Source organism: Pogoniulus pusillus, chromosome 25 (genome assembly GCF_015220805.1).
Source record: "Pogoniulus pusillus isolate bPogPus1 chromosome 25, bPogPus1.pri, whole genome shotgun sequence".
NCBI lineage: Eukaryota > Metazoa > Chordata > Aves > Piciformes > Lybiidae > Pogoniulus > Pogoniulus pusillus.
This window is the reverse complement of record NC_087288.1, coordinates 17,967,907-18,038,276: the sequence shown is the minus strand read 5'-3', so window position 1 is coordinate 18,038,276 and position 70,370 is coordinate 17,967,907. Positions and strand designations below refer to the sequence as shown.

Here is a 70,370-nt window from a genome sequence, read left to right as displayed (position 1 = left end):
TCCAGCTCAGGGAGCTGGGTAGAATCATAGAATCAACCAGGTAGGAAGAGACCTCCAAGCTCAGACAGGCCAACCTAGCACCCAGCCCTAGCCAGTCAACCAGACCATGGCACTAAGTGCCTCAGCCAGGCTTTGCTTCAACACCTCCAGGGACAGTGACTCCACCACCTCCCTGGGCAGCCCATTCCAATGCCAATCACTCTCTCTGCCAACAACTTCCTCCTCACATCCAGCCTATACTTCCCCTGGCACAACTTGAGACTGTGTCCCCTTCTTCTGTTGCTGGTTGCCTGGCAGAAGAGACCAACCCCACCTGGCTACAGCCTCCCTTCAGGTAGTTGTAGACAGCAATGAGCTCTGCCCTGAGCCTCCTCTTCTGCAGGCTGCACACCCCCAGCTCCCTCAGCCTCTCCTCATAGGCTTTGTGCTCCAGGCCCCTCACCAGCTTTGTTGCCCTTCTCTGGACACCTTCCAGCACCTCAACATCTCTCTTGAATTGAGGAGCCCAGAACTGGACACAGTACTCAAGGTGTGGCCTGAGCAGTGCTGAGCACAGGGGCAGAATAACCTCCCTTGTCCTGCTGGCCACACTGCTCCTGATGCAGCCCAGGATGCCATTGGCTCTCTTGGCCACCTGGGCACACTGCTGCCTCATCTTCAGCCACTCTCTATCAGTACCCCCAGGTCCCTTTCCTCCTGGCTGCTCTCAGCCACTCTGTCCCCAGCCTGTAGTGCTGCTTGGGGTTGTTGTGGCCAAAGTGCAGAACCCTGCACTTGGCCTTGTTCATTCTCCTCCCATTGGCCTCTGCCCACCCATCCAGCCTGGCCAGGTCCCTCTGCAGGGCTCTCCTACCGTCCAACAGATCAACACCTGTTCCTAGCTTGGTGTCATCTGCAAACTTACTGATGCTGGACTCAATCCCCTCGTCCAGATCATCAATAAAGATGTTGAACAGGACTGGGCCCAGCACTGATCCTTGGGGAACACCACTGACAGAAAGAGCTGGTGAACAACTGATCCCAGTACTAAAGATTGAGGCAAAGAAAGTATTGAGTTCCTCATCCTTGACCACTATGTTTTGCTGTCTCTAAACTGCACCAAGGCAAGGAAATACACACTTTTAATCTCACATGATGGCCAGGGGCATAATTTTCAAAGAGGACATGTGTCAGACCTTCTTAAAATGGTCCTGCAAATTCCTGCTCTGCCTAATCTGGGCAAGACTTCTCAAACGATTGCGTTTGTCACCTGTCTGTAGCAGCTGCAAGTGCCTCTTTCAGATATTTGGGAGGTACAGAAGTTGTTTGTTCTTTCTGAGGACAGCTGTCTGACAGATCAAAACAGAAGGGAAATGACCAAAAGCAGAGGCACCTAAGATTGGGTCATTATAACAGAGCGTTCTTCCCTCCAGCATTTTGGTTCTTGGGTTAAGCCCTGGCTCTTGCTTTGTGTCCAGCATAGAATCAACCAGGTTGGAAGAGACCTCCAAGATCATCCAGGCCAACCTAGCACCCAGCCCTAGCCAGTCAACCAGACCATGGCACCAACTGCCTCATCCAGGCTTTGCTTGAAGACCTCCAGGGATGGTGACTCCACCACCTCCCTGGGCAGCCCATTCCAATGCCAATCACTCTCTCTGACAACAACTTCCTCCTAACATCCAGCCTAGACCTCCCCTGATTGCACAACTTGAGACTGTGTCCCCTTGTTCTGTTGCTGGTTGCCTGGCAGAAGAGACCAACCCCACCTGGCTACAGCCTCCCTTCAGGTAGTTGTAGACAGCAATGAGCTCTGCCCTGAGTCTCCTCTTCTGCAGGCTGCACACCCCCAGCTCCCTCAGCCTCTCCTCACAGGCTTTGTGTTCCAGGCCCCTCACCAGCTTTGTTGCCCTTCTCTGGACACCTTCCAGCACCTCAACATCTCTCTTGAATTGAGGAGCCCAGAACTGGACACAGCACTCAAGGGGTGGCCTGAGCAGTGCTGAGTACAGGGGCAGAAGAACCTCCCTTGTCCTACTGGCCACACTGCTCCTGAGCCAGGCCAGGATGCCATTGGCTCTCTTGGCCACCTGGGCACACTGCTGCCTCATCTTCAGCTACTCTCTACCAGTACCCCCAGGTCCCTTTCCTCCTGGCTGCTTTCCAGCCACTCTGTCCCCAGCCTGTAGTGCTGCTTGGGGTTGTTGTGGCCAAAGTGCAGTATCCTGCACTTAGCCTCGTTCAATCTCATCCCATTGGCCTCTGCCCACCCATCCATCCTACTGGTTAGGCTGTACCATCTCAGCTGCTGCAAGGGCAACTCCCCAGTTTTGTCATGCTCAAACAAAAGCTTCTGGCTTATCTTCCTTAGTTATTTGTCAGTGGAGTCTCTGAACATTTGTTGCTTGGAGAGAATGTGTCTCAAGATCAGCTGTCCTCTAGTGCATGTGCCATGATTAGCTGTGAATTCTTTGATGAAACAACCTGTATGGCCCCATGGATTAAGTGGTGTAGCACAGGAAACTGCTGCTGCTTTTGCAGTGTGCCTCAATTACAGATCTCTTCCATGCAGAGCTGGCAAGTCTGCCCTACATGCTGGCTCTGGACACCAACCGTGGATTTACGTTGTGCTAGGGGAGGTTTAGATTGGGTAACAGGAAAAACTTCTTTACTAAGGGATTGGTAAAGCACTGGAACAGGCTGCCCAGGGAGCTGATGGAGTCGCCATCCCTGGAGGAGATCAAGAGGTGTGTAGAGGTGGTGCTTCAGGCTACAGTTTAATGGTCATAGTAGCTGGGTTGCACTTGGACTCAATCTTGAAGGTCTTTTCCAGCCTGAATGATTCTGTGACTGTTGTTTTCCTGGGGAAGGATTTGTTCCCTTCTGCAGCATAGAATCATAGAATCAACCAGGTTGGAAGAGACCTCCAAGCTCATCCAGTCCAACCTAGCACCCAGCCCTAACCAATCAACCAGACCATGGCACTAAGTGCCTCAGCCAGGCTTTTCTTGAAGACCCCCAGGGACGGTGCCTCCACCACCTCCCTGGGCAGCCCATTCCAATGCCAATCACTCTCTCTGTGAAGAACTTCTTCCTAACATCCAGCCTATACCTACCCTGGCACAACTTGAGACTGTGTCCCCTTGTTCTATTGCTGGTTACCTGGGAGAAGAGGCCACCCCCCACCTGGCTACAATGCCCCTTCAGGTAGTTGTAGACAGTAATAAGATCACCCCTGAGCCTCCTCTTCTGCAGGCTAAACAGGCCCAGCTCCCTCAGCCTCTCCTCATAGGATTTGTGCTCCAGGCCCCTCACCAGCTTTGTTGCCCTTCTCTGGACATGTTCCAGCACCTCAACATCTTTCTTGAATTGAGGGGCCCAGAACTGGACACAGTACTCAAGGTGTGGCCTGACCAGTTTATTCCCTGCCTTCCTAGCTGAGCTCTGCTGTAACACGTATGCAACCTTCTCCCTATTTGATGGTTTGAAAGTCCAATCTCAAGACCAGCTCTGATGCTGGCTGTGTGTTAAGTAAGAGTTCCACTAACAAGCTCAATGTATTCCCATCTTCAGTTCTGGAAGGTGGTCTCTTTCCATTGAAGTTCTCATTTGGGAATGTCTTCTGGTGCAACATTTGTGGGCTCCAGCAATGCAGAGCTTCATCCCATTTTACCACTTCCCTAAAATGGGGTAGATACCTGACAGATACAACACAGACAGGATATGGTCATTTGTAGGGCCTTAAAACACTTCTATCTTCCAGACTGTAAACTGATTCTTATCATGGAGTGCTAGGTTGAAAGCAACCTCAAGAATCATCTGGTCCAACCTTTCTAGGTGATAGTGATACTTGAAATGAGGTGGCCCAGCACCCTGTCAAGCTGAGCCTTGGTGACCCAGCACCCTGTCAAGCTGAGCCTTGGATGCTGAGTGCAGACCAGTGGGGCCCAGTCAGGGACTGGGAAGAATCTGAGAGGTGAGAGTGCAGTTTCTCCTTACACCTGCCTCCAGGGCATGGCTCTTGGTGGGCCCAAAGCAAGCTGCTGCTGCAGGGTGCGGGCAACCGCGCCAAGGACACAGCCCAAGTGCTGTGCTCAGCCCTGGGGACGGAAAGCTTTGCAAGCAGCTGGCTGAGGCAGGCAGCAGGGGAAGGTGAAGCAGTCCCCTCCCCTCCTTTTGTGTCATTGAAGCAGTCGTGAGTCAGTCTTCACTTGCAGTTAGGTCTGTCACGTCGGTGTCTTTGACTCGGTGGTGTCAAGGTCCGGAGGAGCAGAGATGAACAGTATCTCTGTCCAGGGGAGCAAGAGCAGTTCTTATGGATTCCGTGTGGTGACATTAAGGTGCAAACGAGACCAGAGATCACCGTGAAACTGTTTATTAAAGGTTAAGCAAAACGGAGGGAGAGAGGGGAGAAGGGGGAGAGAGAGAGATCAGAACGGAGGGAGAGAGGGGAGAAGGAGGAGAGAGAGAGATCAGAACAGAGGGAGAGAGGGGAGAAGGAGGAGAGAGAGAGATCAGAACAGAGGGAGAGAGGGGAGAAGGAGGAGAGAGAGAGATCAGAACAGAGGGAGAGAGGGGAGAAGGAGGAGAGAGAGAGATCAGAACAGAGGGAGAGAGGGGAGAAGGAGGAGAGAGAGAGATCAGAACAGAGGGAGAGAGGGGAGAAGGGGGAGAGAGAGAGATCAGAACAGAGGGAGAGAGGGGAGGAGGGGGAGAGAGAGAGATCAGAACAGAGGGAGAGAGGGGAGGAGGGGGAGAGAGAGAGATCAGAACAGAGGGAGAGAGGGGAGAAGGGGGAGAGAGAGAAAGATAAAGATATCGATGGAGAAGAAGGAGCAGGGAAGGGAAAAAGGCTGTGATCATATTACCCTCAGCCGCAGATGGAGGGGAGAGAGAGAGACGGGTGCGTGGCCCAGGGATGATCTTCTGCGGAGCTTGTCAGAGGTTCTCCAGGTGGTGTGCAGCTCTGGTGATGGTCTGCCCTCGGTGGCTCAGTGGAGAAGTCACTGGAGGTGGCACTGGTGGTGCGGTGGGAATGGCACTGGTGGTGCGGTGGGAATGGCGCTGGTGGTCCGCTGGGAATACCACACTTTTGCAGGCATTTCTCCTGCCTTTTTATACAGTTTTCTGCTCAGTGTCCAGCTGCAGCCCCCCCAGGGCATCTTCCTGTGCATTCTCAGGCATTCGCAGGGGTCCGGCGTCGCCGGGGGGGAGAGCCTCCACCCTCTCTCGGCTACACCTGTCCACACCCTGCATACTCATCCCTTGGGGGTAGCTGAGATAAGATGTGGGCTTCCTGGGCAGTCCAGGGTGAGGTCCAGGAGTTTCAAAGGTGTTGTCTGTTGATTTGCATCTCTGAGCTTTTGGGCCAAGCACCGAGTCTGAGTCCCAGAAGTAACAAGATTAAGGAGGGACAATGCAATCTTCTTTGTTGATTAAGGAGGGACGATGCAATCTTTATCTTCGTTGATTAACAAGAGAGAGGATCAGACTCTCACAGGTGGCTGGGTGGTTGAGTGTCCTTTTGTCTTCCGTTCCTGTTCACTTTTTCCCTGTGCTGCACTCCCTCTGCAGTGGTTTGGAGCCCTGCTGCAAAGAGGGATTATCTTTCCTTTAAGAAGATGGGAACTCATCACTTAAATCTCATTTATTGTTCAGCCTGTCCTCAAAACTGCAGACATCTAAACACGGGAAGCACATGAGCAGCCTCAGCATCTTGAAACGCAGTCAGGAGGGGATTTTGAAGCCTGATATTTGGCCTACATCTAGCAAGGGGAAAAAGCTGTCACTCAGATCTGTATAAACACTGCTCTCCAGAAGACAAATGCTGGTTCTAATGGGGCTAATTCTTCTAGCATCATTGGCAGACCACCATCAGGGCTGTCTGGCCTGCACAGGGTATTTCATCCATGAAAGAAAAACTAAGCCTAAGTAAGATGGGTTTAGTATGAGTTACATTCCTTAAAGTGCTGTTACAGCAAGTGAAACAAGTGGCAGCCTTTCTCAGTGGCTTAAAATAAACTACCCTGAAATGAATATGGATTTATTCCTTGTCTCTTCCCACAGTATCCAGAAGGATCTTTTCCATTCCTCATTCAGGAAAAAAAAATGCTTCTTCCTTTCATTCATATCATATACTGCACCTGCTGTAAATCAGAATGTACATTCCATTGACTGGCTTGACCCCATCAGGCCCTGTCCCCAGGTGATTCTGGGTGACTCAGTGATGATAAGCAGTGTCCTTTATGGACCTGAAGATGAGCCAGCAGTGTGCCCAGGTGGCCAAGAGAGCCACTGGCATCCTGGGCTGGCTCAGGAACAGTGTGGCCAGCAGGACAAGGGAGGTTATTCTGCCCCTGTACTCAGCACTGCTCAGGCCACCCCTTGAGTGCTGTGTCCAGTTCTGGGCTCCTCAATTCAAGAGAGATGTTGAGGTGCTGGAAGGTGTCCAGAGAAGGGCAACAAAGCTGGTGAGGGGCCTGGAACACAAAGCCTGTGAGGAGAGGCTGAGGGAGCTGGGGGTGTGCAGCCTGCAGAAGAGGAGGCTCAGGGCAGAGCTCATTGCTGTCTACAACTACCTGAAGGGAGGCTGTAGCCAGGTGGGGTTGGTCTCTTCTGCCAGGCAAGCAGCAACAGAACAAGGGGACACAGACTCAAGTTGTGCCAGGGAAGGTCTAGGCTGGATGTTAGGAGGAAGTTCTTCCCATAGAGAGTGATTGGCATTGGAATGGGCTGCCCAGGGAGGTGGTGGAGTCACCATCCCTGGAGGTGTTGAAGCAAAGCCTGGCTGAGGCACTTGGTGCCATGGTCTGGTTGAGTGTCTAGGGCTGGGTGCTAGGTTGGCCTGGATGATCTTGGAGGTCTCTTCCACCCTGGTTGCTTCTATGATTCTATGACCTAAGAGCTGTGATGCTAGACTTAGCAGATCCTGGTTTGCACTGAACGATGGTTTAACTTCATTTTTCATATCACAGTGTGATTTCTAGTCCATTTTCTTTGGTTGTTACTCATTCATACTGTGAGTGATGCCTGACTTGTTCTTTTGTGTGTGTGCGTGTGTAATGTGCATGAAGCCTCATCTTGACCTCCAAGCTCATCTAGTCCAACCTAGCACCCAGCCCTAGCCAGTCAACCAGACCATGGCACTAAGTGCCTCAGCCAGGCTTGGCTTCAACACCTCCAGGCACAGCAACTCCACCACCTCCCTGGGCAGCCCATTCCAATGCCAATCACTCTCTCTGTGAAGAACTTCTTCCTAACATCCAGCCTAGACCTCCCCCAGCACAACTTGAGACTGTGTCCCCTTGTTCTATTGCTGGTTGCCTGAGAGAAGAGGCCACCTCCCACCTGGCTACAGCCTCCCTTCAGGTAGTTGTAGACAGTAATAAGATCACCCCTGAGCCTCCTCTTCTGCAGGCTGCACACCCCCAGCTCCCTCAACCTCTCCTCATAGGGTTTGTGTTCCAGGCCCCTCACCAGCTTTGTTGCCCTTCTCTGGACACCTTCCAGCACCTCAACATCTCTCTTGAATTGAGGAGCCCAGAACTGGACACAGCACTCAAGGTGTGGCCTGAGCAGTGCTGAGTACAGGGGCAGAATAACCTCCCTTGTCCTACTGGCCACACTGCTCCTGATGCAGGCCAGGATGCCATTGGCTCTCTTGGCCACCTGGGCACACTGCTGGCTCATCTTCAGCTACTATCTATCAGTACTGCCAGGTCCCTTTCCTCCTGGCTTCTCTCAGCCACTCAGTCCCCAGCCTATAGTGCTGCTTGGGGCTGTTGTGGCCAAAGTGCAGGACCCTGCACTTGGCCTTGTTAGTGGCTTGGATTTTTCAAGGCTTTGTAGTTTAAAAACAGAAAGGGAAATTGGGAGTTGTTTTAACTAGACCTGTATTCAGAAGATGCTAAGCTTAGAAGAGTTTTTCCATATCAGATGCAGATACTTTCCAAACACTTCAATGTATGGTAGAGTGTAAGTTCTGTTTATTTTCAGTGGCAGCTCCATGGTTCTGAACTTCTTGTTCAGACTCCTCATGAACTGTGACTGTCTGATTAATAAGCAGGATTTAGGTCAGCTGCTTGTGACTTTGTCTCTGATGAAAACAGGTGTTCATTAATACTGGGGTTCACTGTTGGGCCACTCAGTACAAGAAAGACACTGAGGGGCCAAGGCATGGCAAGAAAGCTGGTGAAAGGTCTGGGGAACAGGTCTGGTGAGAAGCAACTGAGGGAGCTGGGGTTGTTTAGGCTGGAGGAGGCTGTGAGGAGACCTCATTGCTCTCTACAACTCCCTGAAAGGAGTTTGGAGTGAGGTGGGGGTTAGTCTCATCTCTCCAGTACAAGAGGGAATGGCCTGAGATTGTGCCAGGGGACTTTTAGGTTGGAGATTACTCTTGCAGCAAAGTCATTTTTTCCTAGTCGGGCACTGGAACAGGCTGCCCAGGGAGGTGGTGGAGTCACTGTCCCTGGAGGTGTTCAAGTAACACAGGGATGTGGCACCTCAGAACATTGTTTAATGCCCAGGGTGGTGCTGGTTTGAGAGTTGCACCCAATGATCTTGAGGTCTTTTTGAACCAAACCCCAATTCTATGAGTTTGTATTTTGTAGCAGCTTAAGGAGGAATGGCTTTTAGGTCATTGAGCAGAGATCTTTGGGGCACCTTTGGTTTGGAAATGGCAGCTATGCCAGCCAAGAAATGTCTCTGGGGCCAAACAAAATATTGAGCATAAAGGTGGCACTGGATTTTGTGAGTGCTCCTGAAGGCCAGAGCTGCTCTTTCAAAGACCCTTATGCCCCAAAACAGCTCAGGCTGTGCCTTTGGCCTCAGTAAAGAAAATTTACTGTTAGAAGAGTGGGTCCTGAGCTGGCTCATGGCAAGCAAAGGCAAACCAGGATTCTCACTCAGTTCCCAGTATCTATAATAACCCTGTGTGGGGGCCTGCTGAGGGAACTATTAACATACAGCCAACACCTTTACATTAAATATGAATTTGGAAACAGCCTCAGCTTGCACCAGGGGACGTTTAGGTTGGGTAGCAGAAGAAATCTCTTCACTGAGAGGATTGGTGCCATGGTCTAGCCTTGAGCTCTGTGGTAAAGGGTTGGACTTGATGATCTGTGAGGTCTCTTCCAACCCTGATGATGATACTGTGATTCTCAAACACTGGAACAAAGTCCCCAGGCCCAGTGCTTGACTCCCTCCCTGTTCCTGGAGGTGTTTAAAAGAGGCAGAGATGTGGTGCTGAGGCACATGGTTTAGCACCAGACATGGTAGAGAAGGGTTTGACTTAATGACCTTTAAGGTCTTTTCCAACCAAAACGATTCTATGGGTCTGTGTCAATAAGAACAAGGTAACAGAGCAGGGAGTCCCTTCTAACTGCAGTGATTTTATTATGTACTTAAGAGTTGATCATTTGCTAACAGAAAGGGTAAAACTTATTCTCTGTTTGATGTTTTCTGTGCCCATTTTAGTGCTGTATCAAAAAAAAACCCAAACCCTTAGCCAAGAGCAGAGTGAATCTGTGGTGAGTCTGGGTTCACTTAAGGTGGGTACCAAATCCAAATCTTAGGCCTGTGGAAGGAGATGCAGATGATATCACTAAGCCCACACACACTTCATTAGCATTAAGCCTTGCACTATGGGCTGGGTTATACTAAGAGATGGCTCTTTTGAAAGAGGGGAGGGGAGGGCAGGCACAGAACTCTATTTTATACTCTTGTATGTGCTCATAGTACTTCAGTCCTTTGTCCATCACCTTCTCATCAGTGCTTAGGTACAACAGCTGCTGACAGTGTTGGCTTAAGACTTGAGAAATGTGACATCAGAACCACCTTTGCTATGTGACAGGTATTTAATTGTCATTTCTAAGCTTTTAAAATCTACACCTTTTAGGTCCAGATTTCTTTCTCTTTCAGATAGTAGCTAACCCCATTTTTGTGCTGGGTTTACTGTCTCTATGCCTCTTTTCCACACTGAGTAAAGCAGCCAGCATGGACAGCTGGTGCTTGTAGTAGGCTGAAGTGCACTTACCTGGCACACAGAGTGGGGCAAGGATGTGCTCATGTACTCTCTGCTCATTATCAGTGTCACAGATTGCCAAGTGCTGTGAGGCACATGTGAAAACAGAAAGGTTCTACAGGCAGTTGTTTCCTGGCCAGCTCTTGCTGGTGACTGAGCATGGATGAGCTGCTGTAATGAAAGATTGCAAAGCAGAGTCCTGATGTGCCCTCTTTCACTGAGGCTGGGCCCCTTCAAACAGATCTCTTCCAGAGGGGAGAGAGAGAAAATGCTTGGAGCCTTCTACTCATCTGAAAATCTGCTTGGCACAGGTATCATATGGCAAACTTCCTTCCCAGTTACTCTATCTGCTTTGTGACTGAGCAGTCCCTGGGGAAGTATTCAGTTATATCAGTACGTGGCAGTGCTCCCTAGCACCACAGCAGATGTCTGCCATGTGCATAAAAGATGAGAGAGGATCTCCATCGCTGAAATATAAGGCCACACAAGGGACAGAAGAAAGAGATCAAGACTTGTGCAAGAGGGAGCATAGTAGGGCCTGTAAACATCTGTCACTGTCAGAGGTGAGCTGATAAGCAACTCATTGCAATATGCTGCACCTGAAACAAGTCTGGGATAGTCTTGGAATGGGCTGCCCAAGGAGGTGGTGGAGTCACCATCCCTGGGGGTGTTGAAGCAAAGCCTGGCTGAGGCACTTAGTGCCATGGTCTGGTTGACTGGCTAGGGCTGGGTGCTAGGTTGGCCTGGATGATCTTGGAGGTCTCTTCCAAGCTGGTTGATTCTATGATTCTAAGACCAACCTGTTTTAGACAAAGTAAACAGTTCTGTATTTTCTTCCTGTCTATTCAGAACAGCTTGGCCTGAACCAATGGCCATGGTGGTCTTAGGCTGATAGTTGGAAGCAGTGATGTTAGAGGTCTTCTCCAACAGAAACAACTCTATGACATGAGAATGTACACTCTGACTAATGAAAGCATTTACAAGTGGAGGTAGACTTAGTGCTCGCTACTGATCTAGAAGCAATCAGCTGTCTTCAAGAATTAAAGTGCAGCTAAAAGGCAACACTGCACTCAGATTCTGTGGGGAGGCCTGAGAGCTACTGAGCCTTCCTCTCTCAGAAGGAAGGTGCAGAAGCACAGGAGGCAAAAGAAAAGGTAGTGACAGGTCTCCTGCTCAAAAAGCAGATCCAGGCTGGTCCACAACCCATCTGCACTAATGATTTTCTGTCATGGCTTATCAGGTGGCTTTGAGCACCAAGATTCAAATGTGCCCAGCAGGAGTGTTGTTTGTTTTACAGAAGGAAGGCAGGGTGGTAGTCCTGAGTCTAAAAAGCCCTGTGGGGTGAAACAGGGCTCTGCTGGAGTGACTCTTATTTAACAGCTTCCATTGCAATTAATATGGTGAAACAACACTCATCTGTGCAAGTGTTACTGCTGGATTATATTTCCCTGTGCTTGCCAGGGTAGGAAAGTCTATCAGAAGTGACTGGAGAACAAAACCATACCAAAAATCAGTCATCTGGACACAGTTGTAAGTGTTTGAAGCTCAGCTGCACACACCAGGGACCGTTGCTGGCAGAACCATGCAGCCCTTCAACTTCAATTTTCTTTAAGCAGTTTGCCTTCCATCTGACCTTTGCAGCAGATGCAGCACAGAATCGATAGAGGCTCCAAGCTGAAGCTTCTCTTTGCTGGCACCAAGCAAAACCTCAGGCATTGAAAGAAACACACAGGTATTATTCAGAATCTTAATGAAAGGTTCTTTTAATTATTGACATTTTTACTCTTAACAGTGCAAAGCTGCAGTGTCTTGAGCCTGTCCAGGGCTATGATTTGAGTTGAGTACAAATTCAGTGCAGAGATAGCTTGGGCTAAAATCGCTCCTACACCCCACCCCCTCCTTCTGGTCCAAGCTGCAGCCACCTGTGTTTCAGCTGCTTCACACATGCTGCTGTCCTGGGAGCTGATTTTTCTCCTCACAGCCAGGGTGCTGCTTGAAAGCCCAGGCTGCAAAAGGAAGGCAGCCAGCAGTAGCCAGCTGGCTAGTTTAAAGCTGCTGTTTGTAGCTCATCCATGCTGCTTACCCAACATGCTCATGCAAGTTGGGTCTTGCTAGGTTGTTCCCCATTCTTTGTGTGGAACCTCAGACCTACATCAACTCGAGTTTTACTGTTGCTGTGGGGAAAAAAAGCAGCCTTTCATGACAATTAAATTGCTGTTAGTTACGTTATTAGCAGTGTGAGGAGTTGGAAGGTTTCAATTTCAAAGCAAGAATGAGGAATATTGCAAAGCAGATTTGAGAAGTCTGTGCTTGGGGGACAAGATAACCAAACAATCCTCATGCTACTTTCTTAGCCTAGCTGAACAAAGCAAATATCAACCCAAAGCCAGCAGTTCCCCATGGCAGTACCTCAGTGAGACAGGCTGCAGTTTTCTTGGCTGTCCTCTCTCACATTTGGTCAAGAATAAACTACTTACATGGATTAAAGGAGACTTAGTAAGGCCTGTACCTGTGCTAAGCTCTAAGCAATTACCCTGCTATTCATTAGGGGAGTTACTCTTATTTCTTCCTCCAAAGCTGCTCTTTCTCTACTTTCTCAACAAAATGTAGAATATCTTCAGCCAGAAGTTCAGGTTCCTCCAAAGCTGCAAAGTGGCCACCTCGAGGCATGAAATGGAAGGAAACTATGTTGATGTATTTCTTCTGGGCCCAAGCCTGGGGTGTGTGCATGATTTCATTAGGGAAGGAGGCAATGCCAGTAGGTACTTGTACTGTCAGCCTGAGAGAGAGGAGGGAGAAGAATTGTTCAGACACTTCACAAGAATTGGAAAAGTCCCAAGGAAATGCTGTTCTTAAAGAGTTGGGCATAAGGTTGTTAGGCACTGAAGATCTGCCTTCTGGACTCTAAATGTTAAGGTCAGAGAATGCTCTGTTCCTGGGGGAAAAAACAACCCAGCGTTTGCACACAGTCATAGTGAGACAGCTTTGCTAAGGAGCCAGAGCAGGAGAGTTAAAAGCATGAAAACTGAGAAGAGATCCCCAGGAGGTGCTTGGGTATCAGCTTTGCTCATGCTGCATGCAGGGCTCAAGAGTCAGATATTAAGGGGAAAAAAAATGACTCAACTGGACAAGGGCTGGAGGGAGATTTATTATGACTACTCCAACAACTCTACCACACTGAGCCTGGCAGGACAGATGGAGAGCAGGAAAGGGAAGAGTTGCCTCTAACTGCTGCAAAGAGGGAGGACAGCAGTGTGTTTAGATGTGTTCAGAGGACCCCACCTGGAGTACTATGTCCAGTTTTGGGACCCCTATCACCAGAAGGACATGGCTCTGCAGCGGGACCTTGACTGCCTGGACAGATGGGCAGAGTCCAAGGGGATGGTGTTCAATAGCTCCAAGTGCAGGGTGCTGCACTTTGGCCACAGCAACCCCATGCAGAGATACAGGCTGGGGTCGGAGTGGCTGGAGAGCAGCCAGACAGAGAGGGATCTGGGGGTGCTGATTGATACCCACCTGAACATGAGCAAGCAGTGTGCCCAGGTGGCCAAGAGAGCCAGTGGCATCCTGGCCTGCATCAGGAATGGTGTGGCCAGCAGGAGCAGGGAGGTCATTCTGCCCCTGTACTCTGCACTGCTTAGACCACACCTTGAGTCCTGTGTTCAGTTCTGGGCCCCCCAGTTTAGGAGGGACATTGAGATGCTTGAGCGTGTCCAGAGAAGGGCAACGAGGCTGGGGAGAGGCCTTGAGCACAGCCCTACGAGGAGAGGCTGAGGGAGCTGGGATTGGTTAGCCTGGAGAAGAGGAGGCTCAGGGGAGACCTCATTGCTGTCTACAACTACCTGAAGGGTGGTTGTGGCCAGGAGGAGGTTGCTCTCTTCTCTCAGGTGGCCAGCACCAGAACAAGAGGACACAGCCTCAAGCTACACCAGGGGAGATTTAGGCTGGAGGTGAGGAGAAAGTTCTTCCCTGAGAGAGTCATTGGACACTGGAATGGGCTGCCCGGGGAGGTGGTGGAGTCGCCGTCCCTGGAGCTGTTCAAGGCAGGATTGGACGTGGCACTTGGTGCCATGGTCTGGCCTTGAGCTCTGTGGTAAAGGGTTGGACTTGATGATCTATGAGGTCTCTTCCAACCCTGATGATACTGTGATACTGTGAACTGCACGGGCAGGTCCAGAATGTCCTAGTTTAGTGCCATGAGCTATTCAGAACTGGAGGACAGAACTGGCATTACTCCTTTTGAAGAGCAAGAATGAAGACCCTGCACACTGACTGGAGGTTTAACAGGAGATTCTATTTACAGGTGCACATATGCAAAAGGCAATCAAGTAGAATGAATACATCCACAAGCTAGGCCAAGTCTGTCAGACTAAAGCCTCCTAGAATCTTCCACCCCTTTCACCCTCAGCAGGCCTGAGAGTAGGTTGAAACTGCCCTCTCCAAGCTTAGGCCTCCAAGGCCTCAGCAGACTGTAAGACACAGCTCAAACCTCCCTGCCAGGCAGGAGCCATCTCCCACACCAGCCACAAGATAAGAAGCGACACTGCTCTGCCTGGAGAGAGAGGCAGGGAGAAGAGAAGAGAGAGATATCAGCCAGGCACTGCCTTGTAAGCTGTGATACCAGAAAGCAGAATAGAAAGGCAGCATTACAATATCCTGGGACCACCAGGTCTGTCCTCTGGGCAGGACTCTGTCTCTGTAGTCTTCTTAAAGGAACCCACACCCTCTGCCAAACTACCACATCGAGGAAGGCCACAAAGATGATCAGGGGGCTGGAGCACCTCCCCTACAGGGACAGGCTGGGAGAGTTGGGGCTGTTCAGCCAGGAGAAGACTCCTGTCAGACCTTAGAGCAGCCTTCCAACACCTCAAGGATGCCTATAAGAAAACTGGGGAGGGATTTCTTACAAGAGCTTGTAGTGACAGGATAAGGGGGAATGGATTGAAGCTGGAAGAAGGGAGGTTTAGACTGAAGATTAGGAAGAAATTCTTTCCACTGAGGGTGGTGAGACATTGGAACAGGTTGCTCAGGGAGGCTGTGGATGCCCCCTCCATGGAGGTGTTCAAGGTCAGGTTGGGCAGGGCTGTAAGCAGCCTGGTCTGGTGGAAGGTCTCCCTGCCTGTGACTGGGGGACAGAACTAGATGGTCTTTAAGATGCCTTCCAATGCAAAGCATTCTTGAACATGGGACTTCACCCTGTAGAGCAGGTCTTGCTTTAACCCACACCACCCAACTCTATAGAACATTTTGCACACTATCAAGTAGAGCAAAGCAACTGGATTTGAGGGGAGAATATCTTAGCAATTGGGAAGATCCACCACACTTGTTACAAACAGAACAACACTATCTAGGCTTAGACAGCCTATAGGCACAAGCTGCATTGTGAGAAGTGACAGATGCTAAAGTTTAGACACAAAAATAGTTGGGCACATAACTACTGACAGCATGAAAAGAGGGTGCCTAATTTTGCATAGGACTGTGAGACTCTTTCCCCTAGGCACACAGAAGCTCATAGAGCTCATCTCACGTTAGCAGAACTGGAGCAGGATACTGCCCACAGCAGCTTCAAGAATTGAGTCAGCTTCCTGGGAGCATCATTTCACAGCCAAATAAATACCACAGCCCTGACCTGTGGTTCCAAATACCTGAGGGCAGGTTTAAGTTATCACTAATACTCAAGCTGACACACGTATATGCAACCAAGCTGCTGTCTTAAGCATCTGCACAGCAGGAACCTCAGTCTTACTGATTTGCAAATTACAGAGCTTGGCAGCATCCTGAAGTTGCTTCCAAGGGCAGGGCTTAAATCTTTTGCAGAAATGGGCAAACTGTGTCCAGAAGAGTAGCAGAACTACAAAGCAAACTCTAAACAAGAAGTGACTGCATGTCTCAGTCACAGGCTAATTTAGTAACTGAAGAGGAATCTGAAAGTGCCTGCCCATGCCTTTCCCTAGGTGGACATGCCATGACCAAGAGGTCTTCAAGCAGTGTCTTCAGTCAGATCTCTTTACTGACAGTTTAGGATTCTTACCCAATTTTTCCCAAGCACAACATAAGCACATCAACTGACAGAGCTCTCCTGCAGAGTAATGGTGTGAGAGAGCATTGCTTTTCCTCAGCATTCAGAAACCTGCAGCAGCTCCAAGACACAAGCAGCCTGTCTGCAACCACAACATGAAGCTGAAGGTAAAATAGTCCAAGGAAAAACCCCAAAGCAAACCACTTACTTGTCATGCTCCTGTGTGCCCAGCCCCTGCTGCAGATTCTCTTTGTAGAAACGCATGGAGGAGACCATGCAGCCTGACACCCAGTAGATCATGACATTGGTAAGCAGGTCATCCAGGCTGAACTTCCTGAAAAGGGAAGCCCAGAGGTTTTTTGGTTAGAACCAAATACCATTTTGCATTCCTTCAGCAGGGGCTTCCCTTTGGTTAGGTTGTAAGAGAAGAGCTACAGAGAGAATGTGGGGCAGGCTGTGGATGGAGTCTACCTGGACTGCAGCAAAGCCTCTGAAACTCTCTGCTGCAACAAGCTCCTGGCCAAGCTGGCAGCTCATGGCTTGGACAGATTCACTCTGATATGGGTCAAGAACTGCTGGAAGGCTGGGCCCACAGAGTGGTGGTGAATGGTGCCACATCCAGCTGGCAGCTGTCACTAGTGGTGTGCCCCAGGGATCAGTGCTGGCCCAGTCCTGTTCAACATCTTTACCGATGATCTGGACGAGGGGATTGAGTCCAGCATCAGTAAGTTTGCAGATGACACCAAGCTAGGAGCAGGTGTGGAGCTCTTGGATGGTAGGAGAGCCCTGCAGAGGGACCTGGCCAGGCTGGATGGGTGGGCAGAGGCCAATGGAATGAGATTGAACGAGGCTAAGTGCAGGATACTGCACTTTGGCCACAACAACCCCAAGCAGCACTACAGGCTGGGGCCAGAGTGGCTGAGAGTAGCCAGGCAGAAAGGGACCTGTGGGCACTGGTAGAGAGTAGCTGAAGATGAGGCAGCAGTGTGCCCAGGTGGCCAAGAGAGCCAATGGCATCCTGGGCTGGCTCAGGAACAGTGTGGCCAGCAGGACAAGGGAGGTTATTGTTCCCCTGTACTCAGCACTGCTCAGGCCACACCTTGAGTGCTGTGTCCAGTTCTGGGCCCCTCAATTCAAGAGAGATGTTGAGGTGCTGGAAGGTGTCCAGAAAAGGGCAACAAAGCTGGGGAGGGGCCTGGAACACAAAGCCTGTGAGGAGAGGCTGAGGGAGCTGGGGGTGTGCAGCCTGCAGAAGAGGAGGCTCAGGGCAGACCCCATTGCTGTCTACAACTACCTGAAGGAGGCTGTAGCCAGGTGGGGTTGGCCTCTTCTGCCAGGCACCCAGCAACAGAACAAGGGGACACAGTCTCAAGTTGTGCCAGGGGTGGTCTAGGCTGGATGTGAGGAGGAAGTTGTTGGCAGAGAGAGTGATTGGCATTGGAATGGGCTGCCCAGGGAGGTGGTGGAGTCACTGTGTCTGGAGGTGTTGAAGCAAAGCCTGGCTGAGGCACTTAGTGCCATGGTCTGGTTGACTGGCTAGGGCTGGGTGCTAGGTTGGCCTGGATGATCTTGGAGGTCTCTTCCAACCTGGTTGATTCTATGACTCTAAGCTACAACTTGGTTAAGGCAAGAGTTAAGAGGTGACAGGTGCTGCTACTCATCTGTCAGTGACCAAACCACCAAGACCTTTTAGCTCCTGCATGGAAAGCAGACTCCAACCAGCACCTTACGCTCCAGCATGGCTGTCTGCACTGTCCATAAACTGAGGGTAGGATCAGAGGAGCACATAGAACAGCTTGCTCCATCTATAATTCATGATTTGAAATGCTACCACAAGCCTTCAACAGAGCCACCACACCAACATGTGCTGCAAACAGCATGTTTCCTATCAGATTGTTAGCTGGATGCAGTGCAAACACTCTGGTCAATCCCACTGTCACTAGACCTTTTCATAACATACCACTCCACTCCTGCCATATACCTCAGCAATTTTCAAGGGGGCCTCCACCTCAGATGTGAACTGCACTGATCTTTTATAAGCAACTGATTGGGCAGCATTGCTTTAGCAAGTTCACAGAGGGTTTAGTATCAGCGTTGAAATGAATCGCGAGTTCTGTTTCCCAACATCTTAATGCAAGTTAAACTTCGGGGGGGGGTTCTGTCCTAATGAATTACTCCAATATTTCTGCCCTAATGATTACTCCAATTTTTCTGTCCTAATGATTACTCCAATAGTTTTTTAATATCCAGAAGATTGACCTTTTGTAAGCAACTGATTGGGCAGCATTGCCTTAGCAAATTCAGAGAGGGTTTAGTATCAGCGTTGAAGTGAATCGCGAGTTCTGTTTCCCAACATCTTAATGTAAGTTAAACTTCTGGAGTGTTTTCTGTCCTAATGATTACTCCAATTTTCCTGTCCTAATGATTACTCCAATAGTTTTTAATATCCAGAAGAATGATCTTTTATAAGCAACTGATTGGGCAGCATTACCTTAGCAAATTCAGAGAGGGTTTAGTATCAGCGTTGAAATGAATCGCGAGTTCTGTTTCCCAACATCTTAATGTAAGTTAAACTTCTGGAGTGTTTTCTGTCCTAATGATTACTCCAATTTTCCTGTCCTAATGATTACTCCAATAGTTTTTAATATCCAGAAGATTGATCTTTTGTAAGCAACTGATTGGCCAGCATTGCCTTAGCAAGTTCACAGAGGGTTTAGTATCAGCGTTGAAATGAATCGCAAGTTCCGTTTCCCAACATCTTAATGTAAGTTAAACTTGTGGAGTTTTTTCTGCCCTAATGATTACTGCAATTTTTCTGTCCTAATGATTACTCCAATAGTTTTTTAATATTCAGAAGAATCATCTTTCATAAGCAACTGATTGGGCAGCATTACCTTAGCAAATTCAGAGAGGGTTTAGTATCAGCGTTGAAGTGAATCGCGAGTTCTGTTTCCCAGCATCTTAATGTAAGTTAAACTTCTGGAGTGTTTTCTGTCCTAATGATTACTCCAATTTTTCTATCCTGAAGATTACTCCAATTTTCCTGTCCTAATGATTACTCCAATAGTTTTTTAATATCCAGAAGATTGATCTTTTGTAAGCAACTGATTGGGCAGCATTGCCTTAGCAAATTCACAGAGGGTTTAGTATCAGCGTTGAAGTGAATCACAAGTTGTGTTTCCTGACATCTTAATGCAAGTTAAACTTTTGGGTATTTATCTGTGCTAATGAATTACTCCAATAGTTTTTAATATCCAGAAGTTGCAGGGTGTTATCTCTTTTTCTAGATTAAATTGGGAAGGGAGAAGCTCAGCCCTCATGGAACCATTTGTGGTTTGCTGCAGGCTGCCTACAAGACAGGAGGCGATGGATTCAGTCTTTGGCTATGACTGTGGTCTCAGCCACCTCACTCAACAAGGCACACTGCTGATTGATACATGCCTGAACATGAGCCAGCAGTGTGCCCAGGTGGCCAAGAGAGCCAGTGGCATCCTGGCCTGCATCAGGAATGGTGTGGTCAGCAGGAGCAGGGAGGTCATTCTGCCCCTGTACTCTGCACTGCTTAGACCACACCTTGAGTGCTGTGTTCAGTTCTGGGCCCCCCAGTTTAGGAGGGACATTGAGATGCTTGAGCGTGTCCAGAGAAGGGCAACGAGGCTGGGGAGAGGCCTTGAGCACAGCCCTACGAGGAGAGGCTGAGGGAGCTGGGATTGGTTAGCCTGGAGAAGAGGAGGCTCAGGGGAGACCTCATTGCTGTCTACAACTACCTGAGGGGAGGTTGTGGCCAGGAGGAGGTTGCTCTCTTCTCTCAGGTGGCCAGCACCAGAACGAGAGGACACAGCCTCAGGCTGCGCCAGGGGAGATTTAGTCTGGAGGTGAGGAGAAAGTTCTTCCCTGAGAGAGTCATTGGACACTGGAATGGGCTGCCCGGGGAGGTGGTGGAGTCGCCGTCCCTGGGGCTGTTCAAGGCAGGATTGGACATGGCACTTGGTGCCATGGTCTGGCCTTGAGCTCTGTGGTAAAGGGTTGGACTTGATGATCTGTGAGGTCTCTTCCAACCTTGGTGATACTGTGACACTGTGATACAAGAGAACATTACCTCTCTAACCCTCCATCCTCCAAATCACGAAATTCCAGATCAGTCCATGTGGAAAATTTTTCCAAGATGTATGCAGCCAGTCCTACAGGGGAGTCATTCAAACCACAGCCTGAAAAGGAGGAGGAAAAATTAACTATAATGGCAATGTCTGGCAACTAAACTCAGCCTGTTAGAGAAGTGGCCCCGTAACAACACAGCTGTATTCTTCAAACAGAAGAACAAGTTGGAGCCATTTATTGTTGAGTCAAAATGGCTGAGGGAGCTGGGGGTGTGCAGCCTGGAGAAGAGGAGGCTCAGGGCAGAGCTCATTGCTGTCTACAACAACCTGAAGAGAGGCTGTAGCCAGGTGGGGTTGGGCTCTTCTGCCAGGCAAGTGGCAACAGAACAAGGGGACGCAGTCTCAAGTTGTGCTAGAGGAGGTCTAGGCTGGATGTTAGGAGGAAGTTGTTGTCAGAGAGAGTGATTGGCATTGGAATGGGCTGCTCAGGGAGGTGGTGGAGTCACTGTCCCTGGAGGTGTTGAAGCAAAGCCTGGCTGAGGCACTTAGTGCCATGGTCTGGTTGACTGGCTAGGGCTGGGTGCTAGGTTGGCCTGGGTGATCTTGGAGGTTTCTTCCAACCTGGTTGATTCTATGATTCTATGCCTTACTCTGAACAAAGAGCACCCTGGTTTACATGTAGCACCACATTACTTTGAAGAAGAGTGTTTCTTAGTCAGTTGAAAAGGAACCCACACTTCATGCAGGTTTCCCAAAGACTGTGCAAACCCAAATGCCCACAAGCCAATATGATCAAAAGCCAGCTCTGAGGCAATAAAGTCTGTAGTGTTAGCAAGCATAGTACATATATATCAAGAGCCATAGACAGCTTCCTTGCTTAGGACAGCTTGCAATGTAGTCCTGTATCACCAGAAGTCTTGAGAAGACTCTGGTAGCCTCTATGGCCATGCTTCTTCCAGCTACCTGATGCTCCTTTCTTTAGCATTTTTATCATAGAATCAAGCAGGTTGGAAGAGACCTCCAAGATCATCCAGGCCAACCTAGCACCCAGCCCTAGCCAGTCAACCAGACCATGGCACTAAGTGCCTCAGCCAGGCTTGGCTTCAACACCTCCAGGGATGGCAACTCCACCACCTCCCTGGGCAGCCCATTCCAATGCCAATCACTCTCCCTGCCAACAACTTCCTCCTAACATCCAGCCTAGACCTACCCTGGCATAACTTGAGACTGTGTCCCCTTGTTCTCTTGCTGCTTGCCTGGCAGAAGAGCCCAACCCCACCTGGCTACAGCCTCCTTCAGGTAGTTGTAGACAGCAATGAGCTCTGCCCTGAGCCTCCTCTTCTGCAGGCTGCACACCCCCAGCTCCCTCAGCCTCTCCTCATAGGCTTTGTGTTCCAGGCCCCTCCCCAGCTTTGTTGCCCTTCTCTGGGCACCTTCCAGCACCTCAACATCTCTCTTGAATTGAGGAGCCCAGAACTGGACACAGCACTCAAGGTGTGGCCTGATCAGTGCTGAGTACAGGGACAGAATAACCTCCCTTGTCCTGCTAGCCACATTATTCCTGATAGGGGCCAGGTATTTCTGTGTATGGGAAGCTGCCACCTGCCTTGCTCCTCTCCTCAGTGTCCTCAACATTGGAGTAAAGCTCCTGCTTAGGTTCCCAAAGCATGAACTGGCTTTTGGTCTCCAGTCTACACATCAGTGGTAGGGAGAAGAATCAGCCAGAACAGTAGAGCAGAAGGAGCATAGCTAGGCATCTTTCAACTACCAGCTTCCTCCTCTCCTCTCCTCTCAGAGCACAAAAGGAGATAAAACACTAATTTTTAGAACCAAAAAAAATCAAAAGGAAGGAAAAAAATTAGTGAAAAACTATAAAATGCTCATTTTCCCCACACATTTGAAGCATCTACCTGCTTCTGTGGATTAGCTTATGGAACACCATTAAGTAATTGCTTCCTTAGCTATTTTTCCCAATAAAATCCACAAGTGAATTGCTGCTGTGCTGAACTAAAACACAACTGATACCCTTGACTCAGTTGGCCAATTCAGTTGCAAAAGATGCTTTCAAGACAGCAGCACTTACTCAGATTGCTCACCTATAAGTATCTGAGGATTGTTTCATCTAGAAATAGTATACATAGGAATGCCTTTTAGGCATACATTGGAAGCTAAAAGCTTCTTGTGGTTTACATCATTTGAATGTGATCCATTCTCTGTGAAGAAACTATCTTTTGCTCTTAGCTTAGCTGCATCTGAGACATAATTTAGTCCCCAGTGACAGCAGAAGTGAGGTATTAAACTATTTTATTTATGAAAACTTAGAACTAGGTCAGTGGCACTTAGAGCAGGCTCAGTTTTCATGTGCAGATCCACTGCTTCTCCATGCAAAAGGGAGTGGGAGTGCAGTGCTGTATGGGACCTTTTCTGACTTGGATACAGGCAAAGACCCCACCTTTAAAAACCTCCAACTCTCCTACTTGAATTTCCCTGAACAAAGACCACTTTGACTTTCTGCCTATTTTTCAGCAGTGCATTTGGTGTCTGCAGTACAACTGAAACGAACAGCTGAGCAAAAAGGGTGTTTTTAGCTTGGTTTACCAACAGTATCAGGCTTTGTAGCCTGTATGTGAGCATAGCCAGACTCCAGCAACATCTTGTAAAGCACTTTCTTCAAGAAGGGAAACATCCTCCTGACATCTTCATCCTGAAAGCCAAAGAGCCCTGGAAGATAGCGGCCCAGCAGTATGGAGAGCAGCTGCATGAATCCCATCTTTGTAGCTAAGGCTAGATTTAAATGGAGACCTTTCACGTGGCTGGAAAGAGAAAAAAACAGGGGAAAGCCCCCCCCCAAATTAACCAAATGTCATTCAAAGAGGCTGTATTTAAAAGGTAATGAACACAAATGGACATGCTTCATTTCTGATCTGTTGTTAATTACACCATCACCTTCACTGTACTTTGCCGTGTGGTTTCCCACAGGGAAGTGACAAGTCAAAGCAGGAGTACTGCAAGCCATCAGCACACACTGCTGGGCACTAAGTCACAAACCCTCCTTTTGTGCCACTCCAGACTCCAGTGGGGCCATTACAAAACTACTGCTATAAACCAGGTATAAAGCTTAGCTATATAATCTTGGATCTCTGCTTAACACTGAGCACTGCAGAGAGAGAAACTGCAGTGCAGGCTTGGGACAGGAACCCTCAAACGCACAAGAAATAACTGTTCAAATATAAAGACCCAAACAGCTTTGTATGCCAATCACCTGGGAGCTATCTGGGCCAGATTGGTGCAGATGAGCCAGCCAGCATCACCACCTTGTATGTAGAACTGCTTGAATCCCAGTCTGAGCATCAATTCGTAGAACACGGAAGCGGCACTGACAGAATCAAAGCCTGCAGAAAAAGAGAGAGCTCAGCTGCATTCATTCCAGCTACACTTCTGACTCTGCAGCACTTATTCTCACACAAAGGCAATGTCCAAGTTCCTAGAGAGTTACAGGTCCATTTTTCCTTGCTTGTCTGACAGACTATATGAAACCCTTGTCACATCATCCAAGCAAGACCTAGAGAGCAACCAGAAAATATGACAAGTGCTGCCCTAACCCAATTGCTCATGCATTTGCCCCGCTGCGGGGGGGACTCCAGACTCCTTTTGTGCTGCAGCCATACCCCAGCTGAGCTCTGTCAGAAGCACAAAACATTGCTTAGGCAATGTGTTTGCATTTTGTCTCCTGTGAGCAGTCTCATCTTGGAGACAGCTGGAAACTTTTGTTTGCACTAGTAACGCATCTCTCCACTGAATTCTGACCGTGTAAACTATAAGCAGGGAAGCACCTCTCCTGTGAAGACAGGCTGAGGGAGTTGGGGCTGTTCAGCCTGAGGAGAAGGCTCTGGAGAGACCTTAGAGCAGCCTTCCAGTACCTGTAGGAACCCTACAAGAAGGCTGGGGAGGGACTGTTAAGAAGGGCTTGCAGTGATAGGACAAAGGGGTAATGGTTTTAAAACTAGAGCAGTATAGATGGAGACTGGACATTAGGAAGAAGTTCTTTACTGTGATGTTGGTGGAACAGGTTGCTCAGGGAGCTGGTGGAGGCTCCATCCCTGCAGGCTTTCAAACTTGATGAGGCCCTGATCAACCCAATCTAGCCAGAGATGTCCTTGCCAGGGGCGTTGGACAAAATGACATTTGAGAGTGCCTTCCTACCCAGTATATTCTATGATTCCAAGCAGAGAAACACACATTCACCTCCACACACAATTAAATGCTGAACTCAGTATCATTCAGCAGGAGCAGAGAGGTCATTTTGCCCCTGTACTCTGCACTGCTTAGACCACACCTTGAGTCTGGTGCTCAGTTCTGGGCCCCCCAGTTTAGGAGGGACATTGAGATGCTTGAGCGTGTCCAGAGAAGGGCAACGAGGCTGGGGAGAGGCCTTGAGCACAGCCCTACGAGGAGAGGCTGAGGGAGCTGGGATTGGTTAGCCTGGAGAAGAGGAGGCTCAGGGGTGACCTTATTGCTGTCTACAACTACCTGAGGGGAGGTTGTGGCCAGGAGGAGGTTGCTCTCTTCTCTCAGGTGGCCAGCGCCAGAACAAGAGGACACAGCCTCAGGCTGCACCAGGGGAGATTTAGGCTGGAGGTGAGGAGAAAGTTCTTCCCTGAGAGAGTCATTGGACACTGGAATGGGCTGCCCGGGGAGGTGGTGGAGTCGCCGTCCCTGGAGCTGTTCAAGGCAGGATTGGACGTGGCACTTGGTGCCATGGTCTAGCCTTGAGCTCTGTGGTAAAGGGTTGGACTTGATGATCTATGAGGTCTCTTCCAACCCTGATGATACTGTGATACTGTGATACTTCTTTGCTCCAGTTTTCAGCTTATGTAATCCAGACCACAAGCTGAACAAGCAGGTATTTGGTCAAAATCTATCAGGTAGGTACACAACTTGATTTGTTTCAACCACTGCTTACCTACCAGTAGAATGCTGCTGAATGTGGATTCCAAACACCCAAAAGGAACAGTAACAAATTAGGTTTTCTCTTTCCTACTCACACAAGCATTGACTCAGTCACAGTTCATGAGCTGTCACTTCATCACTTGTTATGGTCCTTTGTAACTTATGAAGTCATAGCATCATGGAATGCCAGTTTGGAAGGGAACCTGAAGATCATTGGTCCAACCTTGCTACGTGATAGCAATATAGTTGAAATGAGGTGGCCCAGCACCCTGTCAGGCTGAGTCTTCAAACCATGCAATGTAGGGGAAGTAGTGGATTCTACTACAAAATAATTCTAATGTATCACAGTATCACAGTATTATCAGGGTTGGAAGAGATCTCATAGATCATCAAGTCCAACCCTTTACCACAGAGCTCAAGGCCTGACCATGGCACCAAGTGCCACGTCCAATCCTGCCTTGAACAGCTCCAGGGACGGCGACTCCACCACCTCCCCGGGCAGCCCATTCCAGTGTCCAATGGCTCTCTCAGGGAAGAACTTTCTCCTCACCTCCAGCCTAAATTTCCCCTGGCGTAGCTTGAGGCTGTGTCCTCTTGTTCTGGTGCTGGCCACCTGAGAGAAGAGAGCAACCTCCTCCTGGCCACAACCTCCCCTCAGGTAGTTGTAGACAGCAATGAGGTCTGCCCTGAGCCTCCTCTTCTCCAGGCTAACCAATCCCAGCTCCCTCAGCCTCTCCTCGTAGGGCTGTGCTCAAGGCCTCTCCCCAGCCTCGTTGCCCTTCTCTGGACACACTCAAGCACTTCGATGTCTACCTGTTCTCATGATGATTTTCTTCTGGAGTCCAGTCAGAATCTCCCCAGGAGTAACTTGTACCTATTGCTCCCTGTCTTTTCCATGGGACTCTCTGTAAATTACCTACACCTCGTTCCTGAAGCAAATGAATGGTTCACCTGAAGTCACACTCTTACCTCCCCTTGCCCCATGGCACACAGGATCTTTGTTTCTACACTGAGAAAACAGGAAGGGCCAGGAGTTGCTGTTCTGCTAACTGGGGCTATCTCACTGTCAGACTAGGCTTAGGGCAGTTCAGTTCCTTCTCTTACATCATACCTTTTTTGTGGGGTGCTTCTGAGAAACCAAATCCAGGAATAGATGGGCAGATTACTTCAAAGACGTGTTCATCATAGAGGCCAGGATCCGTCAAGAGAGCGATAATCTTGTAGAACTCATAGAAGGAGCCAGGCCAACCATGAACCATTAACAGTGGCTTTGCAGGTTGCCCTTTAGGCAGGCGGCGAGGCTTCACGTGAACAAAGTGGACATCGATGCCTGTAAACATAAAGCAGTTAGCAAGCCCAAACTGACCACTGACACTAATCACACAGCAGATGAAATCAATAGATCCTTGCTAAAGTCGCCTTTTGTTTTCCCCCCCCCCCCCCCCGCCCCCGAGCATGCAGACAACCCCCACTGCTCTAGGTCAGTTTATCCAAGTGCCTTAAAGTGCTTTATAATGGGCAGTTAAGCATCACAGCAGGCAAACAAGGTCACCGTATTTCTGGGTTTAGACACACAGGCAAATCAAGACAGAGAAGTGAAGAAGACTCCTAATGGTAGCATGGTGACTCACACAGCTTAAAGGCAGAAGAGATGATTACAACAGTCAGGGCCAAGTGCCCTTACATTTCCCCTATGTGGCACCAGACAAGCTGCAGCCAACTACAGATTCTGCTTCATGGAAGGCATACAGCTGCAACTTGATAGGGAGCCCCTCCCAGTTAGCAGCTGTTTGTTTAGGGGTGTTAATCACATGGCTTGGTTTGTGCAGGCCTTCCTTCTCATTTGAACAGGTCTGGCTTCTGTCTCCAGTCACTGATCCCAATGTTACATCAAAAGGAATCAAAATAGCCTTCAGTGAGTGTTGTCTGTGGAGGCCTTCTCTAATGAAGCCACATGTCTGAACTGTTCACAGGCTCACAGGATGTTAGGGGTTGGAGGGGACCCAAGGAGATCAACGACTCCAATCCCCCTTTGGCCAGAGCAGGACAATCCTATCTAACACAGAGCACACAGGAACACATCCTGACAGGCCTTGAAAGGCTCCAGAGAAGGAGACCCCACAACCTCTCTGGGGAGCCTGTTCCAGTGCTCTGGGACCCTTACAGGAAAGAAGTTCCCCCTTGTGTTGAGGCAGAACCTCCTGTGCTGCAGCTTACACCCATTGCTCCTTGTCCTATCCCAGGGAGCAGTGAGCAGAACCTGTCCCCTGCCTCTTGGCAGCCTTCAGATACTTAGAAACATTTATCCAATCCCCTCTCAGTCTTCTCTTCTCCAGACTAAGCAGCCCCAGGGCCCTCAGCCTCTCCTCATCAGCCATGCCCTCCAGTCCCCTCATCATCCTCGTAGCCCTCTGCTGGACCCTCTCCAGGTTGGAAGAGACCTCCAAGATCATCCAGTCCAACCTATCCCCCAGCCCTAGCCAGTCAACCAGACCATGGCACCAAGTGCCTCATCCAGTCTCTTCTTGGAGACCTCCAGGGACGATGCCTCCACCACCTCCCTGGGCAGCCCATTCCAATGGCAAATCACTCTCTCTGTCAAGAACTTCCTCCTAACATCCAGCCAGGAGCCCAAAACTGAACATAATATTCAAGAGGAGGTTGATAAATTCATCATGCTTAAACCAAGGACTTGAAAAACACCTTGCTAAAAGACAGTTCAAGTGTTCAGTTCTGTAGTTCTACCTTTTGTCCAAGGTTCTCAGTCTCTCTTTACATGAGCAAAGAAAACCAGGGAGGTGTTCTAGTACCAGTCCTCTCATGGCTAAGTGAAAAGGTAAGAACTGCAGTCCTGTTTCCTTTGTGCTCCTTACACTATGCAAGCAGTGGGCTTGCTTCGTGTGAAATGCTTTTCCTTAAGCCCATTCAGTGTATGCTTCCCAGAATACAGGAGTTTGCTCTTAGCAGAGCCTGAATGCCTCAATTCTTGATGTATTTAAGCACATTTTACTCACATCAACTCAAGCTCACCAGCAATCCCATCATCTTTCACTTCCCTTCCCCCATCCATGACCATTTTGTGGATTTCTGAGAAACTTCCACGTGCTGACAGAAGCCAGGAACTTATGTGCAGCAGGTTTGATCTTGTCTTTTCATGGCTCATTTTTGTGATCACTCCTAACACAGACATTTCTCCTCCTATTTCTATACATAGTGCATTGTCATACAATGGTAGAGGTTGGAAGAGACCTTTAGAGATCAAGTCCAAGCCCCTGCCAAAGCAGGATCACCTAGAGCAGAGCAGACCACATCCAGGCAGGTTCTGAATCTCCAGAGACTCCACACCAACTCTAGGCAGCCTGCTCCAGGATTTCAGCAACCTCACAGTAAAGAGCTTTCTCCTTGTGTGGAGGCAGAACTTGTGTGTTCCAGCTTGCACCCTTTGCTCCTTGTCAGTGGTGCCCAGGGGTAGGACAAGAGACTGTCAGCATCTTGACACCCACTCCTGAAATCTTTATAGGCATTAATAAGATCCCCTCTCAGCCTTCTAAAGACTAAACAGCTCCAGTTCTCAGCCTTTCTTCATGGGAGGTATGTTGTGGCCTGGCTCAGGAACAGTGTGGCCAGCAGGACAAGGGAGGTTATTCTGCCCCTGTACTCAGCACTGCTCAGGCCACACCTTGAGTGCTGTGTCCAGTTCTGGGCTCCTCAATTCAAGAGAGATGTTGAGGTGCTGGAAGGTGTCCAGAGAAGGGCAACAAAGCTGGTGAGGGGCCTGGAACACAAACCCTAGGAGGAGAGGCTGAGGGAGCTGGGGGTGTGCAGCCTGCAGAAGAGGAGGCTCAGGGAACCCTCATTGCTGTCTACAACTACCTGAAGGGAGGCTGTAACCAGGTGGGGGTTGGGCTCTTCTGCCAGGCACCCAGCAACAGAACAAGGGGACACAGTCTCAAGTTGTGCTGGGGGAAGTACAGGCTGGATGTTAGGAGGAAGTTGTTGGCAGAGAGAGTGATTGGCATTGGAATGGGCTGCCCAGGGAGGTGGTGGAGTCACCGTCCCTGGAGGTGTTGAAGCCAAGCCTGGCTGAGGCACTTAGTGCCATGGTCTGGTTGATTGGATAGGGCTGGGTGCTAGGTTGGCCTGGATGATCTTGGAGGTCTCTTCCTACCTGCTTGATTCTATGATTATGATTCTATGTTGCAGTCCATTACCATTCTTGTAGCTCTCCAGCAGATCTCCGTTTCTCTTGAACTGGGGAGCCCAAAACTGGATGCAGTATTCCAGGCATGGTTTCACCAGTGCAGAGCAGAGGGGAAGGAGAACCACCCTAGACCTGCTGGACACACTTTTCTTGATACACCCCATGGTACCACTGGCCACCTTGACCACAAGGGCACATTGCTCTCCCATGGAAAACCTATTGTCAGGGTTCCAAAAGCCCTGAGCTTACTTTCCCTTTCTTGTCTAGATGATAAGGTTGGGGTTTTTTTTTAAGGGAAAAATCTTTTGCTTTTATCTGTTTCAGCACTAACCCAGTTGTACACATGTAAATTTTGGAGTCCCCCTTATAAGGACACTGAGCTGTTGGAGCAAGTCCAGAGGAGTGACACAAAGGTGATCCACGGGCTGGAACATCTCTGCTATGAGAATAGGCTGGGGGAGCTGGGGGATGTTCAGCCTAGAGAAGGAATTGCTAAGGAGGGACCTTATAGCTGCCTTCTAATACCTGAAGGGATCCTACAGGAAGGCTGGAGAGGGACTGTTCATAGTAGTGTCTAGCAACAGAACAAGGGGGAATGGTTTTAAGCTGAGGAAGAGCAGGTCTAGACTGGATCTTAGGAAGAAGTTCTTCAGTAGGAGGGTGGTAAGACTCTGGAATAGGCTGTCCAGAGAGCTTGTGGATGTCTCCTCCCTGGGGTGTTCAAGGCCAGGTTGGATGAGGCCTTGAGCAGCTAAGTCTAGTTGAGAGGTGTCCCTGCCCATGGTGGGGAGGTTGAGGGAAATGATCACTAAGATCTCTTCCAACCTAAGCCATTCTATGCATCTGTGAAATAAACCCTTTATATTCTAACCACTGTAACACAACCACTTTTTGTCCTAAAGCCATGTGCATATTACAGAGAACTGACCCATTTGAAAGAATGCTCACTTCTAGGATGCAACTAATTATCACCCTCTCCAAGTTGAACTTTTGCCATTATGTGAGACAATTGCCTGCTCTGCTCTCAATCTCCAACTGTGCCCCAAAATGATCCAGGCACAGCCCTAATTCAAGCACTTAAAATGTCCAGTTTCACCGAGCTCCAGCACCAGCAGACTTTAGCTGAATGGCCTCCTTCAGAAGGTGCCTATGCTTTGAGTAAAAAGAGAAACCACTCACTCCTGGCAGCACATCACTCCCAAAGAAAAGGCTTTCTGCTTTTCTAGGCCTGTGGGTGCCTGAAACCGTGCAGCAGAGCACATCTGCCCTGCCAAGCAGGGACAACCTGAGCAGCCAGCACGCCCAGCTGAGGATGGCTGCCAAACCTGATGGCATCACTGTGACAGCAGCAGCTGGGGGACTACGTGGAGCAAAAGCAGGCATCTGTGGGTATTTTTGCACGACTGCATGCAAGTCAGGGAACACATGTCCATCTGAAGATCTGGTTCTGACTCCAAATGCCTGTGCCTGTCTCTTCTTAGCACCAGCTGACAACCCATCCAGGCACAAAGGAATTCCATTTGTCATTCCTTGTCCTAAAGGCTTTGATTCCAAGGGAGTTTTCTGCAGCTTCAGCAGGGATGCCAGTGATCCATCCCATGGCAGGGAGGGAAGGCCCATGCAACACAACCACAGCTCTCTTACCACTGAAACCCCTGGCAGCCAAGATTATGTATTACTGTTTACTTTTTAAAGGGAAAACCACCACATACCTTGAATCTTCGTTTTGAATTGTGGGTACTTGTTGAGGACTTCAACCTGTTTCTTCCAGTTGAACTGGTTTTTCCAGTAGGAGACAACCTTCCTGAGGTACTTGGAGTTAGTACCATAATGGAAGCAACTGTTCTCCAGTGGCTCAGTGAATCGAGCCTGGTCAAGCCTCCTAAATAAGTCCTATAAAAGAAAAAGCCAAAAGAGAAAATATTACAAGCAGTTGTGTCTGCCACCTTGGGTTCTGCTCTGCATGGTTTCTAGTATGAAAGCAAGGCAAGCCACATGCCTAACAGTACACATGCTTTCTGCTGATGCTCCATCAGCTGTTCCAGTTCTTTTTCTCCTCCAGATGGCCTCCTTCCTCTTCCATTTACAGCTGTTCCAAGGCTCTTTGTTTGGCAGGGCTGGCTAACTTGATTGCCAGGCTGATACTCAGAGAGCACAAAACGCTCTTCTGACAGTACTGTGGCTTTGCAGCTGAGGTCTTGTACTCTGTTCCCCAGGTTACCTGTGAGCCCAACCTCACAATCAGTGCATGGATCTAGTCCAAATCTTTTGTTTTCCTTCCCAAGCTGAGGGGCTGGATGTCTTTGCTTAGGAAACACTCTGGGGGATTGCCCATGGCTGCGAGGTTGGTATTAAAGGCTGAAATCAAAGTTTCCCAATCCAGAGTAACTACACACATGACCTTCCTGCGGCACTTCAAGGTTGCAACTGCAAAAATAAGTCCAAATCACTCAGCAAGGAAGGACAGCCAAGGGCCCCTTCCTACTGCAAACACAACCACAGAACTCCTGAAGGTGAAAGGCAAGTCTGGAAATCTAATCCTGCTCAGCTCTCTGAGAGGTTTAAACCTGAAGAGCATTGTCTAACTTGGTGATAGAGCTGTAACTGGCTGAGAGGATAGGCAGGCTCAGCCGAGGCATGGTCTCTGCCTGCAAGCTCATTGTTAGGGCATGGAACACATGCCCAGAAAGCCTGGATTTTAAAATGACATTTCTAACATGTCTGCACACACCTGGCCTCCTGCCTGTGCCCCACACCTTCTGAAACAGGGTTTTAGTAGTGCATGCTACCATGACTTTAACTCCTAGCTAAAGGATGTACTTAAGAGTTTTCCACCCATGGAGTCCTGGTGGATAGTAGGTTATCCACGGGACAGCCATGTGCCCTTGTGGTCAAAAAGGCCAATGGTGTATCCTGGGGTGCATTAAGAACTGTGTGGTCAGCAGATCAAGGGAGTTTCTCCTCACCCTCTTACTCTGCCCTGGCGAAACTATGTCTGGAATAACGTGTCCAGTTCCAGGCCAAAAGGGACAGGGAAATACTAGAGAGTGTGCTAGTTTGAAGCTAGCTACAATGTTCTGGTGAGAAGAACTAGATTACAGGCTGTGGAGAGGAAACAATGGTGATGTCTGCTGCACTCATAGGCTTGCTGAGCTGGAGAAGAACAAGAACCCAAACGCAGATAACAGAGACGTTCCCTGGGCTTTGTGGGCTGCACATCTCTCTCTAACCTAACCTGCCGTCTGTGTGACTGATCCACCTGCTTCCTAACCCCCCTGGCTGACCCTCCAAGCTACCTTAAACATTAGGCAAGATCTAGGGTAAGGTTGAGGGGTGGAAGGAAGGTGGAAGGATGGTTGTGAGCCCCTCCTGGGGACTCAGATTTCTGGGAGGGCTGCTGTGTTTCTGTATTACCTTTTGCCTTGTATACTGTAAACACAAAGCTTCATTCAATTTCCAGAGCCACTGAGTCTAGTCTGGGTGATTTCCTAAGTGGGGGTGGGGGGGCAGGGAACACCCAAACCATCACAGAGAGAGTCTAACAGCAGGCTACAAAGATGATGAACGAGAAGATCTGTGTGATGAGGAAAAGCTGAGGGACCTGGGGCTGTTTAGTCTGGAGAAGACAGAGGAGATCTTATCAATGCCTATAAATATCTGAAGGGTGGATGTCGAGAAGAGGCCAGCCGCTCTTCAGCGGTGTCCTGCGACAGCTCAAGGGGCAATGGATACAAACCTCAACATAAGGAGAAGCTTCTTTACTGTGAGGGTGATGGAACACTGGACCAGGCTGCCCAGAGAGGCTGTGGAGTCTCCTCCTCTGGACATGTTCAAGACCTGTCTGGATGCATTCCTGTGTGACCTGCTGCAGGTGATCCTGTTTTGGCATGGGGCTTGGATGCAGGAGGTCCCTTCCAACACCTACCATTCTACGATTATGCTCTCATCACAGATGTCAGAAGACAGAACTGCACATTTCAAAAAGATCTACAAATTAAAAATTAGCTTTGTGTCTGCAGCCTAAGAGGAAAATATTGGAGAAAGTTCTTCACTGAGAGAGTCATTGGACACTGGAATGGGCTGCCCGGGGAGGTGGTGGAGTCGCCGTCCCTGGAGCTGTTCAAGGCAGGATTGGACGTGGCACTTGGTGCCATGGTCTGGCCTTGAGCTCTGTGGTAAAGGGTTGGACTTGATGATCTATGAGGTCTCTTCCAACCTTGGTGATACTGTGATACTGTAACAATGTCCACTGATAATCTAAGAAGGGCAAACAAAGTGTTAAAAATCTCAGGCCTTACTGAGAAAATAGGAATCCATTCTGAGTTAATAAAATGAGCCACCCAATGAGCACTGGTTCCACCACTACCACACACAGAGCTACAAAATTCTGCAATCACAGAATGGTCTGGGTTGGAAGGGACCACAAGGATCATCCAGCTCCAACCCCCCCCCGCTGTAGGCAGAGACACCTCCCACTACAGCAGGTTGCTCAAGGCCTCATTCAACCTGGCCTTAAACACCTTCAGGGAGGAAGCAGCCACAACCTCCCTGGGCAACCTGTGCCAGTGTCTCACCACCCTCACTGCAAAGAACTTCCTCCTAACATCCAGTCTAAATCTCCCCTCTGCCAGTTCAAACCCATTCCCCCTCATCCTGTCATTACAAGACCTTGTCAATAGTCCCTCCTCAGCCTTAATGTAGGCCTCCTTCAGATACTGGAAGGCCACTCTAAGGTCTCCTTGAATCCTTCTCTTCTCCAGACTGCAGAGCCCCAACTCTCTCAGCCTGTCCTCATAGCAGAGCTGCTGCAGCCCTCTGAGCATCTTCATGGCCCTTCTCTGGACTGGCTCTAACAGTTCCATGTCCCTCTTGTGCTGAGGGCTCCAGAACTGCACACAGGACTCCAGGTGGGGTCTGAGGAGAGCAGAGTAAAGGGGGAGAATCCCCTCCCTTGCCCTGCTGCCCACACTCCTGATTCAGACACAATCAGAGCCTTGCTGTCTAACATATTCTGCAAGGTATCTTGTGAGTGTAATCACCACTGCGGCATTAGCGTTGACCAAAGCAGATTGCTCATTACAGCGACAGCAGCTGCAAACAAAGCAGTCAAGAAGATGAGATACTTGTAACTGCTTTGAAAAAAGGAAAGAAAAAGAACAACCCAACAACATGTTCTCATTCTGGTCTACACCAGCTGAGGAAGGTGCCCAAAGAGGAACAGAGAGCTGAGTAACCTCTAACACGATTGTTGCGCTTCACAGAGTAGGTTTATTTACTGCCAATCTCGCAACAGGCAGCTGAGAATAAGAGTGTGGAGGAGGATGTGAAACCTGCCTATCTCATATCTATCTTCTGAAGTACTTAAAAGACCTACACACATTTGCTTATTCTCCTAAGTGTAATTATTGGCTGATTTTTAAATGCAGCATTTGATTGGAAGTAATATTTGGTCACTTCTTCTCTCTCCCCACTGCAGAGTTTTGCTTACGCTCAGCTCTTCTTCTGTAGTTTCCACCTTAAAGGGTCGAATTGTTGTGTCTTCTTCAGTGTCAGGCTTCTGTCCCTTGCCCCACCAGCCCTCTTTGAGGGGTAATGTTGTCTCTTCTTTTTTCCTGGATAGTAAGAAGTAGATGATGACTGTTCCCAAAACCAGGAATACTTCAAGCAGCATAATGCCTGCAGGAGAAGAACAGAAGTCTGGTAAGCCCGGGCACATCAGAGACGTGTGACATAAGAGGATGCTCCAGGGAGACCTAATAGCAGCCTTTCAGTACCTGAAGGGGGCCTACAAGAATCACAGAATGTCAGGGAGTGGAAGGGACCTCAGAACCTCATCCAGTCCACCCCTGCTGCCAGAGAAGGATCACCTACACCAGAGCACACAGGACCACATGAACATATCTCTAGAGAAAAAGACTCCACCACCCCCCTGGGCAGCCTGTTCCAGTGTTCTGTCACCCTCACAGGGAAGAAAATCCTCCTCACATTTACATGAAACTTCCCATGCCTTAGCTTCCACCCACTGCCCCTTGTCCTGTCACTGGGCATCACCCAGCAGAGCCTGGCTCCAGCCTCCTGCCACTCACCCTGCACATATTTAGGAACACTGATGAGGTCACCTCTCAGTCTCCACCAAGATAGAGAGCCCCAGCTCCCCCAGACTCTCCTCATAAGAAGGATGGAGAGACTACTTCCAAAGGCCTATGGTAACAGGACAAGAGGCAATGGCTTCAAACTGAAGAAGAGTAGATTTAGATTGGGTGTTAGGAACAAGTTCCTTACCATGAGGATGATGGAGCACTGGAACAGGTTGCCCAGGGAGGGTAGTTTGGTCCCCATCCCTAGAGATACTTAAGCTGGGGCTCAGCAGGGCTCTGGACAACCTGATCTAGTTAAGGATGCCTCTACTTACGCAGAGGGGGCTGGACTAGATGACCTGGCCTGGATCAGGAACAGTGTGGCCAGTAGGACGAGGGAGGTTACTTTTCCCCTGTACTCAGCACTGGTCAGGCCACACCTTGAGTGCTGTGTCCAGTTCTGGGCTCCTCGATTCAAGAGAGATGCTGAGGTGCTGGAATGTGTCCAGAGAAGGGCAGCAAGGCTGGGGAGGGGCCTGGAACACAAAGCCTATGAGGAGAGGGTGAGGGACCTGGGGGTGTGCAGCCTGCAGAAGAGGAGGCTCAGGGCAGAGCTCATTGCTGTCTACAACTACCTGAAGGGAGGCTGTAGCCAGGTGGGGTTGGTCTCTTCTGCCAGGTAACCACCAACAGAACAAGGGGACACAGTCTCAAGTTGTGCTGGGGGAAGTCTAGGCTGGATGTGAGGAGGAAGCTGTTGGCAGAGAGAGTGATTGGCATTGGAATGGGCTGCCCAGGGAGGTGGTGGAGTCACCATCCCTGGAGGTGTTGAAGCCAAGCCTGGCTGAGGCACTTAGTGCCATGGTCTGGTTGACTGGCTAGGGCTGGGTGCTAGGTTGGCCTGGATGATCTTGGAGGTCTCTTCCAACCTGGTTGATTCTATGACCTTTGGAGGTCCTTTCCAACCCAGACCATTCTGTGGTAACTTTGTGAGGATTACAGCAGTTTGAATTCTACCTTTAAAAGAAACTTATCTAAATGATATTGTCACTCACAGCACAGTTCTGCAGAATTTCAGGAATAGGATGCTTCAACCCAAGAGGAATTAATTGTTTTGCGTAAAAGACAATTAGTAAAAAGCAGAACTTGAAGCAAGTCAAGAGCTCACATTGGTAATTAAACAGTCCTCTAATTAAACACAGCACATTGGCTTCCTCAGTGGCTGCTGACTGCTGCTGAACTTCAGCATTAAAGAGATGACTGTGGACATAATTCAAGTTTAATGCTTCCTCTTTTTCTAATGCTCGAGATTCCCCCAAATCCCAAAGTAAAGCATCTTTTCAGTGAGGCTCAAACATTCACTGTTACAGATCTGGAAGGACAGACACATATAGAGAAGAAAAAGTGAAGAGCATGAGGGCAGTTACCTTGTACCTCCCAGCCAGCCTGGGGGAGTTAGGGCAGGGATATATTTACACAACCCTTGAGAAGCAGCACACAAGGTAGGAGGACCTTCCCTTATTTCCTCCTCTGAACTACCTTAAAGAGGAAACAAAAGACCACATGCAAGCTGCCCTGGCACTAAAATGACCTTCCCCAAGTGATAAAATTCTGTAGTCTTCTGTCTGAGAATGTGATGTCAGTCTTTGCTGTCTACAACTACCTGAAGGGAGGCTGTAGCCAGGTGGGGTTGGGCTCTTCTGTCAGGCAAGCAGCAACAGAACAAGGGCACACAGCCTCAAGTTGTGCCAGGGAAAGTATAAGCTGGATGTTAGGAGGAAGTTGTTGGCAGAGAGAGTGATTTGCATTGGAATAGGCTGCCCAGGGAGGTGGTGGAGTGGCTGTGCCTGGAGGCGTTCAGGCAAAGCCTGGCTGAGGCACTTAGTGCCATGGTCTGGTTGACTGGCTAGGGCTGGGTGCTAGGCTGGCCTGGATGACCTTGGAGGTCTCTTCCAACCTGCTTGATTCTATGTTTGATAACACAACCGCAGGGCTGTTGTGCTTCAGTCAAACAGAACACCATCAACAAAAAAAACATCCATTTGAACAGTTCCATGCTGAGCAGAGTTGCTCACAAGGCTCTCTTTAATGTTTTCAAGCATCCCTTTAACAATGCAAAATGTTTAGGGAACAATACTGTCATCATTTTGATGCAGAGTTTTAAAGAACGTTGTGTTTCAGACACTCCTTTGTTGGGGAACTGAGAAGACACAAAGCATTTCAAAGCTTCAGTAGGGCAGGCAATGTTTATGAAACAGAAGAGCCTTCTTCCTCTCCAGAACTGGAAGGTTTTGTTGCTTTTGCTGCTGCAGAGTAATTTGATGCTCTGCAATTGCTCAAGAGATATTCCTGGATCAAAACAGGAACTTGTGAGGCAGGTTTGTGGGAGTTCGTGTGAGCATAACAGGAGTAAAAGGGACCTGTCTTGTACATTTCTGTCCTGGGTTAGAGTGGATCTCTTCCCCCACTAGAATAAACTCACCACGACATGGTGAGAGGCCTCGAGCACAAGCCCTATGAGGAGAGGCTGAGGGAGCTGGGATTGGTTAGCCTGGAGAAGAGGAGGCTCAGGGGTGACCTTATTGCTGTCTACAAGTACCTGAAGGGTGATTGTGGCCAGGGAGAGGTTGCTCTCTTCTCTCAGGTGGCCAGCACCAGAACAAGAGGACACAGCCTCAGGCTGTGCCAGGGGAAATTTAGGCTGGAGGTGAGGAGAAAGTTCTTCCCTGAGAGAGTCATTGGACACTGGAATGGGCTGCCCGGGGAGGTGGTGGAGTCGCCGTCCCTGGAGCTGTTGAAGGCAGGACTGGACGTGGCACTTGGTGCCATGGTCTGGCCTTGAGCTCTGTGGTAAAGGGTTGGACTTGATGATCTGTGAGGTCTCTTCCAACCTTGGTGATACTGTGATACTGTGAGTTTTTTGGGAAGTCAGGGAAAGGTGAAATTGTATTACTCAGAGTTTAAATCTAACAGTATAAGGAGAAACAAACTACTAGAGAAAATATAGTAACCTTAAGGAAGATGGGGAAGGGGTCAAGTGGCAGTGAAGCAGCAGCAACCAAAACAGCAGCTGGGGAAGTTAGCAGCAGGCACAGCTGAAGCAGCAGAAGCCAGCAAGGGGAAGGTCCAAGCTGTGCTTCCAGACATAAAGCTCTTGATGCTCACATGAAATAACTTACCCATATGGCCTATCCCTAGAATGTTCACCTCTCCCCTATGTCTGAGCTAGAAATCCAGCTCCAGCAGCCACAGCTCTCTTTCTGTGACAGGACAGATTTTACTCAGCCTTTTCAGCTTAATTTCCTGACGCTTGGCAATAAATAAATGGACACAGTAATCACCCAGTAAAACGTTTGTACAGAAGTCAGGCACTATGGAGGCAGGACAGCAAGCTACAAAAATGTATTGCTTAGACATGCAAGTGCTAGAAGCCTTGAAAAGTGACCTGAAATTCCTTCATCTTGGAGACTGGAGAAATGGGAATGACAGGCAGTGAAAGAACTTGATGTGTTTATTCCTTTCACTGGCCCCTCCATAATTTCAGTCATTTGAGGAGGTGCTAATGCTTCTCCACAACGTTCTCTGAAGCACAAGACAACACTCTTTTCCCACTTCCACCATACTGGGGCCATAACTTACCCTGGAATTACAAAGTTTGTCCAATTTCAGCTTGCCTCAACACAAACTCCTGCAGTCTAGGAGCCTCCTGAGCACAATTAAGTTTTACTGCAAAGCAGAACTGAAGGGGCTTTTAGAAACCTCAAAGCACTTTAGACAGAAATATTACCTACCACAGTATTTAATAGCATTTCTATTACTAAGTCTTCACACAGAAGGAACAGCAGCTTCCCTGAATTCACAACACAACTCAGGCCATGTCTAGACTGGAAATGTTCAGCAGCATACCCATGTAAACACCACAGTACAAAAAAATCCAACTTGGCCTCCTTGAGTGTGTTTACAGAGCTCCACAACAAGAGGAAAGAGCAGCTGTCTGTGCCAGTCCCTGTTGCCTGGGCAGGATGGCTGGGATACCTAGAGAACTTGACCAGTTCTGCTCACCACAGTATAGGAGGGACATTGAGGTGCTGGAGTGGGTGCAGAGAAGGGCAATGAGGCTGGGGAGAGGTCTGCAAAACATGACTATGAGGAGCGGCTGAGGGTAGTCTACAACTACCTGAGGGGAGGTTGTGGCCAGGAGGAGGTTGCTCTCTTCTCTCAGGTGGCCAGCACCAGAACAAGAGGACACAGCCTCAGGCTACGCCAGGGGAGATTTAGGCTGGAGGTGAGGAGAAAGTTCTTCCCTGAGAGAGTCATTGGGCACTGGAATGGGCTGCCCGGGGAGGTGGTGGAGTCGCCGTCCCTGGAGCTGTTCAAGGCAGGACTGGACGTGGCACTTGGTGCCATGGTCTGGCCTTGAGCTCTGTGGTAAAGGGTTGGACTTGATGATCTATGAGGTCTCTTCCAACCTTGGTGATACTGTGACCTGGGGGTGTTTAGTCTGGAGAAGAGGAGGCTGAGAGGAGACCTTACTGCCCTCTACAACTACCTAAAAGGAGGTTGTAGTGAGCCTGGGGCTGGTCTCTTCTCCCAGATTACTAATGATAGGACAAGAGGAAATGGCCTCAAGTTGCATCAAGGGAGGTTTAGATTGGATGTTGGGAGGAAGTTCTTTCCTGAGCAGGCGGTCAGGCACAGGAACAGGCTGCCCAGAGAGGTGGTGCAGTTGCCATCCTTGGAGGTGTTCAAAAAGAGAGTGGATGTGGTGCTTCAGGCTATGGTCTAGTGATGAAGGATGCTGGGATGAAGGTTGGACTGGCTGATCCTGGTGGTCCTTTCCAACCATAGTGATTCAATGTTGTGCTGAGGGATTTGGTTTAGTCAAGGACTTGTCAAGTGTGAAACTAATGATTGGACTCGATGAGCTTGAAGGGCTTTTCCAATCTAAGAAATTCTGTGATCCTGTAAAACAGAGGACTTCCTCCTGGCTGATGCTGTGTCAGCACCATCCCCTCCAACACAGTGACACAGGCACACCACCCACCACTATGCTGCTCTACCCAGGAACAGACTCCCAGCCCATTCTCTAGCAAGAAACTTTTATGTCCTAACTCGCTGGATTACCCAGATCTACAAACATATTTCTGCTTCCCCCATCTGCTCCCAAGGAGACTTGAAACCCAGAATTTCCACTGCAGGAGCTACAGGGGAGAGAGACTGCATACCAATTATTTTGCATTTTCCCCAGACTGCCTGTACAAAGGCTGTGCTATGTGAAAAGAGCAATTTTGGTAATTAATTCCAAACAGATTTTAGGATGAGCTTGTTTACAATCCAGCAGCAACTGCTAAAAATCAATTTCAGATCTCACAAAAGTTCTGTCTTCTATCAAAGAGAAGTGGAGCTGGTGACAAATGGATTTGCATGAAATGTCATTTTCCCCTGGAAGAAGCTGCCTCTAATGCTGGTTGGATTAGTTTTCACTAACAGAGAGATAGCCCAACTTGCTTTCTGCATTAAATCTCTCTCAGTTCCCTTGCAAATGTCTGTAAAATTCCTAATTACAACACACACAGGGGCCTAGGGCTCAAACTATGCTACATTTGAGTCCACAGGAGAAAGAGGAAGGGCAAAGTGTGTCAGCAGTATTTTAACTTGCACTAGTTCCTAGCACAGACTTTGCTAGCTATGAGTTACTGAACACAGTATGCTCCTACCAACCTCTCCAGCCTGTGCTGAAAGGAAACCACTTAGAGCAAGCACAGTTAATGATTTCCCAAGTGTGCTATTCCACATAGTTCTCCAAAACTCCCATGTGATATTAGCACAGCATGAAGCAGCCTCAGCGAGGACACATTTGCAACCAGAACTTCCTTAGCTGATGACTGCTGAGCTGTTGTGAGATGGAAGTTCTTAGTCCCTTATGCTTGTTCCGTGACACAGCAATACAGCTGCATGGGGAAGGAGGCTTGGGTACAATAACACTTTCTACTCCTGCAGTTTTCAGAGATGTACACAACAAAGTGCTGGTGCTTTTACTCTAAAGTCAGAGAATCATAGAATCAACCAGGTTGGAAGAGACCTCCAAGATCACCCAGGCCAACCTAGCACCCAGCCCTAGCCAGTCAACCAGACCATGGCACTAAGTGCCTCAGCCAGGCTTGGCTTCAACACCTCCATGCACAGAGACTCCACCACCTCCCTGGGCAGCCCATTCCAGTGCCAGTCACTCTCTCTGACAACAACTTCCTCCTAACATCCAGCCTAGACCTCCCCCAGCACAACTTGAGACTGTGTCCCCTTGTTCTGTTGCTGCTTGCCTGGCAGAAGAGACCAACCCCCACCTGGCTACAGCCTCCCTTCAGGTAGCTGTAGACAGCAATGAGCTCTGCCCTGAGCCTCCTCTTCTGCAGGCTGCACACCCCCAGCTCCCTCAGCCTCTCCTCATAGGCTTTGTGCTCCAGGCCCCTCCCCAGCTTTGTTGCCCTTCTCTGGACACCTTCCAGCACCTCAACATCTCTCTTGAACTGAGTGGCCCAGAAGAAATTGTTCTTGGTTCTACTAACTATATTTGAGTCTCTGGGAAATTTAAACTAGAACTGAGCCAGTGTCCTACCTTCTCCAGCCATTACATTTTTATCATTATGTAACACCAGAAACAGACACCTCCCCAAAAAAAAATCAACCAGGGAAGTGAAGACACTTGTGTGAGAAAAGCTTCCTATTTATGTAGTTTGTGTAAGCATTATGACAACCTTCAAAACAGCTTAGCAATGCAGGAATCAGTTAGCATACAACTGGTAACATCTCCCAGGTGAGCATAGAAATGATACATTAACACTGTAGGAAGGAAGGAGAGGTAGGCAGGGGATGCAATAAAGTACTCTGTGCAGGGAGGCAAATCAAAGACAGGAAATACAAATCCAACAGAGCTGTTGGCTTGTCTGGATAAGACATTGAGCACTTACATATTTTGCTGCCATAGGGAGGAGGCACACAATGCCATCTCCAAAACAGCAGGAGGAGATGATGATGATGTCATTCTGCTCAACAATCTTCTTCCAGACTCTTTGCAGTCAGGAATTAGGCAGCACAGCAGGAGCCTAATTAGATGACTAGAACCAAAGAAAGGGGTCACCTCCCCAAAGGAGGAGAAACCATGCCCTTTCCTTGAGGATGGCAGCTATGCTTCTCCCAGGAGTGGGGACCACTGCATCCAGGGCTGGGGTATGCCCCCATCACCCTACACTTGTGCCAGTGAGGCACTGGTCCCTTGCAGCTGTTCATCTGCTGTGCCTCTTGCATAAGATTAACTATCAGAGAAACAATTTAAGGCTCTGAGGGTATCCATATGCATCACCCAGAACTTAAGGTAGTTAGTGCCCAAGGCACTTTCATTCCAAGGAAGAAGCTGAGCACCTTATACAAATGATTTCCACCTGATTTTTCCCACAAAACAATGACAATCAATTGTGATGGACAAGAGACAATGGAGGCAAACTGGAACACAAAGCTCCAACTCAACATGAGGAAAAACTTCTTTACTGTGAGGATGCCAGAGCAGTGGAACTGGCTGCCTAGAGAGGTTGTGGAGTCTCCTCCTCTGGCCACTTTCAAGACCCATCTGGATGTATTCCTGTGTGACCTGCCCTAGGTGATCCCACTTTGGCAGGGAGGTTGGACCTTATCTCCAGACATCCCTTCCAACCCTTACTATTCTACGACTCTGTCATCTCTTCAGTACTACACTGAAAACCCACAGGGCACCAAGATCCAAGCCTAGCTAAACATAGAAAGTTTACCTCCCTTCAGGTAGTTGTAGACAGCAATGAGCTCTGCCCTGAGACTCCTCCAGGCTGCACACCCCCAGCTCCCTCAGCCTCTCCTCATAGGCTTTGTGTTCCAGGCCCCTCACCAGCCTTGTTGCCCTTCTCTGGACACCTTCCAGCACCTCAACATCTCTCTTGAATTGAGGGGCCCAGAACTGGACACAGCACTCAAGGTGTGGCCTGAGCAGTGCTGAGTACAGGGGAACAATAACCTCCCTTGTCCTGCTGGCCACACTGCTCCTGATGCAGGCCAGGATGCCATTGGCTCTCTTGTCCACATGGGCATGCTACTGGCTCATCTTCAGCTACTCTCTACCAGTGCCCACAGGTCCCTTTCTGCCTGGCTGCTCTCAGCCACTCTGTCCCCAGCCTGTAACACTGCTTGGGGTTGTTGTGGCCAAAGTGCAGAAGCCAATATTTTGCCCAGTCTGATCTCTAGACAAGTCCCAGATTCATGCTGTACCGCTCAGCATGTGTTCTTCTTTTCACTGTGGGATTTTCCATTAGTCTAATTCTCTCAAGATCCTTCCATGAAATCAGAGAGGGAAAGATCTTCAACTAGCAGCTTTACAAGCTTTTTGTATTAGCACAGTCAGAAAACAGTGTTACCAAACCCTTTAATTATAAACAGATGCAGAACTGACATGTATGTGGTGCCCTAGAGGGGAAAAGAAAAGTAAGGAGAACAAACAGTTGGAGATCTTGCACTGTGAAGTACATAAGAACAAAGTAAAAGGCAATCTTTCTGTTAAAAGAAGGTGTGGTGATGGAAATGATGAACACAAAGACTGCCAGAGGGAATCTCTGGTAATCTGCAAGACTGTGAGATGAGGTGCACACTGTAAATTTAATTTAGGAGCATGACTCCCAAGTAGTAAAGGCAGCCCTGAAAGAAAACATGTAGATGAGAGAGTAAACAACCAGAAAACCACAACTATAAATGTGACTATGGAAACAGGAACAGATAGAAACTTGTTATCTCTCTATGAAGACTTAAATTCTCAAAGAGAAAAACAACTTTGAATTAGGAGAGGAGCAGAACAGATGGTAGTCATCATTTTCTGTCAAATAACTGCAACACCAAAAGGATGTGCCAGAGTAAACATGTAAGGAGAACGATTCTTCCTACTTCATCTCTCCTAATAACAACTAAATATTTATCACAGTATCATCAGGGTTGGAAGAGACCTCACAGACCATCAAGTCCAGCCCTTTACCACAGAGCTCAAGGCCAGACCATGGCACCAAGTGCCATGTCCAACCTTGCCTTGAATTGCCCCAGGGACGGCAACTCCACCACCTCCCCGGGCAGCCCATTCCAGTGTCCAATGACTCTCTCAGTGAAGAGAGTTCTCTTGGGATTTAAGGGCTCCACCTCAGTAAGTGCACTAGCTGTACCCACCAGATTGGAGTAGCTGACACTTAAAGCTTAGAAGAGGACTAGGTCCTTCAACAGGACTTTATTTTTGATTCATAACACAGTAATTCTGACCTAAAAGAAAGATTCATCTCCTGTTAGACAGCACAGCACACTCAGGGTACAGATGGGCTGGGGAGCCAGGGAATACAGAACAAATTGGTAGAGCAATATTGTGTGTCCTCATCAGTGGTAGTCTACAACTACTGCTGTCTACAACTACCTGAAGGGAGGTTGTAGCCAGGTGGGGGTTGGTCTCTTCTCCCAGGCAACCAGCAATAGAACAAGGGAGGACAGTCTCAAGTTGTGCCAGGGGAGGTCTAGGCTGGATGTTAGGAGGAAGTTGTTGCCAGAGAGAGTGATTGGCATTGGAATGGGCTGCCCAGAGAGGTGGTGGAGTCACCATCCCTGGAGGTGCTCAAGAAAAGCCTGGCTGAGGCACTTAGTGCCATGGTCTGGATGACTGGATAGGGCTGGGTGATCTTGGAGGTCTCTTCCAACCTGACTGATTCTATGACTCTTGTTCAAAAGAAGGGAAAAAAATACATACATTGACTGCAGGGTGCCATAAATATGAGAACTGAGGTAAATTGTGCTAGTTTGAGCCTAGCTAGAATGTTTTGGTGAGAAGAACTAGATTACAGGCTGTGGAAGGGAAACAGTGGTGATGTCTGCTGCACTCATAGGCTTGCTGAGAGGTATATCAACAAGAATCCAAACATAGATAAGGCACTTCTGCTTGGGGCAGTGCCTGAGATGCACTTCTCTCTAGCCTCTCTGCCATCTCTCTGATTAATCCACTTTGCTTCCTAACCCCCTGGCCAAACCTCCATTCTTCCCTGGGACAGGGGTAAGGTTGAGAGGGGTGGGAAAAGGTGGAAGGGCAATTGGGAGCCCCTCCTGGGGACTCAGGTTTCTGGGAGGGCTGTTGTGTGTCTGTATTACCTTTTACCTTGTATATAACTGTATATACTACCCATGTGTGCAAAGAAAAACAATGTTTGCTGAGCCTTCACTTGCCTTGTGGATTACACCTAATCATCTCCAACAGAGATGTTACAGGAAAAAAAGTAGAATGAATGCCAAAGAACAGCTGACTTTTCTGAGAAGACCCCTAGAAAACAGCTCCTGTTCTTTATCCCAGTAGGATCTCTCCATAAACACGACCACAGATAATTTCCTCGCTCTGGCAAACAGTATCACAGTATCACCAAGGTTAGAAGAGACCTCATAGATTATCAAGTCCAACCCTTTACCACAGAGCTCAAGGCTAGACCATGGCACCAAGTGCCACGTCCAATCCTGCCTTGAACAGATCCAGGGACGGCGACTCCACCACCTCCCCAGGCAGCCCATTCCAGTGTCCAATGACTCTCTCAGGGAAGAACTTTCTCCTCACCTCCAGCCTAAACTTCCCCTGGCGTAGCTTGAGGCTGTGTTCTCTCGTTCTGGTGCTGGCCACCTGAGAGAAGAGAACAACCTCCTCCTGGCCACAACCACCCCTCAGGTAGTTGTAGACAGCAATAAGGTCTCCCCTGAGCCTCCCACAGCTCTCCTGCACCTGCACCCCACAACTCTTCTGCATTCCCACAAAGTATACACATATTGAAGAACAGGAAGGAACTAAAGATAGCAACCATGACTCCCACAAGAACATTCCCAGCCCTGCCAATCAGCAATGTTATCAATAACAATGTGTTTAAATATAAATGAAAGCTGATAGTGCCCCTGAAAAAAAAACAACAAAGAAAACACACCTAAACCAAATACCTAACCCTAACCCAACCCCCCCCCCCCGAAACCCAAACAACAAAACCAAATCCCATTTATATTAATTATGTGTGCATAAAAATCATTGTATTAGCCAATCTTCTATGGCTGGCAGGACCAAGGGCAACGAGGCTGGGGAGAGGCCTTGAGCACAGCCCTACGAGGAGAGGCTGAGGGAGCTGGGATTGGTTAGCCTGGAGAAGAGGAGGCTCAGGGGAGACCTCATTGCTGTCTACAACTACCTGAGGGGAGGTTGTGGCCAGGAGGAGGTTGCTCTCTTCTCTCAGGTGGCCAGCACCAGAATGAGAGGACACAGCCTCAAGCTATGCCAGGGGAAATTTAGGCTGGAGGCGAGGAGAAAGTTCTTCACTGAGAGAGTCATTGGACACTGGAACGGGCTGCCCAGGGAGGTGGTGGAGTCGCCATCCCTGGAGCTGTTCAAGGCAGGATTGGACGTGGCACTTGGTGCCATGGTCTGGCCTTGAGCTCTGTGGTAAAGGTTTGGACTTGATGATCTATGAGGTCTCTTCCAGCCTTGGTGATATTGTGAAGATATTAAAGCAAATGCCATTCCAGAAGTAGATTTGTGTGCTTTACTATTGACCTAAAACATCCACTTACAAACACAAAATGATGCTTTTAATTCAAAAGAACACGTTCAGAGGAAGAACCCAGAACTTTTTTCAGTGGTAGCATTCAGAAGAGGAATTAAAACCCAAACTATCTTCAGCATTAATTACAAGCAGCCCAAAACTCTCCGAAGAGAAGCAAGATGCTCTACTTTCCAAGTGACTTATCTTTTGGGACCTGTACAGTAATTAGAGATCCGTTTGCCACATTTGAAACTTAAAGAACACATCCTTGCTTCTGGGACTGTGAGTTGCATGAAGGAAATCCAGGCTTGCAGGCTCAACAAAAGCAGCCTTTACCTCTACTTATCTGGCCACAAAATCTGCATACTCCAACTCTAATATAGGAAACAGGCACAGGAATATGTAAGATAATCAATGCATTTTGCCTAGAGCTATAAACTATGGTTCAGCTACCACCCCCATCTCTCTGCTTTTCTACTTCTCCACTGACAAATTACTAGGCAAAGTGTTACTAAAGAAACAAGAATTTCTGGGTGTATTACCAATATGAAATTATTACTCCAAACCTTTGCATGTAACTGTTGTAATTACTTAGAACAAATTGGTCGTGTATACTCTATTAAGAAGTCTGAACTTGTTTCACAGCACTTAAAATCTAAGATCTAAAAATACTAGGCAAGTCTGAGAGCTTTGCTGAAACCCTAGGTAAACTACCAGGCTGAAAACATGGTATTACCCCACAGAATGAACAAGTACAAGCACAGTAGATCAGCAGGGGGGGGAAAGAAAGCCTTTAAAAACACCTAGTAATCAAAAACCTATTTAGGGCAATTCATAGAGACAAATTGCATGTGGATCCTGTCTGCACTGGTTACTGCCAACTGTGCTCTGTTTGGAATTATTTACTTCAACATCCCCGTGGAAAAAAAACAAACAACCAAATCAACAGCCTGAAACACACCAAAATTCAGAAGAAATGACAAAAGAAGCAAAATCATAGACAAAGCAAACCACAGACAAGTGTTTAATATATTAATTCTGACTGGAGTTACTGTAGAACAAAGAGTCACAAACTTGACACTGTGCCAGGACCTTTCCCACAAAGACTTCAGCTTTGACAAAGATCTAATCCTTGTCCTTGGACAGTTTCAGCTGTGGATTGATTTTCAAAGCTGCCTAATTGCTTTTGGTGCCTATCTCCCATTGATTTTCAGTAAGCATTAGCAATCTGTGCACTCCACTCACAGTTTCAGGTTAGATCAGGCAGGAGTAATATCCCTATCTCGAAACAGAGCCAATCAAAGTATTAACCCTGCATGTGCAGCTGCACAAGTGAGTTTGAGATAGTGGCTTCTAAGCCTGACCCTGCCTCACAGCTTCGCCTACAACCAGCCAAGTTTTCTTATTGAAGATAAAGCTTTCCTAGGAAAACAAGGGGAAAGAAACCAGCCTAATTCAGTGTGGTGGTTTGGGTGTTCCCCGCTCCCCCCACACTTTAGAAATCACCCAGAGGCTCTGGAAATATGAATGAAGCTTATTATTTACAGCTAGCAGATATTGACAGTGTATACAGAAATATACAAGATAAAAGGTCATACAGACACACAACTCCCCTCCCAGAAACCTGAGTCTCCAGGAGGGGCTGACAACCACCCCTTCACCTTCCCCCTACCCCTCTCAACCTCACCCCAGTCCCAAGGAAGAACGGAGGTTCAGCCAGGGGGGTTAGGAAGCAAAGTGGATTATTTAAAGCAACAGAGGGTGAGGTTAGAAGAGAGATACAGCTCCAAGCTCGCCAGCAGCAGAAGTGACTTTATGTTGTGACTTTTGTTTTTATACATCTCAGCAAGTCTATGAGTGAAGTAGACATCACCCTTGCTTTCCTTCCACAGCCTGTAATCTAATTCTTCTCACCAAAACGTTCCAGCTAGCTCCAAACTAGCACATTCAGCTAAATTAGACAATCATGCAATGAACTTGATAATGATATGCTTTAATTGCAGGGCAAAGTCAAATTCCCAACTGAATTCTGATAAGCTGAACAAATCGAAGGAGCGAGTGCATCAGTTGCAGCTTGTCTTTCACAGCTTACCCAGTCACTCAACAAAACACAACCATTACATTTAAAAGGTTTTATTCTTGTCCCTAAAATGCTTGTTCAGCTAAGAGTACTGTGTATAGGATCACAGAAAAGGTCTGAATTCAAAGAGACCTTGAAGATAACCTAGTTCCAACCCCACCCAGATCACGGGCAGGGGCACCTTCCACTAGCCCAGGTTGCTCAACAGGTGATGACTCACTCAAACAATCTTCAGATTCACCAAACGAACCCATGAACAACCACCACCAAGCAAAAACAACTTAAAAATTCGGGGAAAAAAAGAGTTTCATTTCATATCCCAGATGAAAACAGCCAAAAGCAAAGCAGATGAAACCATCTGCACAGCACTAAATCAGAGAACCTGGCCAGGTGCCCACTGAAGGCTACATTAAAGTTTCCAGAGGTCACAGAATTAACCAGGTTGGAAAAGACCTCTTAGGATCATCCAGTGCAACCTATCACCTAACTCTTCTAATTAACAAAACCACGGCACTAAGTGCCTCATCCATCCTCCTTTTAAACACCTTTGGGAATGGTGCCTCCACCACCTCCCTGAGCAGTCCATTCCATTGCCAATCACTCTTGCTGTGAAGAACTTCCTCCTAATGCCCATCCTAAACCTGCCCTGGTACATTTTGATGCTGTCCTCTTGTTCTGTTGGCAACAACACGGGCAGCTTATCAGGAACTTTAAACTGGACAAACCTCTGACACCAGCAGGCTGTTGGGCAATGTCTCATCTACTCTTCCCCCAAAAAGGCTGATTAGAGCTTTCCTGGTCCCGAAGTCAGCCCCAAGGCATCCCCACCCGCGCCACTGCTACTATTTAGGCCTTGGTAATACCCATAGTTAACCGGCATTCGGCTGCTTTACCCACCGTTAACCGGCATTCGGCTGCTTTACCCACCGTTAACCGGCATTCGGCTGCTTTACCCATCGTTAACCGGCATTCGGCTGCTTTACCCATCGTTAACCGGCATTCGGCTGCTTTACCCATCGTTAACCGGCATTCGGCTGCTTTACCCATCGTTAACCGGCATTCGGCTGCTTTACCCACCGTTAACCGGCATTCGGCTGCTTTACCCATCGTTAACCGGCATTCGGCTGCTTTACCCACCGTTAACCGGCATTCGGCTGCTTTACCCACCGTTAACCGGCATTCGGCTGCTTTACCCACCGTTAACCGGCATTCGGCTGCTTTACCCATCGTTAACCGGCATTCGGCTGCTTTACCCACCGTTAACCGGCATTCGGCTGCTTTACCCACCGTTAACCGGCATTCGGCTGCTTTACCCATCGTTAACCGGCATTCGGCTGCTTTACCCACCGTTAACCGGCATTCGGCTGCTTTACCCATCGTTAACCGGCATTCGGCTGCTTTACCCATCGTTAACCGGCATTGGGCTGCTTTACCCATCGTTAACCGGCATTGGGCTGCTTTACCCATCGTTAACCGGCATTCGGCTGCTTTACCCATCGTTAACCGGCATTCGGCTGCTTTACCCATCGTTAACCGGCATTCGGCTGCTTTACCCACCGTTAACCGGCATTGGGCTGCTTTACCCATCGTTAACCGGCATTCGGCTGCTTTACCCATCGTTAACCGGCATTCGGCTGCTTTACCCATCGTTAACCGGCATTCGGCTGCTTTACCCATCGTTAACTGGCATTGGGCTGCTTTACCCATCGTTATCAAGCATTTGGCTGCTTTACCCATCGTTAACCAGCATTGGGCTGCTTTACCCATCGTTAACCAGCATTGGGCTGCTTTACCCATCGTTATCAAGCATTTGGCTGCTTTACCCATCGTTATCAAGCATTCGGCTGCTTTACAGCATCACAGTATCACCAAGGTTGGAAGAGACCTCATAGATCATCAAGTCCAACCCTTTACCACAGAGCTCAAGGCCAGACCATGGCACCAAGTGCCACGTCCAGTCCTGCCTTGAACAGCTCCAGGGACGGCGACTCCACCACCTCCCCGGGCAGCCCATTCCAGTGTCCAATGACTCTCTCAGGGAAGAACTTTCTCCTCACCTCCAGCCTAAATTTCCCCTGGCGCAGCCTGAGGCTGTGTCCTCTTGTTCTGGTGCTGGCCACCTGAGAGAAGAGAGCAACCTCCTCCTGGCCACAACCACCCCTCAGGTAGTTGTAGACAGCAATAAGGTCTCCCCTGAGCCTCCTCTTCTCCAGGCTAACCAATCCCAGCTCCCTCAGCCTCTCCTCGTAGGGCTGTGCTCAAGGCCTCTCCCCAGCCTCGTCGCCCTTCTCTGGACACACTTAAGCATCTCAATGTCCCTCCTGAACTGGGGGGCTCAGAACTGAACACAGTCGTTCACAAGTATTTGGTTGCTTTACCCATCGTTCACAAGTATTTGGTTGCTACCGGCTGGCGGAGGAGGCCACAACTCTTTAAAACAGCAGTATTTAAGGCACGTAGGCGCAGAGCCCACTTCGGAGGGTCCCTGCTCTCCCTCGCTCTGTGTCGAACGCCTGCAGGCTTCGGCGGGAGCGGCCGCACCCCGAACTACCTGAACAACTCACCCTATGTACTGGACAGCAAGTTCAGCCCAGCGCTTTCGCCTCTCGGCCGTGCACCGCCGTGGCTGAGGGGGCACAGACACCACTTCACACACCTCAAGCCAGGCAGCTTCTCAGGTCCCGCCTAGCTTCGTCCACCGTCCCCTGGCCCCCTAGGAGGTAGGGACCGTGAGGGCAGCGAGGCGCAGGGCTGCCCTTCCCGCCCGCCCCCGAAGCGCGCCTTAACCCAGGCACTGTACTGCGGGGCCGCTGCCGAGGGGTGAAGCCTAACCCTACTCACCAGCCCTCCGCCGGCGCCGTTGCCTGCTGCGCCCGGAACCGGACCGCACACACCTTAGCTCGGCTCGCCTCGCCGCCGGGAGTGGCTCCGGCCGGAGCCGTTGCCTGCTGCACCCGGAACCGGACCGCGCACACCTTAGCTCGGCTCGCCTCGCCGCCCAGAGTGGCTCCGGCCGCAGCCCGCTGGGAGTTGTAGTTCCGGGGGCGGAGAGCGCCAGGCCGCAGCTGAGGCTGGTCGGCCCCACAGCGGCGGGAGATGGAGGCGAGCAGGGAGGCAATCTTGGCAGGTTCACCGTCCTCGACGAGGCCCGAAACAAGAAGCGACTGCACCTGCCGCTCCCGGCCCGCAGCCGTGCAGCACCGGCCACAAAGTGGGCAGTGTCAGGGCTCAGGTGGGCTCTGGAACACAGAGCTGGTCACAGGGATGCGAGATTCAGCCCAGCAAACGCTAACTCACGCTGGCAATGCCAGAATCAGGGCACAGTCAGGCAGCAAATAACTCTTGAGTGATACCATGAGGATTATAAAGGGCTGGGGCACCTCTCCTGCGAGGACAGACTGAAAGAGTTGGGGCTGTTCAGTCTGGAGAAGAGGAGGAGGCTCTGAGGTGACTTTATTTTGACCTCCTTATTCTAAGGCCTGTCTTTCAAACAAGCCTCAGAAGGTCAAGCTGCAACAACTAATCCTGCTGGTAAGCACACAAGTAACTTCTTTACTGACTCTTCAAGGTTTTCCCATTCAATCTTAAGTTTTCATCTATTTCTTCACTCACAGGTACCAATTTTGGGGTTTCTTTGTGGCCACACCATCTCAGTTCTCATTTGGACTGGATCATCTTCGAGGTCTCTTCCAACCTGGTTGATTCTATGGATTGTTGAGGGTAAGTCTTAGCAGCAGACTTGTGATCAGAAAATGATTCCTTTAGTGTCTGTCAACTCTTATCACTGCAGTCTGCTCAAGCATTCCTTTGCCCAGAGTATTTGGTGCTGTCCTTGTGGTACTGGGCTATGTGCAGCAATAGCTGCTACATTAAACAATAACCTCTTTTACAGCAGCAAGTGCCTAAAGTGTTCTGGAATTAAGGTGTGTCTTTTGTTGCTGTTTTCTTCTTCCACTCCAAACACTCTGGCTGTGAGTTTTGTCCCTTCTGGGACACTCATCTTCACCAATAGCTCCCTCCTGGTTTTCCCAAGACACCAGAAGCCTTAGTAGCAACCTGCCTTTCTTCTGCAGGACTACAGGGATTGCACAAACATACAAATAGGACTGTGCTGAACTTCACAGCAAAATATAATGGGATCAATCACAGAAACATTCCAGTTGGAAAAGACCCTCAGGATCATCAAGGCCAAGTGCCAGGTCCTGCACTTGGGTCACAACAACCCTGTGCAATGGTACAGGCTTTGGGGCAGTGTGGATGGAAAGCTGTCTGGCAGAAAGGGAGTTGGGGGTTTGGACAAGCAACTCAATATGAGCAAGCAGTGTGCCCAGGTGGCCAAGAAAGCCAATGGCATCCTGGCTTGTATCAGAAATGCTGTGTCCAGCAGGAGCAGGGAGGATCCCCTTGCACTCGGCTCTGGTGAGGACACAGCTTGAATATTGTGTTCAGTTTTGGGCACTTCAATACAAGTGAGATGTGGAGATGCTGGAGTGAGTACAGAGGAGGGCAAGGAAGCTGGGGAAGGACCTGGAGAATAAGTCTTCTGAGGAGCAACTAAGGGAGCTGGGGATGGTTAGTTTGAAGAAGAGGAGGCTGAGGGAAGACCTCATCACTGTCCACATCTACCTGAAAGGACATTGTGGAAAGGTTGCTGCTATAGGCTGGGGACTGAGTGGCTGGAGAGCAGCCAGGAGGAAAGGGACCTGGGGGTTCTGATAGATAGTAAGATGAAGATGAGCCAGCAGTGTGCCCAGGTGGCCAAGAGAGCCAATGGCATCCTGGCCTGCATCAGGAACAGTGTGGCCAGCAGGACAAGGGAGGTTATTCTTCCCCTGTACTCAGCACTGGTCAGACCACACCTTGAGTACTGTGTTCAGTTCTGGGCCCCTCAATTCAAGAAGGATGTTGAGGTGCTGGAACATGTCCAGAGAAGGGCAACAAAGCTGGTGAGGGGCCTGGAGCACAAATCCTATGAGGAGAGGTTGAGGGAGCTGGGCCTGTTTAGCCTGGAGAAGAGGAGGCTCAGGGGTGATCTTATTACTGTCTACAACTACCTGAAGGGGCATTGTAGCCAGGTGGGGGTGGCCTCTTCTCCCAGGCAACCAGCAATAGAACAAGGGGACACAGTCTCAAGTTGTGCCAGGGGAGGTCTAGGCTGGATGTTAGGAAGAAGTTCTTCCCAGAGAGAGTGCTTGGCATTGGAATGGGCTGCCCAGGGAGGTGATGGAGTCACCGTCCCTGGGGGTCTTCAAGAAAAGACTGGATGAGGCACTTAGTGCCATGGTCTGGTTGATTGGTTAGGGCTGGGTGATAGGTTGGACTAGATGAGCTTGGAGGTCTCTTCCAACCTGGCTGATTCTATGATCTCCTCACAGGTTAATAGTGACTGAACAAGAGGCAATGGCCAGCAGGAGCAGGGAGGTCATTCTGCCCCTGTACTCTGCACTGGTTAGACCACACCTTGAGTGCTGTGTTCAGTTCTGGGCCTCCCAGTTTAGGAGGGACATTGAGATGCTTGAGCGTGTCCAGAGAAGAGCGAGGAGGCTGGGGAGAGGCCTTGAGCACAGCCCTACGAGGAGAGGCTGAGGGAGCTGGGATTGGTTAGCCTGGAGAAGAGGAGGCTCAGGGGAGACCTTATTGCTGTCTACAACTACCTGAGGGGAGGTTGTGGCCAGGAGGAGGTTGCTCTCTTCTCTCAGGTGGCCAGCACCAGAACAAGAGGACACAGCCTCAGGCTGCACCAGGGGAAATTTAGGCTGGAGGTGAGGAGAAAGTTCTTCCCTGAGAGAGTCATTGGACACTGGAATGGGCTGCCTGGGGAGGTGGTGGAGTCGCCGTCCCTGGGGCTGTTCAAGGCAGGATTGGATGTGGCACTTGGTGCCATGGTCTGGCCTTGAGCTCTGTGGTAAAGGGTTGGACTTGATGATCTATGAGGTCTCTTCCAACCTTTGTGATACTGTGAGTTTTCTGATTCATGAGTAAGATGAAATGGTTCAGCTGAGGCTCAGAGGCACATGTACAATCAGAGCCAGCTGTTAGATAGACCAAGGGCAGCATGGAATCCAGTCTTTGCACACTTATTGGATGATAAGCAGGGAATGTTGCTACAGTGGTTAAGGAACTATTTGCAAAGCAGCTGTTTGTTTACAACACTGTTGGGTTTTGCATGTTTAAATATGGTCATGTGTTATGTAGGTCTGCTGCGTGACCAGCACAGAAAACATTTCTCTCTGGGCACAAACAAACAATCCTCAGTGAGAGCAGCCCTGCAGAAAAGAACTTGAGGGTACTGGTGGGTGAGAAGCCAGACACAAGTCAGCAATGTGCACTTGCAGCCCTGAAGGCCACTCACATGCTGGCCTGCATCAAAAGAAGCATGGCCAGCAAGTTGAGAGGTGGTTCTGCCACTCTACTCTGCTCCGGGGAGACCTCACCTGGGGTACTGTGCCCAGTTCTGTGGCATAAGGACATGGACCTGCTGGATTGGGTCCAGAGGAAGGTCACAAAGATGATCAGAGGGCTGATGCATCTCCCCTATGGAGACCATCTGAGAGAATCAGGGCTGTTCAGCCTGGAGAACTGGATGATCTTTGAGGTCCCTTCCAACCTAAACCATTCTATGATTTCAATATCTCAAAGGGACCTACAGGAAGGCTGGGGATGGGAATGTTTAGAAGGGATGAGGGGCAATGGTTTGAAAATGGAGCAGGGTAGATTTAGGTTGGACATAAGGAGAAAGTTCTTCACAGGGAGAATGGTGAAGTACTGGAACTGGTTGCCCAGGGATGATATTCAAGATCAGATGTGATGTGACTCTGATCGAGTTGCAGGTGTCTGTGCTTACTGCAGGGGGGTTGGACAAGATGACCTCTGAGGGTCCCTTCCAACCCAGTGCCTTTTGTGATTCGATGGATTTGAGAACCTTTTTTCATTCTTTGGTGACTGCCCTCAGAGGGCACTCCCACAGCAAATGTAGTTGTAAAAATGAAACAACAAAAAAAAAACCCCACTCCAACCATCAATCACTTAACTGAAAAACTCCTTTTTCTTCCTGCCCTCAAATTTAAGAGGTATCTTTCATGGCAAGACACTGACTTTCACACGGGCATGTCTGAGGCATTAGTTCATCCTCTTGCCTGCTCCTTCAAGGAGCAGATGCCTTTGGGAGGTAACATGTTTAAGCCACACACAGTTTGCCAGAGCTCATTTGTCAGGGCCCTGAGGCAAAGGCTTTTATCTTTTAGCCACATGATGATAGCAGAAGTGTGTTATAGATGGCTGTGTTTACATGCATGAGCAATCCAGTTAAAATACATTTCTGCTAGCCAATGCAAAGAGCAAGCTCTTGTTTGCTCATTACCAGCCAGCAAAGCCATTCAGTAGGTGTCAGAAAACTCAAACCCCTCCCCAAGAAACTACTCTTTGAAATCCTGCTGTAAACATGTGCCTATACTCAGGAGGATTCATTCAAGGTCAAACTTGATGGGGCCCTGAGCAACCTGATGTAGTTGAAGATGGAATGGGCTGCCCAGGGAGGTGGTGGAGGGACCATCCCTTGAGGTGTTCAAGAAAAGACTGAATGAGGCACTCGGTGCCATGGTCTGGTTGACTGGCTAGGGCTGGGTGCTAGGTTGGACTGGATGATCTTGGAGGTCTCTTCCAACCTGCTTGATTCTATGATTCTATTCTATGTCCCTGCTAATGGCACTCTGATCACCCTGGGCACCCCGACTGAATTGCAGGTGTCTGTGCTTACTGCAGGGGGGTTGGACAAGATGACTTTTGAGAGTCCATTCCAATCTGATTCTGTGAAGATTCTGCTCAGTAGAACCAGAGCAATGCAGATTAGTCCTTTTATCATAGAATCACAGAATCTACCAGGTTGGAAGAGACCTCCAAGATCATCCAGTCCAACCTAGCCCCCAGCCCTAGCCAGTCAACCAGACCATGGCACTCCTAGACAGAAAAATGAACCAACATGCAAACACAATTCCAGAGGAAATGACCCCCCCAGTCACTCCAAGCCCTTTCAGTGTGGCTGATGGTTTAAATTCTAACAAAACCGACTAAGAATCACCACAAAAACTGAGATGGAAGAATGTGAGCACAAAATCAACACTTGCTACACAACCAAAGGAAGATGTCCTCAAGGGCTGGTCTTGATTTTGACAGAAAACACTTTCATAAAGTGCCAACATTGCAGTTTAAGAGAAACACTGCTGAGTGACTTCCTATCAACAATCAATGGAGGTGGTTGAGTCACCAACCCTGGATGTCTTTAAAAGTCATTTGGATGTGGTGCTTGAGGATATAGTTTAGAGTGCACCTTGTAGAGTGGGGTTATCAGTTGGATTTGATGATCCTGAGGGACTTCTCCAACTGGAATGTTTCTGTGATTCACAACACTTAGGAACTGTCTGTACAGGGAGTACTGGAGGAGCCTGAGGGAAGACCTCATTGCTCTCTACAACTCCCTGAAAGGAGGTTAGAGTGAGATGGGAGTCAGTCTCTTAGAAACATAGAATCATAGAATCAACCAGGTTGGAAGAGACCTCCAAGATCATCCAGGCCAACCTAGCACCCAGCCCTAGCCAGTCAACCAGACCATGGCACTAAGTGCCTCAGCCAGGCTTTGCTTCAACACCTCCAGGCACAGCAACTCCACCACCTCCCTGGGCAGCCCATTCCAATGCCAATCACTCTCTCTGACAACAACTTCCTCCTGACATCCAGCCTAGACCTCCCCCAGCACAACTTGAGACTGTGTCCCCTTGTTCTATTGCTGCTTGCCTGGGAGAAGAGACCAACCCCACCTGGCTACAGCCTCCCTTCAGGTAGTTGTAGACAGTAATGAGGTCCCCCCTGAGCCTCCTCTTCTCCCTAGTATCAGGTGATAGGACAAGAGGAAATGGCCTGAAGTTGTGCCAGGGGAGATTTAGGTCAGATAATAGAAAAAAAATCTTTCTTGCAAGAGTGGTCAGGTATTGGAACAGGCTGCCCAGGGAAGTGGTGGAGTCACCATCCCTGGAGGTGTTCAAGGAACATGTGGACATGGCATGGGATGTAGTTTAATCATACAATCAGTCAGAGTTGGAAAGGACCACAAGGATCATCTAGTTCTAACCCCACTGCCATGGGCAGGGACACCCTACCCTAGATCAGGCTGGCCAAAGCCCCATCCAGCCTGGCCTTAAACACCTCCAGGGATGGGGCCTTAAATGCCTGGCCATGGTGGTTTTAGGTTGAAGGTTGGACTTGATAATCTTAGAGATCTTTTCCAACCAAACCAATGTTGTGGTTCTGCTGATGGGCTGAGCACACTGGTTCTTGCTAGGAGACTGGGCATTTGCACATTAGAGCACTGAAAGATGGCACTCATGACTTAAGAAGTTTTTTAAATGGCAGATAGTAATTGTGTTCCCATTACCAGACTCCAAGAACACACACCTAGTTAACTTTGGCACTAAGAAAATAAGCACCTACCTTCACCAGAAACAAGCCTATGTTTCACAGCAGGGCCTGTACTTGCATGAAGGCAATTAACTCTGCTATCACGCCGTGACCATGTTTTTGTTGGCTCAGTTCCCACAGACAGCAGTTTTACATGGTCCAGTTCAAGCCCACGTTCTCCTGAGGGCATTTAGTCTGCTAGAACAGTTACAGGTCCTACACAAGCTTGCATAATAAGCAGGGGTTAGCAAACTGCCCTGCTTTGTATTCTGCTGAGGAAGCAATCTGCTTCTGAAATGCTGTGGCATCATTCTCATCACAAAAAAACCATGTCCTTAGGACTGGTGTTGTTGCACCTTGAATACTGGGTTCAGTTTTGGGCCCCTCTGTACAAGAAAGACACTGAGATGCTGGAGAGTGTCCAGAGAAGGGCAGAGAAGCTGGTGAAGGGTCTAGAGACCAGGTCTTGTGAGGAGCATCTGAGGAAACTGGGGTTGTTTAATCTGGAGAATGCTGAGAGAAGACCTCCTTGGTCTCTGCAACTCCCAGAAAGGTTGCAGTGAGGTGGGAGTTGGTCTCTTCTCCCTAGTATCAGGTGACAGAACAAAAGGAAATGGCCTGAAGTTATGCCAGAGGAGATTTAGGTTGGAGATTAGAGTAATTTTCTTTGCTGCTAAGAGCAGTCAGGCATTGGAACAGGCTGCCCAGGGAGGTGGTGGAGAAATCATCTCTGGAGGTCTTTGATGTGGACGTTACACTTTGGTTTAATGGCCAACGGTGGTGTTTGGCCAGTGGTTGGACCAAATGACCTTAGAATCACTTCAGTTGGAAAAGACCTTGAAGATTCTATGATTTCCACAGACTAAAAAGCCCACATCTGCCTTGGGTGTCTATTAACTCAAATAAAATACTTCAGCCCAGCACAGAGGTGGAGAGGCTTCTCTGGAAACCAGTCTAAAGAGTTTACTTATTATTCAGGCAGTACGAGATGCAAGGCATTTTCTTTATGTCATCCCTAGCAGCAGTGACAATTTAACTCTTAACTGTATTTAAATGCCAGTCCTTGAACTCTCTAAGCCTTCATAAATGATAAAATCTTGATAAACAAGCATTGGTGATATCTGGAGTCATGCAGCATCTACCTTTCAAGGGGTCAAAACTGGCTCCCTCCATGTCTTGAAGAGCAAAACACTGTTGACTTCCACAAAATGCAGATGTAGTTCTTCATTGTTTCCTTAGAAAGTGAAGATCCTTTAAGAAGGTTATCTAACAAGACTCTTTAGATAACCTTGACCAAAACAGCTTGGCTTCAGGCAATTAGGTTTAAGTTACTTCAGCACAAAGCTTTGTACACAGAATAATTCTGTTTCCATCTGAGCTCCTACTCCCTGAGGCCACCCACTAATGCTCAAGACTCTCAATGGAAAATGGGCCTGTGCAGAATCTCCACTCTAGATGAGGTTATACTGAAAAAAACAATACAAACCCAAACTATTTGCTACACATTCATTTTTCCACTTGAGATCTTAAACTTCATTTAAAAGGTGGCTGCTGTATCATTACCCTCAGTAAATTTGCACCAAGCTGGGTGGCTGTGTTGATCTGTGAGAAGGTAGGGAAACTTCAGGTTAATCTGACAGGCTAAGGCTAATTGTATGAAGTTTAACAAGGCCAAGTGCCAGGTCCTGCACCTGGATCACAACAACCCCATGGTAAGGTACAGACTTGGGGCTGTGTGATTGGAAAGCTGCAACTTGGAGAGGGACCTGGGCGTGTTGGTTGACAGTTGATTAGATATGAATCAGCAGTGTGCCCAGGTGGCCAAGAAAGCCAATGACATCCTGGCTTGGATTGGAAACACGATGGCCAGCAGGAACAGGGAGGTGATCTTGTTCCTGTTCAACATCTTCATCAATGACATTGATGAGGGCACAGGGTCTGCTCAGCAAGTTTGCTGACGACATCAAACTGGGAGGCTTGGCTGATACAGCTGTAGGCTGTGTGGCCATCCAGAGAGACCTGGACAGACTGAGAGCTGGGCACAGAGGAACCAGATGAGGTTCAACAAGGAGCAGTGCAGAGTCCTGCACCTGGGGAGGAATAACAAACTGCAGCAGTAGAGGCTGGGAGGTGATCTGCTGGAGAGCAGCCCTGTGGAGAGGGAGCTGGGGGTGCTGGTGGCTAACAAGTTACCCATGGCACAGCAATGTGCCCCTGTGGCCAAAAAGGCCAATGGGATCCTAGGATGTATTAAGAAGAGTGTGTCCAGCAAATCAAGGGACCCCCTCTAAAACCCACTCAAGTACATAGCTTAAGCCTTTTAGCCACATAAGAAGTCTGTCTACAGTCTTGTCTCTTTCATTGTCTGGTCACTAAAGCCTCACAGAAGACACCTACATACCAAGCCAATTTATGAGACATGCCCAAAAAAATCACACAAAAATAGCTGCAGCCATTTCAGGTGCCAACTTAACAGCTTAAATCTTCACTTCTATGACTTGATGTAGTAATCATTCATACTGCAGAACAGTGCTTTAGACCAGAAGGATTCAACTACTTAATATACTGCATTGCAAATGCTAAGAAAGCAATTTGCAGAGTCAGGGACTATTTGCAGCATCGTAGGATCGTAGAATTGTTTTGGTTGGAGAAATCCTCTAAGATCATTGAATCCAACCATCAACCCAACACCACCATGGACATTAAACCATGTCCCAAAGTGCCATGTCTACACATTTTTTGAACACCTCCAGGGATGGTGACTCCACCTCCCTGGGCAGCCTGTTCCAATGCCTGACCACTCTTGCAGCAAAGACATTTTTTTCCAATATCCCAACTAAACTTCCCCTGGCACAATTTCAGGCCACTTCTTCTCATTCTATCACCTGCTACTAGGGAGGAGAGACTGACCCCCATGTCACTTCAACCTCCTTTCAGGGAGTTGTAGAGAACAGTGAGGTGTCCCCTCAACCTTCTTTTCTCCAAGCTAAACAACCCAAGTTCCCTCAGCCACTCCTCACAATACCTGTTCTCCAGCTCTTTCACAACCTGATTGCCTTTCTCCAGACATGCTTATTAAAACTATGAACAAAATTTCACTTTCTGCCTGAATTTGTCTTTCAAAATCCATTACAAAAGCAGAAAGTACATACTCACCAGTCACTCCTGTAAGACAGGAACGTGAATAGCCACTGGGAATTTGGCACTGCAGTATTTTCCAACTACAGGCAACATCCAGTGTTCAGCTGCAAGGGTACTCTAATGCAATATTCAAGCCTGAGGGATTTTCATCCCTGAGCCCTTGGCAAGTGTGGGAGCTCCACTGCTGCTGAGTAGCTCAATTACTTTTATGTGACAGTAGGAATCTATTGAAGTAGGGTTTTTTGTTGTTATATATAGATGGCACTACAAGTCTGTACAGCTCTGCTTTACTTTTGTGACTTGGTTTAACCCTAAACATTATTCCTGGAAAAGCCTACTTATACCAATAGCACAATTACAATATTCATCTGGTTTTAAGTATGCAAGAACTAGTCAAAGCAAGTCTCCCTTTCAGCTAGTGTGTTTTCAAGCAAAAAGCCTTTGTGAAACACAACTAAGACTTCCATCACTCTACCAGAGATAGTAAGGAGAAACAAGTCCAAGCCACGGGAGCATTGGTCTATTTTTGACAGTGGTATTTAAGTATTTATTAAGTTGATTTTCATCCATTTATTCATCTGGCTGACATTCATCTGCCACATGTAATATCTGAAAGAAGCACAGTAGCGCAAGCTGCTAAAATAAGGAATCTGGATAGGGTTTGGTTACATTATTTCTATTAAGATAATACACCAGAGCTTTTAGAATTTGTCTTTCTTGCTTTGGCTGCATTATTTCTATTAAAATAATACACAACACCTTCTAGAATTTGTCTTCCTCATACACAAGCACAAAATGCCAGGTTGGAAGGGACCTCAGGGACTATCTGGTCCAACTTTTCTAGCTAATAATACAGTTTAAATGAGATGGCTTAGCACCCTTCAGTCCTGCCTGAAGCAAGGATGGGTAAAAGGTCCCATTGCTAGTACAAAATAACTCAAGTATGAAAAAAAGCCACTGACTTTTTTTTTTAGTAACAATGTTTGCATAAGCAGAAAAGAAACTCTCAGTTCCTCACTGATCTCTAGTAACATTCAAACAAGGCTTGACTTTAATTTTTTAAATACAGAAGTTTAATTATTTAGCCAATATAACAGTTCTACAAACTGCATCACAGATACTGTTGCTCAGCTTATAACCAATACTAAAAGCCAAAACCCTGCTAGTGACAGTACTAATGCATATTGGCAATTTTAACATTTCAGTTCTGCAACAACCCCCTTCTTCTAAACCCACTGATGTACATCATTACTGTAACTAGTTAACAGATCCAGTCATCACGCTATGGTATGTCAGGTCAAGAATACTTCTCACTGTGAGAATACACCAGTGTAAGGTATGAACACAATGAAATCTAGAGGAAATTTTACAGTAACTTCCTAAAAATATGCTTGTGGCCCATCAGACTGTAAAGTATTTCACTTGTCCTCTTAGCATACCTAATGTGTAAGAATAGTTTCTTGTTCAATTCCCAAAAATAAATATAAGCTTTCCATTGAAAGCATCTATTTTCCTAGTTTTCTGAAGCCACCTGGGGAGGAACAAAATGCTTCAGACTTGTCACCAGTCCACCTCAGTCTATAGAAGCATCTCCTGTCCCAGTATCTGTTCCAATCCAAGAGAGATTTTCTTCCAGTGAAATAGGACTGGAGCACTCATTTGATTTTCAGCAGTTCAGTCTGTTTCCATGGCAGTACTGCGGGACTCCTTAGCCACCATCAGTCGCATCAGCTGACTGTGGAATTTCTCAATCTTCTTCACATCTTGTGCTTGGTCTGTCCTGTACAGCAAACACTGCAAGAGAAAGTTGCTTATGATCAGGTTTCACTTGGACTGGTCTTACCCTAGTTAGAGGCACATCACATTTGTTCTTGGAACACACAAAACAAGTATTTAAATGTTCATTTGTGGCATATTACTGTGAGGCAGCACCAACACTTACTTGCTCTGGTTTAAAATACACATATGTGTGTTTACACTTAGGTTTCTCTGAAAGGCTTATTTTGAAAACAGGGAAGTTCAGGATTTACCCTAGTTTCTTCTTTCTCAATTAAGATGCTAAAACTTGGGGTTCAAAACTGTTACTTCTCTTTGTCTTGTCCAACAATAGAACCAGATTTTAAACCTGGACTTACTTTCCAATTCCCTAAATGCTGAAAGTTTAAGGACTGTGAAAGACAAAATAACGTTACACTGCCAGTGACAAAAATCAGGTCAACATTTTGCACTGAGGGGGACTCCCCTCCTCCAAGCAAAATCTGTTTCTAAGACAGTCATATATAAGGAACATAAATAAGATAAAAACGAACTCCTTCATGTGACAAGCCTATAAGTGGAAAAGGAACAAGAGCAATATGCCAGTGCCTTAACCCAGAAAGACTGCTTTGGTGTCTTCTTTGGTGTCTTTACACCTGCACAGTAGGAATGAGACTACCTAGGCTGATTAACAACAAAAAGCCCACAACGCTTGCTTGGTGCTACAAACACAGCGAATCATAGAACCACAGAATGTTAGGGGTTGGAAGGGTCCTCTAAAGATGATCAAGTCCAACCCTCCTGCCAAAGCATGATCACCTAGGGCAGGTCACAGGAACGCATCCAGTCAGGTCTTGAAATGTCTCCAGAGAAGAGGACTCCACAACCTCACTGGGCAGCCTGTCCCAGTGCACCCTCACAGTAGAGAAGTTAATACTTCTGCATTCAACTGTATTAGCTCTACATGTTGAGTATTAAGGAGAACTTCCTCATCCCACCCTTAGAAAAACAACAAAAAAACCCCCACCAAAATAACCAAAACCCAATCCAAAACATATGTCCTGTCCCTTTTCACTGTAATAGCTTTCTGTGCCTAGAAGGCAGCAAGGATTGTGACTGACAAGAGTCCATGCCCAAGGATCACCTGTCTCCAACTTCCCCTGCTGAAGATTTCAACTAAATTGCCCTTGATTCCAACCCTTCTGTTGTCAAGGCCCCACACTCACTCACGGTAAGCCCTATTAGCCCATCAACAAGTGTCATTACTGAAGCTTCACATCTCTACTACCAGGAAATATCAACAGCAGACTACTTTTTCTGGCAAGAACAAATCTCATTTTTTCCAAGACTGAATGTTAAGGACAACTGCTGCTGCTTACTATGGATTGCAGTAACACAACTACTCAGCTGTAACATCACTAGTACAAAGCACCTGTGGCTGGCATGCACATCAGTAGACACTGATACATTTGGTCTCTGCAGCCCACCATCTCACATCCTAACTCCTCCCACACTTCTCAGCACATTTCCAGACTATTTACAACACAGGCAACCAGTAACCACAGCTGCTCCATCTCCTTGTACAGCAGCCCTTGGAAGGACAGTGCAGAATTCCATGTTATCTGTATATTCCAGAGTTTTTAATGGATGCCTGACTGACAAAATGCAGTATTTCAGAAAACAGGATCTCTGATCTGCAGGTGAATCTTTTTATTCACTCTCATTATAAGTCTCAGTATTTGAAGAAGACCTACAGGAATGCTGGGGAGGGACCGTTTAGAAGAGCTTGTAGTGATAGGATGAGGGGCAATGGTTTTAATCCAGAGCAGGGTAGATTTAAATTGGACATAAGAAGGAAGTTCTCTACAGTGAGGGTAGTGAAATACTGGAACTGGTTGCCCAGAGGTGTGGTGGAGACCCCATCACTGGAGACATTCACAGTCAAACTTGATGAGGCCCTGAGCAACTTGATTTAGTTGGAGATGTCCCTGCTCACTGCAGGGCAGTTGGACATGACAATCTTTGTGGGTCTCTTCCAGCCCAATGCATTCTGTGATTCTATATGTCAAAATCACAAAGTTTAACTTCAGTTTGGAAGTTGTCTGAGTAGATAAAAAGGAACACACTCACACTAGTAAACACATCACTTTGAAGAGTCTCCTAAAATTTTTCAGCAGACACTACCACTGTTGCTCCATAAAGCATTTTCAGAGAAGAGGGTCCAAAATTTCTGTAGTGCTTGTTTTCCTTGTTTCTTAGAATTCTGAAGTAATGATGTTAGTGCTGATACAGCACACTGGAATTTCCTCCACTGCACAGAGTTAGACCACAGGTCAATGTCAGTCACAGAGAGACACAGCAGAAAGGCAAGATTGAGCTCAACAAGTTTTTAGAAAGCTGTCGGGTGCTCTCAAGGCAATGGGTTGACTGCCAGCAAAATGCAAGTCCATGAGAGGTAGGACAAGCCTTGGAATGGTATTCTGTACTTACAGCTACGTCATCTGTTACTTTGATGCAGAGGTTCCCATCACAATGGCGGTATTTGAGCACAACCCGCACCTGAAATGACAAACGGTTCAAAAATTAGCACCTACAGCTAACAATTCTCAGGGTGTATCTGAAGGAAACCTGCCCAAATTCAGAGCACCTTCTGTTGCAGTTACAGGACATTTTCACCACCTCTGTGGCGGTCCTTAGCACCGGTAGCCGCTAATCTTACAGCCAGGATGGCAGGAATTTGAAAATAGAGTGTTAAACTAGTATCATGGCAGCATCAGCAAGCTCAGCACTGGGCATGCTCAAACCCACTGTAAATACAGCAATGGCACCTGCAGAGGCCTCACTGACAGGCATGATAAACAAGAGTCATGTCAGTTAATGACAGCTCTATGCTACACATTGACATTTCAGACCCCTACCTCACTCCAATTTCCTTTCAAGGACCTGTAGGGAGCAAAGAGGTCTCCCCTCGACCTCCTCTTTTCCAGACTAAACAATGCCAGTTCCCTCAGCTGCTTCTCAAAGTTTGTTCTCCAGGCCCATCACCAGCTTCACTGTCCTTTTTGAGACATACTCTAGCACTTGTGTGTCCTCCTTGTGTGAGGCATCCAAAACTGAACACAGTATTCAAGGTACAGCCTCACCAGTGTTAAGTATTAGAGTACAATCACTTCCCCGGTCCTGCTGACCACACTATTCCTGACAGTCCCAATGACTGCACCAGACCAACTTGAGGTGTTCTGATGTTTTCACAAGCAAAACCAGAAGACACAAAAAGAGTAACACTTTTAGAGTAATTAAAATCTGAGAACTGAAAAGAGCCCTTTCAAACTGCTTTCAAGACTCAACAAGGCTATATCCAAAGCCTGAAAGCATGCATTTGGCTCACTAAAACAGTTACTGCTGCTGTCACCTGCCCTGACCTTTAACCCAGCCACAGTCCCTCTGGACTGAAATTGTCAACAGTTCTCAAAGCTACAGTGATAAAAATTAACATCCTCAGCAACTGACTGAGCATTAAATGCTGGCTGCTAAATGCAGAGCTGGCCACAAAGACTTTGTATCTATTGTTCCTAGCCTCAGCAACTAGAAACAAAGCAAGACACCCATCTGAGAACATTCTCAACTCACACTATGAACCAGTCTTTGTTGCACAGTGAGACCTGTGCTAAAGACTTACACATGACCTCCTTGACTACAATATATATTTTGAAATTTTACCTCCATGAGGATTCTCTTGCTAGATTTATCTTTCTTGTTTAATGCATTGTCATCCTCCAAACACAACAAGCTGTGTAACAGTACCTCTCTCACCTGAGCGCATCCAAAAGTGCAAGAGGTTGCCACCAGCAGGCATGGACTCCACAGGTAATTTCCTCTCACAAAAAGGAAAGACTACTCACCACGGAGCCTCACCAGACCACTAAGAACATACACTCATCTCCCACAAGCCTAGTTCTTTCACTTTCCTGACAAACCAAATTACACACAAAAGCTCCTCAGCAAATTAAAAGGGGGCACTTGTGCTGGGAGTCTGGAGCCCATATAAATGCAGCCACAAATAGACACAAGCTTATTGTCAGAGATGAGAAGAGACTCCTTTTGGAGGATGCTTCAGAAAACGAAAAGAGCAGCTCCTGGTTGCAGAGACATCCTTCTTTTGTTCAATTAAAAGGTTACAGAGCATTAAAAGGCAAAATGGGGCAATTTTATCACCAGGAGATAAGGTGCAATTGGATGTGGTCACCTAGGCCAATTAAAGTCAGATATTCACCACTACTTCCAACAGTTCCTCCACATCCCCTATTTTTAGTGAAGGCTAAATAGGCTATTTTGCTGAAGTCTTCTCAGGAATGTGTGTCCTACATTACCTTCTGTGCTGCTTTTTTGGTGGAGTTAGAATGCCTTTTAAAAAGAATTAAGTTACTTTTAACATTTGCACAAACTACAATCCTAAAATAAAGTTGCCAGAAAAAAAAAAACAACCATGTAACATGACATTAATCCCTAAAGCAAATGTTCTTTAGAAAGCAAACATCACAGTATCACCAAGGTTGGAAGAGACCTCATAGATCATCAAGTCCAACCCTTTACCACAGAGCTCAAGGCTAGACCATGGCACCAAGTGCCACGTCCAATCCTGCTTTGAACAGCTCCAGGGACGGCGACTCCACCACCTCCCCGGGCAGCCCATTCCAGTGTCCAATGACTCTCTCAGGGAAGAACTTCCTCCTCACCTCCAGCCTAAATTTCCCCTGGCATAGCTTGAGGCTGTGTCCTCTCGTTCTGGTGCTGGCCACCTGAGAGAAGAGAGCAACCTCCTCCTGGCCACAACCACTAAACAATCCCAGCTCCCTCAACCTCTCCTCGTAGGGCTTGTGCTCAAGGCCTCTCACATCTGCCAATCTGAAGTGACATCGCAGACAAGAGCTAATTAATACTTCTTAGGAAAGCAAATTGAAACAATACACTCCTAAAACACTGTCAACTCATAAAGGACAATTCGTAACACACTCTTCATTCACAGAATCAATCGGGTTGCAAGGGATCCTCTCAAAGGTAATCTTGTCCAATTCCCAGCAGTGAGCAGGGACATCTCCAAATCAAGTTGCTCAGCACAACTCTTAATCCTGGCTTCCAACAGAAGTCGACTGAGCACAAGCACGATGTCTCAGAAGCTCGGCTCTCGAGGTTGACATCTGTCATGGATGAAGGCAGCTGGAACATCGTGTACGTTTCGGGTGGCTCTGAACGATAATTTTCTCCTGTTTCGAGAGCAAGATGCGACACCAGCGAGCAACCTCCACCCGTTGCTACTTCTTCCACCTTTCGTGTAGGCCACTAAAACTACGGTTAGAGGAACCCTTCCAACCGGTTACTCCCGGCCGCCCCCGCCGAGGCCGCCTGCGGGAGCACGGCTCCGGGCGGGTGCGGCACAGCTCCCTGCGAGAAGCCGCAGCGGTCTCCACGGCTGGTTCTTCACGCTTCCTTTCCCGGGGGCTGCGCGACAGGCCCCAGGGAGCAGTACGGGCAACAGGCCGGGGCTGAGGGGACCGCCTGCCCCCACGAGCACACACACAAAGCGCCCGCAACGGGGCCACCAGGCAATGCCCATCCCGAGCAACGGAGGCCGGCCCGCCTATCTCGCCCACCCGGAAAGCCTCTCAGCCCGTCCCTCAGCTCACCTTCATGGGGTCGGCGAGGTAGAGCTTCTCGGCAGCACGCGTGAACTCCTCCCAGGCCTGGTAGTGCGGCATGGCGCTGCCGGCCCGGCGCGGTGCTCCGCTGCCCCTGCCGCCGGCAAGATGGCGCCGAGGGCGGGCGCCGCGTCACGCAAACCGGCGCCTCCCATTGGCCCACACACAACTGCCGCCCAATGGGAAGCGGATGACTCAGAGCCCTGGGCCAGCCGGGCCTGCGCCGCCATCGGGCGCCAAGAGCCCAGCCCGGCGGCCGGCGCCGTTGCCACAGCGACCCCTGCAGGCGCGGCGGGATGCCGGCAGGCGCCTCCCGGCCCGCAGCGGAGCTGGAGGTGGCGTCGGGGCGATCGCTGCGCGGGGAGGAGCCGCGCGTTCGCGCCCCGCGGGCGGCAGAGGGGCGGCCCGCGTCAGCTGGGGCTGCGCCCCGCGGGCGGCGGAGGGGCGGCCCGCGTCAGCTGGGGCTGCGCCCCGCGGGCGGCGGAGGGGCGGCCCGCGTCAGCTGGGGCTGCGCGCTGCCGGCGCTGCCTGGCCAGGTGTGGGCACCGGCTTCCGGCAGGATGCCAGTTTATGGTCCGCGGGGTGGGAAGGTATCTGTTGTAAATAGCTGCTTGTCTATTTGCTGCTGTACAATAAATAGCTTCATTTCTATTCCCAGAGGCCGTCTGAGTTAGCTGGGGCAATTCCAAAAGTGTGGGGGGGTTGGGTAAGAGCCCAAACCTTCACAGGCCGCTGCAAAGGTGGGCGGGCCAGTGGGGGGACGGGGGGCTCGGCCTAACCTAGCTTAGCCTAGCCTGGCAAGGAGGTGCCAGCAGGAGGTGAGGCCAGGGCCCCAGGAAGGAAAGGGGCTCATGAAGGTGAGGTCAGCTTGGCTGTTTCTTCCAAGTGAGTGTGGTTCAGGTTTTCCCATCCTGCAGGCTGCATGGTTAAGGTGGAAGCTGAACAGAAAGGGTACTTAGGAGCAGCTACAGCCACCCTATGAGGAGAGGCTGAGGGAGCTGGGGGTGTGCAGCCTGCAGAAGAGGAGGCTCAGGGCAGAGCTCATTGCTGTCTACAAGTACCTGAAGGGAGGTTGTAGCCAGGTGGGATTGGTCTCTTCTGCCAGGCAACCAGCAACAGAAGAAGGGGACACAGTCTCAAGTTGTGCCAGGGGAGGTCTAGGCTGGATGTTAGGAGGAAGTTGTTGTCAGAGAGAGTGATTGGCATTGGAATGGGCTGCCCAGGGAGGTGGTGGAATCTCTGTGGCTGGAGGTGTTGAAGCAAAGCCTGGCTGAGGCACTTAGTGCCATGGTCTG

The 70,370-nt window shown here is 48.6% G+C and overlaps 2 protein-coding genes across 5 annotated transcripts; both read right to left on the bottom strand.

Moving 5' to 3' along the window:
- Positions 1–11,745: 11,745 nt before the first annotated feature.
- Positions 11,746–52,148, bottom strand: EPHX1 (epoxide hydrolase 1). 4 transcript variants are annotated; one of them, XM_064164600.1, is made up of 9 exons: positions 51,898–52,148; positions 34,756–34,943; positions 30,980–31,160; positions 26,178–26,396; positions 23,379–23,508; positions 22,715–22,929; positions 20,119–20,227; positions 16,228–16,353; positions 11,746–12,779 (listed from the first exon to the last, which is right to left on the bottom strand). In XM_064164600.1, exons 2-9 carry the CDS (start codon positions 34,936–34,938, stop codon positions 12,560–12,562), a joined length of 1,383 nt encoding a protein of 460 aa, XP_064020670.1. In that variant the 5' UTR covers positions 34,939–34,943; positions 51,898–52,148; the 3' UTR covers positions 11,746–12,559. The 4 variants fall into 4 exon arrangements, with proteins under 4 accessions (XP_064020670.1, XP_064020668.1, XP_064020671.1 ...); XM_064164598.1 differs by having other exon boundaries at positions 51,928–52,148; XM_064164601.1 differs by having other exon boundaries at positions 52,009–52,148.
- Positions 52,149–62,145: 9,997 nt separating this feature from the next.
- On the bottom strand, positions 62,146–69,223 carry SRP9 (signal recognition particle 9). The gene is made up of 3 exons (XM_064164597.1): positions 69,064–69,223; positions 65,870–65,938; positions 62,146–63,418 (listed from the first exon to the last, which is right to left on the bottom strand). Exons 1-3 carry the CDS (start codon positions 69,133–69,135, stop codon positions 63,299–63,301), a joined length of 261 nt encoding a protein of 86 aa, XP_064020667.1. The 5' UTR covers positions 69,136–69,223; the 3' UTR covers positions 62,146–63,298.
- Between the last annotated feature and the right edge of the window lie 1,147 nt (positions 69,224–70,370).

What these genes read in the sequence shown, in the direction of transcription:
- EPHX1 (XM_064164600.1), bottom strand. Translation starts at nt 34,938, where the DNA reads ATGCTGCTTGAAGTATTCCTGGTTTTGGGAACAGTCATCATCTACTTC. An exon ending in CTACAGAAGAAGAGCTGAGC is followed by an intron (nt 31,161 to 34,755) that starts GTAAGCAAAACT and finishes TTTCTTTTATAG; the next exon opens with GACTTATTTAGGAGGCTTGA. An exon ending in AGAAGCACCCCACAAAAAAG is followed by an intron (nt 23,509 to 26,177) that starts GTATGATGTAAG and finishes CTTTTTCTGCAG; the next exon opens with GCTTTGATTCTGTCAGTGCC.
- SRP9 (XM_064164597.1), bottom strand. Translation starts at nt 69,135, where the DNA reads ATGCCGCACTACCAGGCCTGGGAGGAGTTCACGCGTGCTGCCGAGAAG. An exon ending in ACCTCGCCGACCCCATGAAG is followed by an intron (nt 65,939 to 69,063) that starts GTGAGCTGAGGG and finishes TTGTCATTTCAG; the next exon opens with GTGCGGGTTGTGCTCAAATA. An exon ending in AAGTAACAGATGACGTAGCT is followed by an intron (nt 63,419 to 65,869) that starts GTAAGTACAGAA and finishes TTTCTCTTGCAG; the next exon opens with TGTTTGCTGTACAGGACAGA.